Source organism: Quercus robur, chromosome 8 (genome assembly GCF_932294415.1).
Source record: "Quercus robur chromosome 8, dhQueRobu3.1, whole genome shotgun sequence".
Classification (NCBI taxonomy): Eukaryota; Viridiplantae; Streptophyta; class Magnoliopsida; order Fagales; family Fagaceae; genus Quercus; species Quercus robur.
This window is the reverse complement of record NC_065541.1, coordinates 3,354,347-3,426,194: the sequence shown is the minus strand read 5'-3', so window position 1 is coordinate 3,426,194 and position 71,848 is coordinate 3,354,347. Positions and strand designations below refer to the sequence as shown.

The following is a 71,848-nucleotide window of genomic DNA, read 5'->3' as shown; positions in this document are numbered from 1 at the left end:
GCTACAGACGACTAGCACTCAACATGAACAATCTAGCCCTCAAGCTGATAGATTGGGTATTTTGTTTGAGGGTCTGTATTTGTGTATTGCCGAAATTGAAAATGTTCTCTAATCCACCAACAATCAAGTCCAAATGCACCTCATGACCATTGAGACACAGCTAGATGCTATTCAGCACAAACTAGAGGAGAGCCTTTAGCTATTCGTGCCAAAAAGGGGGAGAGTATATAGTAAAGGGGAGAGCAACACAAGAAGGGAAGTGTGCATAGTGACAGGGGGAGTTGTGTGCTCAAGAGAAGGAAGCTGATACACACACACACACACACTTTTGGATAGCCTAACAAACCTTTGTTTTGCTAGTCTAGTTTACTTGGTTATTTGCTTATAGTTTTTACAAACTCTTGGATGGTTACTATACTTGTGTTTAAAGCTTTTGGTACTTTGGTCTATATAATTAAGTCATTATTCAATATTTTGTTATATCTACCCATGCTTTGTAGCTTAGTACTTGTTGTTAATGTTATGCATTTCTCTAAGTACATCACTCTTGTGCCCTTGTTGGATTTTATATCCCTAATACAATTACCTTGTGTTGTTGTATTGGTTGAGTGTTGGACATGCAAATGATACTTTGCATTGAGCTTATTAGCTTGCATGTCTGGATGTTCATTCCTTTTGTGAATGATCATTGTGGTCACTATTTATAATGATTGCTTGTTTTTGGTCATGCCATGCTTTATTGCTCCATTCCTTTTTGCTTGATCGCAATGTGCTTGCTCCAATGCATTTCAAGTTTTTTGCTTACAATGATCGTATTGTGTTATTGTTTTCAAGAAATACTTGAACGTATGGTTTAAGAGCTTCACAGATTCTATAGTTAGGTGTGAGTGAGTTTTGTTTAACTGTTCCCAACTCACATGTTAAGTCTAGAGTTTGTTTTAGGGTTTTGTCGCAGAATAGCCAATGGGGGATATTGTAAGGTTGAATTTATTCAATCATTTTGTTGGATTTATCTGTGCCAAATTTTCTTGTAATTCAGCATTTAGAAACCCTGTATTTAGGTGGGAATCATGTAAGGATAGTGTGTGAGATAGTGTGAAGAAAATCTCAAGAGTGTGCACTCAAGAAAAGCCTCACGACTGGATCTTGCGACTGGCGAGTCACCAAAGGTAGCACACGTGTGAAGCATGCAGGGGAGTTGAAGGGTCACACCAGCTGTTGCATTACAGGACAAAACTTTCAGTCTGACCAGGCAGTTAGCTCGCGATTCAAACTCACGATTCGTTCCAGTTGCGAGCTCGAGTCATTAGAACACCCTGTTTGGTTGTAACTAACTCTTCGCATTCCATACACACTCTACTATAAATACGCTTATACTCATGAAATGTTGAGAGTCTCCAGAGAGAATTTTGAGAAAGAAACCCTAGAGAAAAACAAGATTGACTCATCCACAATCTTCATCCTTTGATTCTCCAAATTCCTCTACTCTTACCCTCTCCATTGATACATCCTTGAGAGGTACATTAGCCAAATCCTTATCTCACCATACCTATATCTGTAAGGAGGCATTTTGGTACTTGGGAAGCAGTTAGGAAGGGACCAATTCATTTTGGTTGATACAATGGGCGATTGCAGGATTTGGTAAGCTAGAGAAAACAAGGTTTCGCGTAACCCTGTTAGAGCAAGAAGCTTGGAGGGCTTAGGTGCACTGGGTATATTAGGCTTGGAGGGTCTTTTACTATTCATGTATCCCAACTTTATTCTCTAGTGGATTATTGATCGCTTGGAGGGGGATGGAAAGGTTTTGCGCCAAGGACTTTGGTTTCCTCTTCGATAACACATCGTTGTGTTGTCTTTGTATTTGCATCTCTCTTCCCTTAATCTTTGCCTTTTAATTACTACTGTGGTTGTGATTAATTTCGGTTTAGATTGTTTTACCAATTCTATTTTAGCTTATTTTTATATTCCGTACATACATTGTTTGATTATAAGCTTGCGTTGGTAATTTGTAAATTGGGGGTCTAAATGTTCATAGGTGTTTTACACGCTATTTGAACATTCACAACACCTACAATGTTTTTCTTCAAAACCAATAACAACATCATCCACGACCTCTAATTCAAAACCCACGTTTCCTAGAAATTCCACTATTGCATTTTTCCATTTCTTCTTCTCCATCTGCATATTCGTGTCATCCATACTCTCCCAAGGACTTAGCCCCTCTGTTATCTAAACCCATTGAACATAAATCAACAACCCTTTAGAGTGCTCAAAGAATAGAACCATTCCATCACCTGTAGCCCTAACAATTTTTAGAGCTAAAGTTTTGTAGCCAAATCATCTAATAAGGGAGGAGAAATGGCAGAAAGTGCAGTTAGTCTACTTATATAGAATATGATCCCATTGTTAGCCCAAGAAGCAGCACTGTTTGAGGGCATCCACGACAAAGTAGCTAACATCAAAGATGAACTTGAAAGCATTCAGTCATTCCTCAAGGATGCCAATGGAAGAGTTGAAAGGGTGGACATGAGCAATGTTACAAAAATATGGGTTAAACAGGTAAGGGAAAAGGCTTATTGTATAGATGATGTCATTGATGAATACATACTTCATCTAGCAAAACATCCTCAAGGGCAAAGGCGATGCTTCTATGTATTGTTGATGGTTTTTTAGTTTATCATAAAACTGAAACCAAGACTTTTTTTTTTTTTTTGAGAATACTAAATAGTTTTAACACACACACACACACACACACACACAGAGGGAGAGGGGAGAAGGTCTTAAAGAAACTTACTGTGGTGAATATCCAAAAGGGCCTAACTCTTGAATATATAGTATAGACTTTAAACCTCTTTAACTCACACTCATTTTTCAATGTGGGATTTACCCACTGTTGCAACCAAGACATGTGATTGCCTCTAAAATTCAAGATATCAACAACGATCTCAAGGTTATCAGGGAGAGAGGTGAAAGATATGGCTCCAGCAGCTTGGAGCAAGGAGGACCAAGAAATGACGTGAAACATGATACATGGCATGACCCTTGAGTGGCATCCCTTTTCATTGAGGAAGCAGAGGTTGTGGGCTTTGAGTCTTTCAGAGACAAATTGATAGAGTGGTTGGTAGAAGGGCCATCTAATCGCATGGTGATATCAGTGGTTGGCATTGGTGGCCTTGGCAAGACCACTCTTGTTAAGAAAGTGTACGACAATGAGATTGTGGTGGCACACTTTGATTGTTGTGCTTGGATCATTGTGTCACAATCATATAAGATGGAGGAGCTATTAAGGGAGATAATAAAGCAAGTCTACAAGGCAAGGAAGGAGTTTTATCCTAAGGAAATTAACACAATGAAAGAGACATCACTAATTGAGAAATTGATGCAATATCTAGATGAACTAATGTACGTAGTAATTTTTGATGATTTATGGGTTGTAGAATTTTGGGAACATGTAAAAGATGCTTTCCCCAAAACAACAAGGGCAGTAGAATAGTAATCACAACCAGAAGTGAGGACATTGCTCCTTTAGACATGGAATCTCCATATTATCATGTGTACAAGCTTCCACCTCTTTCTTTAGAAAAGGCCTTAGAGATTTTCTACAAAAAGGTTTTCCAATGTGATGGGGGGAAATGTCCTCCTATTTTTATTGAGTTATCACGTGCCATTGTTGAGAGATGCGGAGGGTTGCCACTAGCAATAGTGGCTATAGGGGGTCTTTTGTCAACCAAAGACAAGATTCTCTATGAGTGGTGCAAATTGCATAATAGTCTTAGCTCAGAGCTAGAAACTAATCCCCATCTCATGAATATCACCAAAATTTTATCCCTCAGTTATCATGATCTACATTACAACCTCAAAGCTTGTTTCTTATATTTTGGAATGTTTCCAGAAGACTATTGTATTAATTGTGCAAGACTAATTCGACTATGGATAGCAGAGGGTTTTGTAAAAGAAAAGAAAGGGATAACATTGGAGGATGTTGCACAAGGTTATTTGAACCAGCTCATTTGCAGAAGTTTGGTTCAATTGGCATGGAGTGATGATGTTGGCAGATTTAGAAGTTGTTGAGTCCATGATATGTTGCGTGAGGTCATTCTTTCTAGGTCGGAAGAGTTGAGTTTCAGTTTGATCTCAATGCAAGACTACACAAATTTTGATAGAATTGCTCGATGTCCCTCAATTCAAAAAAATGTAAATACCCATTTGAAGAGTATTACTAGTTCCCAAACTCGTACTATTCTCATTTTAGGGGTAGATGAAGTGCCCATTTCATTCCTTGCTAATTCTTTGGCAAATTTCAAGCTCATGAAAACAATGGATTTTGAAAGTGCTCCTATAGATTACATTCTTAAAGAAGTGGGAAACCTATTCCATCTAAGGTAAACTACACAACCTAGAGACTTTGGATTTGAAACGTTCCTCAAATCGTTCCCTCATTTCTGAGCTACTAATAGAGATCAGTGGGTTCCGTAAGTTACGATATCTTGTGGCCTATACTGTAAACAATGATATTGAATATAGTATTGATTTTCGACTAGCAGTAAAGATACACAATGGCATTGAATGTTTACAATCCTTACAAAAGCTTTCTAAGATTGAAGACAACCATGCCCTTATTGTAGAATTGGGAAGTTTAAGACAATTGAGGAAGTTACCAATCTCTAAATTGAAGAGAGAGAATGGGATGGTTTTCTGCACCGCGTTAGAGAAAATGAGCAACCTTCAGTCTCTAAGAATCTATGCCACAAGTGAGGAGGAAGTTCTTGAATTACAATCGATGTCTTCTCCTCTGCCCCTCCTACAATCTGTTGCCCTATGTGGGCGATTAGAAAAGTTTCCAGAATAGATTGCCAAACTCATGGGTGTAGTTAGAATCGGATTTTTTTGGTCAAAATTAATTGATGATCCATTGAAGGTCCTTCAAACTCTACCTAATTTGATGGATCTTTGGCTTTATGATGGATATGAAGGTGAGCAATTACATTTTGAAAGTGGAGGCTTCAAAAAACTTAAATGTGTTGGGCTTCGAAATTTGAAAGAACTGAATAGGTTGATGATAGACAAAGGCTCCTTGCCTCTTCTTGAAGAGATTCGAATTGGACCCTCTCCACAACAAAAGGAAGTGCACTCTAGCATCCACTATCTAAAAAGCCTCAAAGATCTGATATTTTATGAGATGCCAAATGAATTCGTCCTTAGTTTGCAACCAGATGGAGGCCTTGATTTTGGGAAAGTCAAAAGATATTCCTCGTGTCAATTTCTGGTATAGGACTAAAGGGGAAAGCTATAAAGGATACAATCTTGGTGATCCAGAATTGTCGGAACGTCTACGAATTTGATTCGTGGAGATCAAAGTCCCTTCGCTGCTTTGATGAAATTACAGGGACACTCCTCCCACTTAGCCATTAGGCAATTACATTAATTACCATGTTACCAAAGGTTTTCATACTTGCAATTGAAACTTTTTTTCCTATCCTTTTGCAGCAACATAATGAAGAATTTAGATAAAAGAAACTTTCCAAAATGGTCATTGTAACCTTTATTTACTTTTTCTCATGATAACACTTCTAACTAAATAGCTTCTATAATAACAACTAAATAATGTTCCATGTGATGCACGGATATTTTGTAATTTTATTTGAAATAATTTATTTTAATGCTTTTAAAGGCCTTTATATCATACTTGTTTTATTGTATAATATATATGTTTTCACACAATGCTGTTGAATGCTTTAAAATTCGATTTTCTTAATTAATTAATATATATATATATATATATATATATATATATAATTTCTTAGAATTGGTTTCCAAATAGTGAGTGGAATTGTTTTACTAGTCTAGAATTTTTATGGTGGAACTACCTAGTTTTTTAACATTTCTAGGAGATTATAACATATTATAATATTTACTATAAAAAGTAGACTTTATTTTTTAAACTGATTAAATGATTTTGAAATCTATAAATAATAATTTAAATTATAAAATACTTTCATATTTTAAAATTACATAAATTAATGCATCTTATTCCTCCCAAACACTTCCTCTACCTGTCCATTCTTGCAACCAAATATCAAGACCCCAATCTCAAACACATTTAATTATTTCAATGAAAGAAAATCATTTGTAAGTACTAGAATAAAGAGAATGTGATGAAACAATGAAATTTGACTAAAAAAACTTTCATTTATTAAGATTTAATTGCCTCAAGTTGGGCAAACAAATAAAAAAAAAAAAACCATAAAAGGGAAAACATTTTGAAATCATCAGCTATTATTTTTATAGTCATGGTTCATACAAATACTGAACTAAATAGCAGGAAAAAAAAAAAAAAAACTACAAAAGAAAAATCTATAAATTCTGAGTTTTAAAATAAAATTTAAAGAAAAAAACAGCTAACCTCGTCAATAATCAATTAGAAAGTTTCTTTCTCTTCTTCTCTTGTTCTAATCTCACCGCATATAATTACTGGTACGCCCCTCCCACTTAGCCATTAGGCAAATTACATATGCCATATTACCAAAGGTTTTCATACTTGAAATTGAAACTTTTTTTGTTTAAAAAACCCTTTGCTGCTACCTAATGAAGAATTTAATTAGATAAAAGAAACTTGACCATATGGTTATTGTAACCTTTCAATCTTCCCTGTTTTTTTTTCCTCTTTCTCATGCTACTGCTTCTAACTAAATAGCTTCTATTGTAACAATTAGTTTGAAACTAATCAAAAATTCTGTAGACATAATAGTGGGATATTTACCACAGTACGAGTATTTCTTTGTTATTCCAGGACGCATAAACTGGAAAATATGGAACTATTGGGATTTGGGAGTCACTTTAATATCGAAAAAGATGCTTGTATAAATCAGCCTTCACTGTGATAAATTCCATGGGTTAGAGGTTGCTTTAGTGAGAATATCGGGAATCATGAAACATCAACCATTGTCACTTTTTTATGAAACATAAAGCATTTAAATCTTTGGCAGGAAAAAATTGACCAGGAGAGTTTAGTGATAATTCTGCATGGCTGCAGGGAGCTTGTGCTTTTAGATGTCAATAATCAAAGTGTTTCTTTTATTTCTAACATTATTGTGGAATCGAACTTATTTTTACAATGCTAATACTATTGTTGTGTTGCAGTTTAAAATTTAAAACTTGCAGACAATTCTTTCAGTAGCCTTATTATTCAGTCAACCAAGTTTGTTCATTGTTTGTGATAGGTAACAAGTTTGAGTGCTAAAGTTTGACTTGCCTGCAAATTACAATTTGTAAGTCTGAATTTCAGCCTTCCACATTCTATATCTATAATCAACTGTTTTCTTTTTTGCATTGTTTATACCATTTCATTTATTATTTATATTGCTATAGGTTTTACTGATACAGTGATAGGGTGCCAAAGCATCAGGGTTTATTCTACCCCTGCATTGCGGCCTGTGTCTTCACTGTTGTAATTGTGTTATATAATTTGTATCAGGCATATGAACCTCTTGAGCTCATGATGCGTCAAGACTGATGGTATAGTTAAATTGTATTGTTGTCTTCAAAGAGCTTTAAGCATAATTATTAAACTCAGACTGTACGTTAACCCAGTCTAAGAGACAGGTCATTATGTCACTAGTTCAGGCAATGAGTCACCGGTTGAATCACATAGTTATATAAAAAATTAATTAAGTACATAAATATAAAAATAAGTGTGAAAAGTCATAAAATAAATATGAAAATTGAGAAAAATAGGCATGTCTAGATTATTAATTAAAGTTAAGTCCAAAAATTAAGCCACCTAATATAATTGAAACTCAGGACTTCACAAGTAACAACACTATAAAATAAAAGGATGTCATAAAATTGTAGCAAAAGTATTTGCTAAATAAAATCTTATTAAATTATATTTCTTAAAATTCTATGAATAAAAGCATGTCTTAAACTTCAAAGTTACATTCTATGCATATTGCATAGCTCACACTAGCTATTCTAATCTCATGGATTACTATTTGAGATAAAACTTAAAGCTATAAAATCAAGTATCAATCTCATTATAAAATCTCTTGTTTTCATTATACTTCAAATTCAAAAAAGGGTAGCAATCAACCCATTAAGCTGATTCAAAATTACAAAACAGGATGGGTCACAACAATTCGTCCGGGTAAGACGTGTTACAAGAAAACCATTGGATCTTATTGGGCTTTATTAGTTTGATTGCATAAGTGGTTCAATTAAAAAATTGGACTGATTTAGGTGCCTGTTCACTAAGTTATTGGTCCAATTAGCCGGGTTGGGTTGAGTTTAATAACTATGGGCTTAAGTATGTCAAGTACTCAAGTATTTCATTGGTTTGGTTGCATGTAATGGCTTGATGCAGCTAAAATTTCCATAAAATGACATTTGCCTTGATTTGTGAAAAAAGAATACCAATTGAGCCCCTTGGGTGTGGTGTGTTGGTAGGAGTCACACCTATGTGTTCAGGAGTTGCCTAGTTTGAGTCATGCGTTTTGCAAAAATACTGTACCACAATGTGGATAGCCCTAATGCATCCAAGGGTGCCTTATGCCATAAGTACTGTGGGTTTAAGTCATGCGTTTTGCAAAAATGCTATGCCACAACGTGGATAGCTCTAACACACCCAAGGGTGCCCCATGTCATAAGTACTATGGGTTCAAGTGGGTTGTGTCAATGATCACACTCGTGAGACCCTTTCTTTTGTTCATAAAAAAAATAGTATACCAAGTGATATGCAAAGGACTCAAAAACTTAGAGTTGAGTGATTCAAAGAGAATAAAAAAGGACAAAACAAAATCTTTCAAGATACATATCAGTTTTCGACTAGCAAGTTTGCTTAGGCACAACAATCTGATTTGCTTCTTTAATGAAGAAAAAAAATAACCTTTCATTTGATTTTGAGGGATTTATATAAGCCGAGGATGTAAACATGGCAGGAAAAAAAAAAAAAAAAAACTATCCTTATGAGATTAATGAAAAAATTTGAATTCAAAAAACTGAGCCCAAAAGTTGATTTAAAAAACAAGTGGACCACGTCACTTATTCACCAGAGGATTCTATAATTTCTCGACCTGAGAAATCATAAGGTCTACATGGTAGACAATTGACGTGGTCTACCATTTCACTAAAATACTTTCACTTGTTTGAAATTTCTGAGTTAGAAAATTTTTTAAAACAGAAACTGATTACTGACTCAGCAATTTCAAATAGGTGGGAGTCTTTTAGTGGAATAGTAGACCACGTCACCTGTCCACTAGATGGCTCTATAATTTCTCGACGTGCAGATTGGTTTAGAATCTTATCCATAATATTTTAGTAGTATTTTTAGGACTTGTTAACTTATTTTTTTTTGAGTTAAAACGATAGTTAGGAGTTGTCATTAGAGTTTGACTGCATTTTGCCACATTGCAAATTTGCAACTACTGAAGGCTGCTAGACTAAATTTTCCTTATTCCTTTCTCAAAACAAACGAATCAATTAATTAAAACATCTAATGAGGCGGTAAATCAACAGCATGAAATTTCAAAAAGAAAAAAGAAGAAGAAGTAGATAGTGCTATCAAGAAAAAAACCACTTATATATGCAACTTAACTTGGTCCACATGAGAACTTGGAACAAACTCATCTTTTTGGGTTGGTTTCATTCAACTATAAATACATAGTTCAATCTGTTGATAAAATAAGAGAAGAGAGAGAGAGAGTGAAGTAACCCACAAGGGTTATGTAATTTAGCCTGATGACCTATATCTATAGTGTAAAACCTTGACAACATTGTATTGTGTGATATTAATTACAGAAAATCCTAACGGGGTTTATATAGGAGCAGTAGAGTCTAGGGTTAGACCTGTGCGGACCTTAGGCGAAATTGGGCTGCTTGGGCCTTACATAAAATAAACCAATATATTTTTATCTTTTAACACAATTCATGGGCTAAAGCTAAGGAGAGACCGGGATTGCTCCTGTTCTGATTTGCCTGGTCATATTTACACACTCAACTGAACTAGAACATGACCCGAATGACAAATTGTTAAATAGCTTGTATTCAAGTAGTTGTAGTGTCAATATAAGATCTCCTACAGAGGAGGAAGGCAACAAAAATCATTGGAAAAAATGTTGAGGACTCGTATATGTAGGTTTTTTTTTCTTTTCTCCGCGTAGTTTCTTAGCAACAGAACAGGGATGAGACTAGTTTTGATTGTGGGCCAGCAATGCGATATTTGAGCTGAATTGTGATGAGTTGTTTTCTTAAAATCATTTTATTTTTTATTATTTGTTTTTGGGTTCTGAATGCTGTAATTGGGCTGAACCTCATCAAGTCATGTTTGGTGCACAAATTGAATTATGTTAGGGACACAATTTTTGACACAATTTTGTGCTACAACTTGCCACATGGTAAGTTGTGATTAATAAGGATGTGCCCTCACATGGCCTACTAACATACCTTTATAAATCACAACTAGCCATATAACGAATTGTGGCATAAAATTGTGCCAAAAGTTGTGTCCCTAGCATAATTGGCACAAATTATAAAGGCAAGCTATTACCAAAGCAAAGATGCTGGGATGGAATCTTTACTAACAACGACTTTGCTTATCTGGCAGACTGGCTCAGGGGCGGCTGCCTAGGGAATTTCGAGGCCTAGAGGTCTTTTATACATTTAAATTTAAATAAATAATATATATATATATATATATATATATATATATATTACTCAAAATCTATTCTCTAAGTTAATTTAGATGCATTTTTTTTAATGAATTTCTAGTTCACATGTGAGTTCTTTCTCTAAAATTTTTTATAACTTTTTTTGAAAATTTTATTATTATTATTAGACTTATATGTTTGACTTCCAATAGTACACTTTATCAATTTTATCACATCTAAAATGCAGTCGTAGTTTCCATCCAAGGAAGGAGAACTGCTGCTAAGAGTACATAAATTTTGTGGACAAAATGGGCTTCTGCCCTTTTTGGGCAAATTAATTAACTTTTTACCCTTCTTCCCAAGCTAAATAGGGAAATGCCCCTCTTTTGAAAATCGAGTTAAAAAAAAAAAAAATTCTGGAGTCCTATAGTGACGTTTTTAAGGAATTATAGTGACATTTTAAAAACCTATAGTGACGTTTTATAACTTGATATCCATAAAATCAAGTTATAGGCAATTACAAAACGCCACTATAGGTCTTTAAAAACGTCACTATAGGTCCTTGAAAACGTCACTATAGGTCCTTGAAAACGTCACTATAGAGCTTAAATTGATTTTGAAAAACTCGATTTTCAAAAAAAGGGTATATCCCTATTTAGTTTGGGAAGAAGGGTAAAAGACTAATTAATTTGCCCCAAAAGGGCAGAAGCCCATTTTGTCCTAAATTTTGTTAATCTTACAGTCTTTGCTATTGGATATAGACAAACATTTCTGGCAGACTTCATAAGACAAGATAGATTCTTCTATAGAATAAAGACCTAATCGAATTTCTTCTATGGAATAAAGAGTTGCTTATTGCTACTAATGGAATTCAATTCTTTCTCACCTCCATTTGATAATAGACCATTCTTGTTAGATGATACTCCTACTTTTCCATTTATTCGTTGTATTCTTGACTCTTTAGTCTTATTTCTCTAATACAGTATTCACTGCAGGATAGGCAAACCATTTTTGCATACCTCAAAAGATAGGTTCCTCTATGGGAATAAAGATCGAGACGCTTCGAAAAAGACTGAAAAAACGATAAGAAGAGCATCAAGGTTATTCGATATGGCCATGGGAATAATTTTCTCTACAGCTCCTGTCTATATAGATTTGGAGCAACTGATAGAGAAAAATCGAGGTCCCTATTTCCCTTCAATGGCGTTGTGTGGCTCTTCTTTACCTTCATGAAAAAACCATTCAATCACCTTTAACCATCCCTATGATTATAAGTAAAACAAAAGTATAGCCAAACACTGCAGGAAAAAAAAAAGAAAAAAAAGAGAGCTTTCTTCCAACGTTCATATGCACTGGTGTTTTTACCTGAGACAGCAATTTTTTCATGGCTAAAGTTTAGTCAAATTCGCTTATCTTCTTTCTTGATTGTGTCTAATATAAATCTCTATGCTATTTCTTATGGCTTTGGTAGGGAGTAGGGACTATATTTTCCTTTTGTTTATTTTTATGTTATTTTTCGTATTGAAATGGTTTTATGACTTTCTATCTGTTGCTGCAGATATGCTTGTTATCATATATATATATATTAGGAAATTTAGGGGAAATCAATGGTTAGAAGCAAATCATCTGCAAGATAGTGTTTTTATTTGCCCTAACTTAAATGAATTTGTTAATGAGTTACAAGCAAATCATCAGAAAGATACAACTAATTAATCTAGTGTTTTCATTTTCTCGGTGGAATGACAATCTTAGCTACACTATAGACCATTGTCATTAGGTGTGCCAAATGCTAAATATTTAGCATTTGACACCCCAAACAGCAAAAACCCACCTATTTCAGATGTCTCAAATCTCAAATTTTTGGCATTCAGTTACAATGATATTCTAAATTTGAGAGGGTACGGACAGATGTCATAAAAGTTTTATTTATTTTTTATTCGAGTCTCTCTTTTCTACACTGACTCTCTCTCTCTTCTCGGTGTCCTTTGTCTTCTCTGCCTTCTCTCTTCTTTCAAAACTCCCTACTTCATTGCTTCCATGGCTCTCCATCTTTCTCTACACCAAACCTCCACCGCTCCACCACATAGACCATTGCGAGCCACCCTCTGAGACCACCTTGTGGCGGAGGTGGATGGTTGGTGGTTGTGCTGGCCACTGGGTTGGGTTAGTTTTGAGTTAATATTATTTTAATGTGTTGTATATATTCTTTTAATGTATTGAATTGTAGAATAGAACATATGATATAGGGTGTATCGTAAAGTGATGTGTTAAAATAGAAAAAGTGGCTTTTTGATGTGTCAAAATAGAATTTTTTTTACAACACTTGATGCTAGTGCTCTTCTAAACTTAAAGAATCCTATGAATTTATGGTGTGAAAAAAAAAAAAAAACAGAATATGGGTTCGTTTGGATATAACTTATTTTGCTGAAAACTGAAAACACTGTAGAAAAATAATTTTTAAATGTGTGAATAGTGCCGTGGGACCCATTTTTAATGAAAAAGTTGCTGAAAGTTGAAGTTTATGAGTCCCGTGAATAGTGCACGGGATCCACTGGTGTGCACTGAAGAAAAGTCAAAAATCACTACTCAAAAAAAAAAAAAGGAAAAATGTGAAAACGCTGCGCTTCCTAAATGCACTCTATATATGTCTATTTATAAACAATGAAGAGTTTTCAATGAAAAAACATTTAAAAAGTCACTTATGTTGGGATAAACACCCTAAAAGTTGCCAAGGTTGTTACTAGCTGTTAGGGACTAAAAAAATTTCATTTCCCATGATCTCTTATGAAACTTTGTAGAAAAGAAATTTCTTGAAATGTCTCCTAGAGCAAGCTCTTCAAAAATCATTTATTTATTTTTAATTAAATCAGAATAAAAAAACCTTGCAATACCTTCTCAATATCTCTCTCCAGCAAGGTCTTTTTTCCAAGTGAAAAACAATCTTGATCAAGCAACATTCTGAAACACCAATTTAGGCTAATTTCTAGTCAACTTTACTTTACTCCTCTCTACTCCCTCTCCCTCTCCCTCTCCCCTTGATCCAAACATGAGACTTAAGATGTTACCTCCTCAATAGGTGGCCTAAGCTAGAACCAAAACTCTTTGCCTGGGAGCCATAGGAAGTAACACATGAAAGCATTTTAAAAACTAGAAATTCAGAACTAGTTAGCATTATTATGGCATTGTGCTACTCCCTGGATTAATGAGCATTTACAGGGGAAACCATAACTCTTGTTTAGAAGCTAACCACCTCTATGCTCACATAAGTAAAGTTCCTTCTTATGTCCATGTTACATAGATATTTAACTATTTAACTATATTGTGAACTTTATTAAGAGTACAAAACTCATCCTCCGTACAACATAATAAACAACGTAAATTAATTTTGAATGAAATTTTAAAATTTTTAGTGTTCAATTAACCACTTATCAAAGTTTTATTATTATCCTTTAAATCTCTTTAGACCATATCTACTTGAATTTGAAGAGTTTTAGTCCTATTCTAATGGATGATACTTTTACCAATTCTTGAGACGAACTTTTGGTTAAAGGGTCTTCCAAGTTATCAATTTTATACTCATCATTAGACTTATATGTTTAGACTTCCAATCGTACACTTTGTTGTATGCTTTTGACATGGTGGCTTCCATATCGGAGTACACCAAAATGTTTAGCATTGTGGCCACAACTTTATGTCCACATAAAAGATTGAAGAATCCATTAACAAAAATTGAGGTTACAAGTTGTACATGCAAGTTAGATTTGTAAGATTATGTGAGAGAATGGATGATGCATCTAATAGTACATTTAAGTATAAAAGCTTAAGAACAATAAAAAAAAAAAGCTTTAATACTTTAACGTTGAGAGAAATGGAAAGCATAACATGGAAAGTAAAGAAAGCATGGGAAACTACATGGAAAACCCTTTGGAAGGGATGAAAAACCACGAGTGAGCAAAGGAAGAATGTCCCTTACTCTTTAGAGCTCTCTATTACGTGAAATGAAAGCCCTTGTACAGGGGTGATGTTCTTCCCAAAGAAAGTCTTTTCTCTACCTCACTTCCCTACTCAAACTTTCAGATCTTTCTCTTGTTTTCCTCTAGGTTCTTGCCCTTATTGTTCAACAACTTATTCCTCTTATAGTACGAGGAATGTTGTGAGGTACATCAAGACAGGTGTCAAACCCTCATTTGCCCATTTCAAACACTAATACAGCAATGGTACTATACTAAGAGGAGAGAGAAAGCACGCCAATGTCAGGGTAGTGGAACGTAAGGTGGCTTTGCTACTGCATGAGAAGCAAACCTTGGACAAGAAAAGGGACATCAGGGACACTAGGAGTGATACACGTGTCTTCAATAGTGGTCTAGCACAAGTTTAGCCAATAAGGAGTGTTCAATAGCATCTGACCATAAAGGGTCACTATCTTCCTTTTGTGCAAGTGTTGGGTGTCCATGTCAGGTGCAAATCTCACTCTTCCCCAAGATGGTCACGCTATTGGCGCGGGCCAAAGATCCTCTCTTTCAGCCATTATTTCCTTTCCTTTACTCATAGCTATTTAACGTGTATGACTCGGATCCAACCGCGTCAGCATTCTCATATGCCTTGGATGGTGTAATGTACATTAGCCCCCTGACTGTCAATGACATTAATGACCAAAGTCATTGACAATTACATTGTATCAGACTTCAATGCTGATGTAATCATTCCTGGTGATGGTTGAAGCTAGGGCACATGGCATTCATGGGTGTTTCTAGTCATTTTGGCATCACTTTGTTTCCCGTGCTTGGCAGATAGAAGTTACTCTTCATAAATGTCGTGTCTCTTCCCTTGACTCTGGTTGGTGATTAAAAAGGAAAGAAATCTTCCTTTATTCTTCATTCCTTTTGCATCCATAAATTTTTTCTTCCTTCTACTCAGAAAAATCTCCATTGTAAATGAGATGGCTAGCCCTTCGTTTATAGGTTCCAACTCTTCCAAAAACAATTCAGACTCTCCTAGTCATGGCCTAGACTCTCCCAACGTCAACAATGCACCCCTGGCCATTCCAAACCTCATTCCCCCTCCTCCTCCTCTCCTTTTTCCCATCTTCCCCCTTCCCCCTCAAGTTTTTCTTCCCTAAGAAGTCCGACCATGGGAAGGTAGTGAAGAAGAAGAGGAAGAGGACTCAGAAGAACTTCGGTTGAAGGCTGAAGATGATGCTAAGGATGCGTCTTATGACGCCTTCATGGGGAATGTCCCAAGGCGCAAAAGAAGGTGTAGAGGTTTTTAAAGTAGCTCTGACTCGAGTGTAATAGCCTTCAGTGGTTCTAACTCTAACTCGGAGGGGTTAGATTTTTCGGAGGGCTCGAGGTTCAGGGATGAGGAGGAAGAGGACCTTGCTCTGGGCTACCCCTAAGAAGACTCTGATTCCGGGAGAGACTCGAATGCTTATAAGCCTCACTCTCCTTAAGTTACTCGCCTTCAAACCTGGAATCTTTCTCTCTCTCTCTCTCTCTTGGTTTTTTTTTTTTTTTTTTTAAATAGACCATAATATAGGCCTTAGGTTTTAGGCTATTTTGTTTTTGTTTATTATAGTAGTTTGTTTGTTTGTTTGTTTTTTTTTTTTTTGTTTTTTTTTTATTTATTTTTTATTTTTTATTTTTTTTTTCCGTTCAGGTATAGAAAAGACGTGATAAGCCATAAGGGCCAAACCAGGTGTAAATCCCCCTTTTCCTTTTTGACCAAATATATATAAACAACCTAGTTTGTTCTAAAATTCATGTTTACTAATCATATGTTTATCTTTATGTTCTTCCTCTTGTTAATGGTCTTGCTGAAAAAAAAAAATTTCTACAAAAAGGAACAACACATAAACATATTAGTTAATTAAAATACAAAGCAAAGGTGTAAAACCGAACCTGTTGGTGATGAGTCACGCCTTTTCACCACTTTAGTAAGGGCGTTTTTTTTTTTTTTTGTTGTCATGTCAGAGATTCTGACCTTTCCCTTTGCTGACACGTGTCAACTATTTTGAAAAGATGCCTCACTTTTGAACGGCTCCTTTTATAGGGAAAAGATTAATTGCCCAAAGTATAAAAGCAAAAGGAACGGCCTTCCTCTCCTCGTTTTTCTCATTTTTTTTTTCCTTATCTTCTTCATCTCCGAACCAAAATCTCAGAATTTTTCATAAGCACAGCACCCATGGGTGTCAAACGCAGTTTGAGATCAGTTCTTCAAAGGCCACAGAACCTTCAACCCCCTAAAACTAAAAGGCCATTGTTAGGGGGAGAAGAGAACCCTTCCACAAAAGAGCAATGGATTGTCCCTCCCTTCTTTGAAGATTACTTGTTCAATAAAAGTTTTGATATTCCTTGCTCTGCAGATCCCCTTACACAGTAGGATAGTGAAAGTCTCCTCTCTCTCTTATATCAATGGAATTCCATTACCCATACCTTCTTTACAGGGTGTCAGGAAGTCTCTCCCTCTCTTGAGGATGTTTATGAGATATTAAGACTTCTCCTGTTTGGCAATGGAGAGGTAGTTAACATTTTCTAGTCTCTTGATGAGGCCAAAGCCATGAAGTTCCTCGAAGACATAGTAAATAAAACCTTGAAGAAACCAGTTCTGAAGGTGGTGAGGAAAGGGAAAGCCCCTAGCGGGGAAGTACCAGAAGACACTAGTGTTTGTGGTGACAAAGGTTCTAGCTAGGGCCAACTTCTGGGGGTGGATTAGATACTTTTGAAGGAAGTATGCTAATGGCATGGATGAAGAAGCCAACTCAGACTCCCTAAAGGAGGGCACAAACTTCGTTGTAGGAGAAGGTAATTCTAGCCCTTATGAACTTAAGGCTTTTATTGCTTTCTTGCTATCCCGCCATTTATTTGAAGGATATCCCCATGAAAAGATCCTAGGTAGACATTTCCTTTTAGCTATCAAGTTGGCCAAATGACACACCTTTCCCCTTACCCCTTACTTCTTAGGAACTTTGTATCCTCATTTAGATCGCTTTATCCTCGACTTGCAACACTCTTGGGGTGGATTCCAAGTAGAAACATTTGCACCTATAGCATTTTTACAAATTTGACTGTGGGAACACTTTAGGAACTATGCTCCTGTCCCCAAAGCCTTAAATTCCTTTAAGACCAATCTGTCATCATCCGAAGGATTACCACAATCATGGGGTTGGAACAAGTTCGTGGTATCTTTTGATAACTTTCTTTGCAAGGTGTTAGATGACCATACTGATTGGATAGCTAGGCCTTACTCCCCCCTTAAGGGTGGACTCCTACCTTTGTTCCCTTTTTTTGAAAAATGAAATTGTTTCTTGTTATAGAAATGCTCCTTAGTCTGAGGGGGAGCTTCCTTTTGTTGCTTGTGCCTTTACTTCCCATCTTCAGGCACATTTTTAGGATGACTTTGAGACCCAAGCCTACAACCCTTAGAGATTTGCCCGCCAATTTGGTTTTGACCAAGGTGTACTGGGGCATTTCTCCATTCCAGTCCTACTTGCTACAATGGCATTATTAGCTTTTAAGATTCTCCAATACATTTTTGGATAGGAAAGACAACGTCTCAAATATATGAAAAAGTGCATTTTGGCTTAGATTTACCAACATAATAGTATTCCACTCTAACAAGCCAGTTGGTTGATGAGAGACCTCAACTCCCATATTGTAATGTAATGGCCGAAGATCCTTGACCAAAAACTAGAATTTTTGCATAAAAATTATGGATGAAATGTGGCTAGGTGGTATTGATAGTGATAAGGATGTCATTAACATTCATATGGATGAAGACTCGATCACTATCTCAGTTATAGATGAACAAGGAGGCATCAAATTTGGAGGCATACAAGCCATGGAAAATTATAAAAATGATTGAGATATTTCCCTGCAAAAAAGTTTCACATATACTTCTAAAATAAACAGTATCATTATTATCTTCATTATTTAATTTTTATGGGTACACACATCAAGAAACTTGATTCTATTCATGACAATAGGGGGTCAAGGGTCACACTTAGGAAAATAATCCTATATTTAGAGTGTACCAGCTTTGATACTAATAGTTATGAAAATATAGACCCCTTGGTTGATTTTATGCAAAACTAAAAAACTTTTAACATTAATCAATTATGGGTTCAGATTGATTTCCAAGTTAATTACCATAGATTAAAATGTCACCAACAAAGTAATAAAGCAGTAAATAAAGAACACAACAACATGGTGACAAAGTGGAAAGCTCAAGGTAGGGGTGTTCATGGTTCAGTTGGTGTGGTTATTGGGCAACTTTGTCACCGCACCAATGGGGTCAATTACCCCTTCACCAAATCAAATCATGACCGTCAGAGGTCAGTTCTTTGGCACAACCACAAATCCCAAAAATAAAAAATTAAACCAAAAATTCCACAAATCTTACCTACAACTGCTAACAAACCCACGAATCAAACCCATAAATCCCAAATCAAACCCATAGATCCAGAAAAAATTAATCCCACAAATCCCAAATCAAACCCATAAATCCAAAAAATCAAACCCATAGATTAAATAATTAAAACCCAAAGATCAAAGCCCATAGATCAAAACATAAAAACAAATAAGGTTAAAAAGATCCACCTTTGATTAACCATGGTCGTATTAGATTTGCTTTAGATTCACTACGTAATTGCTTTAGATTCGCTTTAGATATGCTTCGATTTTTTTGGGTTTCTGACTTTATGGCTTTATCGATTATTGGGTTTGGTGTGAGTGTGGGTTCCTAGGTTTTTGGTTTGAGAGAGAGAGAGAGAGAGAGAGAGAGAGAGAGAGAGAGAGAGAGAGAGAGAGAGAGAGAGGATGGGTTTTGGGAAGATGGTTGAGATCAGATAGATCGGTTTATGAGATATATATTTACATATATCAATGCGGTTCATTTCTTATTTACATACCCTCCCCAGCTTAGAAGGCTTCACCAGACTACTATTGGAAAAAATTGTCGTCTCCAATTACCACCTTCAGTTTAGTCAGTCGGCCTATTATGCAGTATAGTTCATTTGATTTCGGGATAGTCAATTCAACTCAAATTACGAACACCCCTAACTCAAGGACAAAAATCCAAGGAAAAAAAAAAAAAAAACAATTATGGGGATTAACCACCAACCCCATGAAAATCCACTATTTAGAATAGAAGTTCTTAAAACATAAATAAACCTTAGGTTCTATTGCTACTTCGAATAATGACTTACTCATATGACCATACATAACTCCAACTTGGTTGAACTCTTCTATCATTAATTTCCCTCACAAAGTCCATCTATGGTTCCAAGAACTTCTTGAAGACTTGATCTCTACAACAAACCCTATAATGGCTTTGTGGGTTTAGCCTTGATCACCAACTATAACTCTATCGTCTTCAGATTTACTTCAAGATCTTTGGTATAGTGGTTAACTAGAGAGAATTAGCATACAAAACTCTAGGTGAGCGGAAATATTTCTCTTTCTCTCTTGTTTTTTGTCAACACTAATGTCTTTGTATATAGCCTAGCAAGTAGGGCACAAATTAGATTTGAAATAGCAGACTTAATGGACCTTTTAAGAATTTGGTTACTCGATTCTCAATTGATTTAGAAGTCTCAATTGATTTAGAAGGTGCCAAGAAACCAGAAACTCTTATTTCCTTGATCTGATCTTAGGTTTTCATCTTGAACTTGAAATACAAGACTTAGACTAAACAAAACTCAAAAATTTTCATGGTTTGTCAACTTTCAATCTATTGAACTTGTTTAGAAAATAGAGATAGAGAATAAAAGAATAATTTGTGTATTTTTTTGTCTATAATGGTACAATAGAGTCTTTATATATAGGCAAAAAGTGAGCACAAGAAGTAAAGTACTATACAAGAAAAGTAAATTGGGCCTGACCCCAATAGACTAAGGTGTATATACACATAGACTCTGGTGGAGCCAGAAAATTTTTTCTGGAGGGCTCAAGCTAAATATATAATGAAAAAAAAAAATTAAATCTAAAGAATAACATGGGCACGCGTGCACGCATGCACACATATATATACATGGAATGTTTGTAATTTTGATTTAACAAATGATATCTTCTTACGTAAACAAAAATAGTTACATCAAACAAGTCTTTACATCTTTGCAAAAAGAAAAAAGTCCTGACATGTCTAAGAATATATAAATCAATTTAATAAAAATAAAAATAAATAAAATTACCTATTTTATACAATAAATACATTTTAATTTAATGAACTATGTACGACATAATGGTAATTAGAGGAAAAAAAAAAAAAGCATGTGTCAACTATATAAATGCATTATATGTTTTTAGTAAAAATCTTGGGGGAGAGAGAATTTTTGCAAAATACAAAAAATACAAGAGGGAGAGGATTTTTAAAAAGTCAAGGGGGCCAATGTCATGGCCCCCCAAGCCCCCTCCGGCCCTACATATACAGTAATTGAACTTAACAATGTTTTATCCCCCTATAGCCCCCTCCACCCCTGCATATACAGAAATAGAACTTAAGTACCTAACAATGTTTTATCGTTGTTTATTTGTAGACGCTGCTAGAAAATTCAGAACTTTATTTTTGGTAGTAATTTAGAATTTTTCGAAGAGAAAAAAATAGTGCGTCCGTCCTTATTATTTTAACTGTAGATATAGGACTCTGTTCCTAAGCCCCAAGGGAAAAACTCCATTAAGTGAATTTTTTGTAATGAAAGATTTCAAGCACTTTTTAAAGATTAGCTTAGACATGTACTCCTTCACGAGGGGAATAATTATCATACATTTATCATCATGTTGAAGTTGTTGCTTATTAAGACAATTCATGAAACAAGATTATCTCTTTTATTTGTTCAGAACAGGTCAAACGAGTCCATTTTATTACTACTTTTACTTGAATTGTTTGCAAAGAACTTATGAAGGAATTGCAGAATTACTAATTTCCTTCTCTTGCATCTTTTGCCTATTATCTATTGTATCTTTAATTGTTGCACTCAAAATTGATCCTTACTCAATTTAGTAGGCACCTTAGGATAGCATCACTTAAAGTAATGTGTAAGTTAGATGCTGTATTCATATATTTCCATTTCTAACTTTCTCCTAGTTTGCTGTTATTTTAATGGATAAATATATAAAATAGATTTATATCTTTCCCCATTACATAGAATTTTGGGTTTCAGTTGGAAGCATAGAGTTGGGACTTTTGGCTTAAAGGACTTATTTGACATGGATCTTCGTGTGTCTGAATTTCTAACTTATTGTTATAAAATTAATAGGCGATGACTGTTTCATTCTATAGCACCTGATAGGCTTGTGGGAGATCAACCAGAGTAGTTCCAACTATAGAAAATTTGGAATCATTAAAGAAAGCAAGGACCTTGGCCTTACTGCTCACAAGGTAATATTGTGAAACAGGCGAGTTTTTTACTCTTTTACATTTGAATGTGATTTTATTTCCGTAACATCTGGTACTGAATTGGTTCATCATCAGTTAACTGTGGCCAGTGATCTAAGAAAGGAGGATAAATGGCAGAAAGCGTAGTTAGCTTAGTAATAGAGAATTTGGTCCCATTGTTAGTATAAGAAGCAATATTGCTTGAGGGAATCCATGACAAAGTCGAGAGCATCAAAGGTGAATTGGAGTTCATTCAATCTTTCCTTAGGGATGCTGATGTAAGGGCCGAGAAGGTAGATGAGCAATGTTGAGAAAATATGGGTGAAACAGAAAAGGGAAGAAGCTTATCACATAGAAGATGTCATTGATGAATACATCACTGTACAAAAGGTCCTTATGGGCAAAGACAACGGTTCCATTTCCTCCTGAAAATTTTTCAATTTACCATAAAGCTGAAAGCAGAACATGTGATTGCCTCTAGGATTCAAGATATCAATAGAAATCTCCAGGAAAAGAGAGAGATTGCTATAAGATATCACTTCAACACTATAGAGCAAGGAGGACCAAGTAATGATGCTAGAAGTGTTGCATGGCCAGACCCACGAGTGGCATCTCTTTTCATTGAGGAAGCTGAGGTTGTGGGTATTGAATCTCATAAAGACAAACTGATAAATTGGCTGGTAAAAGGACCATCTAATTGCACAATGATTTTAGTGGTCGGCATTGGTGGTGTAGGCAAGACTACTCTTGCCAAGAAAGTGTATGACAATGAGAAGGTGGTAGCACAATTTGATTGTAGTGATTGGATCACTGTGTCAAAATCTTACAAGATGGAAGAGCTATTCAGAGATATGATAAAGCAGTTCTACGAGGCAAGGAATGAGTTTGCACCTAAAGAAATTGATACAATGGAAGAGATAACGCTTATAAAAGTATTGAGGCAATATTTTGATGAACAAAGGTATGAAGTTGTTTTCGATGATGTATGGGATACAGATTTTTGGGAGAATATAAAACTTGCTTTACCTAATAACAAGAAAGGTAGTGGAATTGTAATCACAACTCAAAATGAGAATGTTGCTCCCCCTCACATTGAATCTTCATCTTTTTATGTGCACAAGCAACAACCTCTACCTTCGGAAAAAGCTTGGGAACTCTTCTGCAAGTAGGTTTTCCAACTTGAAGGGGGCAATTGTCCCCTTGAACTGGTTGAGCCGTCACATAACATAGTTGAGAGATGTAAAGGATTGCCACTAGCAATTGTGGCTATATGTGGTCTTTTGTCAACCAAAGACAAGGTTGTGTCTGAGTGGAACAAATGGCCTTGTAGTCTTAGTTTTGAGTTAGAAACTAATTCACATCTAAGAAGTATCTCAAAAATTCTCTCTCTCAGTTATCATGATCTACCTTACAATCTTAAAGCTTGTTTCTTATATTTTGGCATGTTTCCAGAGGCTTACTACATTAAGAGCATCTCCAATAGGTTGTGTATCTGAGTATATTAGCTAAAATTTGGAGAATTTATGCACTGTTCATGTTCCAACAGATTCGGTAAACTTGGATTTTTTTTTTTGGCTCATGAACAGTAGCCCATCAAGTCTGATGGGCTAATGTAGATTAGCAACTGATTTTTTTTCATTAATAAATTCCAGCACTTAATATTTTATCACTTCTTTCTCTTTCTTCTTTCATTTGTTTCTTCCCACAGAACAATTCTTGCTCTCACAAAACAATTCTTGCTCTCATAAAAAACTGATTTAATTTAAAAAATAAATCTAAAATCAAAACAACAACAACAACAACAGATCAAGAACAGAAAAAAAAAAATAGAACAACAATAAAAGATCAAGAAAAAAAAAATAGAGACGTATGTGTGTGGTGGAGCAGTAGCGGTGAGGAGGAGGAGCAGCGGTGGCAGTGTGGTGGAGCAAGGGCGATTTCTCCTTCCTCTCCATGCGTGTCTGTGTGTGTTTGAAGATAATGGTAGAAAAAGAAAAGAAAAAGAGAAGAAAAGGAGAGAGTTGAAGAAAGAAATAGAGAGGGAGGTTTTGGAAGTGGAAAGTAGAGAAAAAAAGAGAGGAGAGGATGAGATATTTGGGTTATGGGTATACGTGTGTGGTGCATAATACTACCATAATATTTTTACAATATTTTCACAATAAATCTTAAGTAACATATTGTTATTAGCTAATATTGGTGAGTAAAAATATAATTTTAGTGGTGGGTTCAAATTAGAATTAGTAACAACTTTTCATATAAGATTTTGTTATAATTCTTGTGAAAGTATTGTGAAAAATGTTGTAAATATAACACTTTTCATTGAAAAATATAATTGTTGGGAATAAATATAGAAAAAATAAATGATGATAAAAAAAGAATAAAGAATGAATGAAGAAATAATATTTAAATAAGATAGAGAATATGATAGAGAATCTGTTGGAAGTATATTTGAAAAAGTGGGTAGGTAAAAGCTATATGTTACTGTTCATTCTCCAAACAGTACAAAAATTTGCTGAAGCTGTTAGAGATGCTCTAATTAGGCAAGACTAATTTGACTATGGATAGCCGAAGGTTTGTAAAAGAAAAACAAGGAAAAATATTGTAAGATGTTGCACAAGACTACCAAAACCAACTCATTTATAGAAGCTTGGTTCAAGTGGAATGGGTTGATTATGATGGCATAGTTAGAACTTGTTGAGTTCATGATATGATCCGTGAAGTCATTGTTTCTAGGACAGGAATTGAGTTGTTGTCATGTTTCAATAAGGGATTGCTCAAGTTTTGATGGAATTGGTTGGCGCCTCTCTATTCATAACAATTTGGATACTCCATTGGAGAGAACTACTAGTTCCAAAACTCATTCTATTATTGTTTCTCGAGTAGATGAAGTGCCCAATTCTTTTCTTACTACTTGTTTTGAAAATTTCAAGCTCATGAAAGTAATGGATTTTGAATGTGCTCCTATTACTTACATTCCTAAAGAAGAGGGAAACCTATTCCATCTAAGGTATTTAAGCCTTAGAGGTATGAAAGTACAGATGCTTCCTAAATCCATAAATAAACTACACAACCTAGAGACTTTGGATTTGAAACGTTCACTTGTGTCCGAGCTACCAATGGAGATCAGCGGGCTTTGTAAGTTAAGATATCTTGCCGCCTACATCCAAAATGATGATATTGAATTCCAAATAAACTTTCGAAAAGCAATAAAGGTACCAAGTGGCATTGGGCATTTAGAGTCCTTACATAAGCTTTATAATGTTGAAGCTTGTAGCAATGCCTTTATTGCAGAATTGGGAAACTTAAGGTTGTTGAGGAAGTTGGAAATCACTAAATTGAAGAGAGAAAATGGTAAGACTTTATGCATTGCACTAAAGAAAATGAGCGACCTCCGATTGTTGAGAATTTGTGCAACAAGTGAAGAAGAAATTCTTGAATTACAATCAATGTCTTCTCCTCCGCCCTTATTACAATGTCTCATCCTAGTTGGGCGACTTGAAAAGTTGCCAGAATGGATTCCAATCTCAAGAATATAGTTACCATTGCCTTATATTGGTCAAGATTAACAAATGATCCATTAAAGGTCCTTCAAGCTCTGCCTAATTTGATGAATCTTCGGTTTCGTGATGGATAGCAGTTGCATTTTGAGGGAGTAGGCTTCCAGAAACTCAAGTATCTAATGCTTGGAAAGTTGAGAGGATTAAATAGATTGAAAATAGATGATGGTGCCCTGCCTCTTCTTGAAAAGCTTCAAATTGGACATTCCCCACATTTGAAGGAGGTGCCCTGTAACACCCCAAATATCTTTTAAAGCAATTTTTCCAATGAGGATATGTATGGCACCGAGACCCCAAAGCTCATACAGGTCTTGGGCCCAGGCCCATACCGGTTTTGGATGCAGGCCTAGAGGAAAGGTCCAGTTGCTCTACGCCCTTCTTGAAACTGCCTTAACATGAAACAAGTTTTGGGGTCTGAGTTCCAACAGACGATCAGTTTAACTTTCCTGGGCAATTGAGTTGGCCGTGTCCGAGAAAATCATGACATGCACGGGAAAGTCATGATGTGCATGGGAACTGAGTTGCCGAACATAATCCATCAAGCAGGAACCAAGTTCCAAGGTCATAAATGCTGTACCGCCCTCTCACCTAAACATCCACTTTAACCAGATAATATTGGACCCTTAGTAGTACTAACGGTGGCTGTAATCATAATCTCCCCACTAACCTTGGCTATAAATAGAAGAAATTGAGGAGAAGAAGGGGTTCAGAAAAATTGAGAGAAAACAATCAAGTAAGAAAGAATAAACTGAGTGTTGCTTTGAGTCTCTCTGCCGAGAACGACCCAAAGTAGGAAATCCTCAAACCCACTATAAATAAATTGTGAGCCCCAGTAATCTAAGGCCCAGAAGTCTCATATTTGGTTCCTACAATTGGCACCCACCGTGGGGCTCTCCTACGAAGCTGTGGTTCGAGTGAGACTCAAGCAAGGGAGATGTCTGAGGAGCGTTCAGGAGGGTATGCTCCGAGCAATTCCATAGGATCTTCTCGGGGATCGACGTGGAGAGAGAGAATGCAGAAATGGCGGGAGGATAGGGAGCATCCAAGAGGAGAGGAAAGGTCCGGATTGGGAGAAGGATCGGCCCAGACACACCGGACAATTTCAGGCGTCTCAGCACATCGGCAATATGATGATAGAGACCGAGAGCTGGAGCGGTTATGCAGATTGGTAATGGACTTGGAGCTGGAAGCAAGGGGTCGGCGCCACGAAAGGAACCGCAACCCCCAACCAAGGAGAAACCGGGGCGAGGAGGGTTCCAGCCGATCCGTTACGCAACAATACCGAGACCGATCACGCTCTCAAGAGTCACATCGACACTCCTGGGAGACACGTCATAGACGGGACCGTTCCCGATCGCATGGATATGATGACCGAGGATCAGAGTCGCCAGAGGAGCGGCGACACCACAACGCCGCAATGGACGCCATGAGCAGAGCCTTGCGGATGGCAGCCCGGTCTCCATTCTCCGATGAGATTGAACGGGCACCCATGCCGAGTAGATTCACGTGACCACCATTCAATTCCTATGAGGGGAGGACAGACCCCATGGAGCATGTCAGTCATTACATCCACATGATGTCTTTACATGCGCACAACGATGCACTGATGTGTAAAGTATTCCCCTCTAACCTCGGCTCAACGGCCCTGAGATGGTTTAATGGGTTACGGAAGGGCTCCATACACAGCTTTGCCGAGCTGATTCAAGAATTCGACAGTAGATTTGTGACATGTAGCCGAGTGCAACAGCCGGTTGACGCGTTACTTTCCATGAAGATGAGGGTCGAGGAAACCCTTCGGAGTTATGCCAGCCGATACTGGGAACTCTACAACGAGATTGGTGGAGGGAATGAGAAAATTGCGGCGAGCACCTTCAAAATGGGGCTCCCCGAAGACTCTGAGTTACGGGAGTCGTTGACGAAAAGACCCCCCGAGGATATGAGGCAACTGATGAGGCGCATAGAGGAGTACAAACGTCTGGAGGACGACCGGCTACAGAGCAGGGGGAAAGCCCCATTAATTGGGAGATCTCGGCAAGGCGTTTTGCCGACAAAACCAAAGAAAGACTCCAGAATGCAAGAACCAGAAGTACATATCGAAGGGGTAAATGTGGCATTTAAGGAGCCCGTGCACAAAATCTTGGAGCGGATCAAGAACGAGTCATTTTTCAGATGACCAAACAAAATGGGGGGCGACCCATCTCGGAGGAACCAAAACCTGTACTGCACCTACCACAGAGACAAGGGGCACACCACCGAGCAGTGTCGGGTACTAAAGGATCACCTCGAGCAGCTGGTAAAGGCAGGATACCTGAAAGAGTTCATTGCAGACACCACTCACCAAGAAGCCGGACGGGACGTCCAACAGAAAAGGAACCCCTTCCCGCCTCCACTGGGGGTAATCGAAGTCATCCACGCTGCACCAAGAGGAACAACAGCAGCAAAAAGGGTATTGACGGTGGCTTGCACGGGAGGAGGATCAGCCGAGAAGAAGAAGAAAGTTGAACGGCTTAACATATCGTTCGGGAAGGCGATTTGGAAGGAACGGTCCAACCACATGACGACGCTTTGGTTGTCACGGCCCGAATAGGCAGGTTCTTGGTGAAGAGGGTAATGATTGATCAGGGGAGCGGGGCTGACGTCATGTACCCAGACCTCTTCGAAGGGCTCGGATTAAGGACCCAAGATTTGGCGAAGTATGACATGCCGCTGGTTTCATTTGACGGGAGAGTCGTGATTCCCGAGAGGCAAATCTCTCTCCCGGTGGATATGGAAGGCAAGGGGGTTATAGTTAATTTCATAGTAGTCCGATCATTCTCGCCGTACACCACAATCCTGGGGAGGCCATGGATTCACGCCATGGAGGCTGTCCCGTCCACCCTCCACGTGAAAGTAAAATTTCCTACCGAGCACGGAATTGCCGAGGTGAGGGGGAACCAACAAGTGGCGAGGCAGTGCCTTATCACCGCTGCCACATGTAAAAGTGAACAACCCGAACAAGCTGAGCAGGCCAATAAAGAGACTTCATAGCAATTACAGAGGCCCCGAGGGGAAGCGGGGGCGGACGTGGCCGAAGAAGTATTGAAGGTTAGGATTCTTCCGGATACTGACAAGTATTTTCAGATAGGCACAAGCATGAATGACCGGGAAAGGGTGGAGATGTTGTTGTTCCTTTTGCAGAACGTAGATGTTTTCGCGTGGAACCCGTACGAAGTGCCCGGTGTAGACCCCGAGTTCATTGTTCACAAACTCAACGTGGACCCATCATTTCCCCCGAAGAAGCAGAAACCGAGAAGAGCATCAAAGGAACACGTCGATCCAGTAAACCTGGAGGTCCAGCGGCTGAAGGAAGCTGGGGTCATAAAAGAAATATTCTTCCCGAGATGGCTAGCAAACACTGTCGTAGTGAAGAAGAAGAACGGTAAATGGAGAGTTTGTGTGGACTTCACAGATTTGAACAGAGCGTGTCCCAAGGACCCATTCCCGATGCCCAAGATTGATCAGCTAGTAGATGCCACGTACGGGCACCCGAGGATGAGCTTCCTTGACGCCTTCCAAGGCTACCACCAGATTGCCTTGGCGCCCGAGGACCGAGAAAAGACAGCATTTATATCCCCGAACGCAAACTATCACTACGAGGTCATGCCGTTTGGATTGAAGAATGCCGGGGCCACCTACCAGCGTATGATGACAAGGATGTTCCGAGAAAAAATTGGATGCACGGTTGAAGTTTATATCGACGACATGGTGGTAAAAAGCAGAAAAGAGTCGCGGCATACTGAAGACCTTCGGGGAGTATTCGAGATACTACGCCGGCACAAATTGCGCCTGAATGCCGAGAAGTGCACTTTCGGAGTGGGGGCTGGCAAGTTCCTGGGTTATCTGATCTCCACTCGGGGAATAGAGGCTAACCCCGACCAAATAGAAGCCGTCAATCGCCTCAAACCACCGAGCAATCCTAAGGAGGTGCAAGTGCTCACTGGGATGTTAGCCGCCCTGAACCGATTCATCTCCAAGTTTGCCGATCGCTGCCGGCCATTCTATCAACTTCTGAAGAAATGGAAGGGGTTTCGTTGGGACGAAGGATGTGACGAGGCTTTCCGAGAGCTGAAGGAATACTTGGCAAAGGTGCTGAGGTTGACAGCCCCAAAGCCCGGAGATGATTTGTTTATGTACCTCTCAATTACCGAACACGCCGTAAGTGCTGTATTGCTAAGGGACCAAGGAGTACAAATGACAGTGTATTATGTAAGCAAAACCTTGGTAGATGCTGAAACAAGGTACTTGCCTCTGGAGAAGTTAGTTTTGGCCCTGGTGCACGCCACGAGGAAGTTGCCACATTACTTCCAGGCTCACACGGTGTTCGTTCTCACTGAGTATCCTTTACAGTCACTCTTGAAGAGATCGGATTTCACGGGCCGAATTGCCAAATGGGGGACTCGGTTGGGATCGTTTGACATCAGATACCGACCTAGGAGCTCGGTGAAGGGACAAGTCCTCGCAGATTTCATCGCAGAATTCACACCTAAGAACGATGGCAAAGTAATCTGTAGTGCAGAAATTCGCCCGTGGAGGGTATTTGTGGACGGCGCCTCAAATGCTATAGGGGCCGAAGCTGGCATTGTCATAATTACCCCTGAGGGCATACGATTGGAACACTCCTTCAGGTTAGGATTCAAAGCCTCAAACAATGAAGCCGAGTATGAGGCCTTACTGGCCGACTTGAGGGCCGTATTGCATCTGGGTGCAAAAGATGTAGAAGTTTACTCTGACTCCAGGCTGGTTGTTTATCAGATCACAGGAGACTTCAAGGCTCGGGACTCTCGAATGAAGGCTTATCTGAGTATGGCCAAGCAGATCATCAGCCAATTCGGAACAGTAAAAGTATCCCAGGTAGCTCGGTCGCAAAATTAGCACGCCGATTCCCTTGCCACGCTAGCCTCATCGGCTACGGAGGACACGCCTCGGTTAGTCACAATAGAACTTATAAGGGAGCCAAGTATCAGTATGAAGACTGTCCCCGGCCAAGCCAGAGTAGAGGTTGCGCAGGCAGCAGTGGCTAATCCGTGTTGGATGAAGCTGATCATAGATTTTCTTGCCGAGGATGTAGTTCCGGAGGATGAAGAAGAGGCCAAGAAGATTCGTCGGGTTGCTCCTCGGTACTGGCTGTCCTCGGACCACAAATTGTACCGAAGGTCCTTTGCTGGCCCTTACCTTTTGTGCTTGCATCCCGAGAAAGTCAGGGAGCTTCTGACTGAGCTACATGAGGGGGTGTGCGGCGGACACGTTGGGGGACGATCTTTGGCACACAGAGCGATGACCCAAGGGTTTTGGTGGCCTCAGATGCAGAGGGATGCCGCTGAATATGTTCGGAGCTGCGAACAGTGTCAAAAGCACGCCCCTCTGATCCACCAGCCTGCAGGGCGTCTGAATCCCGTTAGCAGCCCTTGGCCGTTCGCACAGTGGGGGCTTGACATTCTCGGACCGTTCCCCTGAGCAAAGGGGAACCGCCGTTTTGTATTGGTGGCAGTAGATTACTTCACCAAGTGGGCGGAAGCCGAGGCCCTGGCCAATATCCGGGATACCGATGTGAAAAAGTTCGTATGGAAAAACATTATTACCAGGTTTGGGTTGCCAGATGCGCTAGTAACGGACAACGGGCTACAGTTTGACAGCAAAGCCTTTCGGACCTTCTGCAGCGAACTCGGCATCAGGAACAAGTATTCAACCCCGGCTTACCCACAAAGCAACGGTCAAGCGGAGGCAGTAAACAAGACTATTCTGAATGGGCTCAAGAGGAGGTTGGACGGGGCGAAAGGAAGATGGGCAGATGAACTACCTAGTGTATTATGGGCTTACCGCACGACCCCCAGAAGATCCACGGGGGAAACCCCATTTTCTCTGACGTACGGAGCGGAAGCAGTGATACCAACCGAGGTGAGCTTATGCAGCGTAAGGGTCGCCGGGTTTGACCCCGTCCAGAACACCGACCTGATGATGGAGCGTTTGGATTGGATAGAAGAATGCAGAGAGGCCGCGTCCATACGGCTCGCCGAGTATCAGCAGAAACTGGCTCAAAGATACAACCGAAATGTAAAGGGGAGGAAATTCAGCGCCGGGGAGCTAGTACTAAGGAAGGTTGTGGGAAACATGCGAGATATAGCTGCAGGGAAGCTTGTTCAGACCTGGGAGGGACCATACAGAGTTACAGCCATTGCGGGTGCAGGGGCCTACTACTTGGAAGACCTCGACGAGAGGCCGCTTCCCCGGCCATGGAATGCCAACAACTTAAAGAAATTCTACGCATAACTACCCGTGTAAGCCACAACTTGTATTTCGTTAAAATCGAGATTATGATGAACTTATTTATGCTGTTTTCGCAACTATGTATCAAGAGACTTACAAACAAATTTCTAAGGACAGAAACCTGCCCTCGGCTCGATCATATTCGCCGAGCAGGTGGAAACCTTACCAATAAATTTCTAAGGACAGAAACCTGCCCTCGGCTCGATCATATTCGCCGAGCAGGTGGAAACCTTACCAACAAATTTCTAAGGATAGAAACCTGCCCTCGGCTCGATCATATTCGCCGAGCAGGTGGAAACCTTACCAACAAATTTCTAAGGACAGAAACCTGCCCTCGGCTCGATCATATTCGCTGAGCAGGTGGAAACCTTACCAATAAATTTCTAAGGACAGAAACCTGCCCTCGGCTCGATCATATTCGTCGAGCAGGTGGAAACCTTACAGCTAAAATCTTTAAGGACAAAGACCTGGTACTCGGCTCGATTAAAACCGACGAACGGGCTTAGACCTTATAACTAAAAACACAAAGGACGAAAGCATGACTCTCGGTTAAGCTAAATAAACCAAAGCACTGGTATAATCCCCGTGAAACAAACCAATTGACAAAAATTCATGCGACTGATTAAAATAAAAGTCAAACGGAAAGCGTGATTACTCGTCAAATAAATAAAAGTAGCTGTTCATGCACCACATCCCGGTGCCTTAGGCAAATAAACCTTTGAAATTAGAAAGTTGATAAAACAAAGTAAAAATACAGAAAGACTATAAAGGAAATCAGTTGGAAGGTCGGGCAGGATCGGTCACTTCCGCTTGGACGGTTAGGAGGAAAGGCGGGACTTCACCAAGAAGCTCCTGCACAGTCGGGATGCTGGTGACTTCCATTTCCTCGGGCTCGGCGTGAGCATCAATTTGTTCAACTAGCTCCCTCATACTGGCCGTTTCCTCCTCGTCAATAGCGGTCGGAGCTTCCTGGACGGCAGGGACAGAGCTTGGAAACGGAATTTGGCCGGGGTCCCTCAGATGCGAATCTTCAGGAACTCCCATTGCTTGGAGAGCGGCGAACCACCCGGCCTCAAAACCCATATGCCGAGCCCGAGCCACGACCGGCTCTGCTGAATTTTCAGCATCCGCGAAGCCCTCGTTGTACCACTTCTGCTCTGCGGCCTCCAGGGCTGCCCTGAGGTCGGCTATCTCATCAGCGTTGGCAGTATTAAGGCTGATGGCTTCGGCCAGCTTGACCTCCGTCTCATTCTGCTTTGCCAGGATCTCCACGCACCTCTTCTCGGCCAACGCCCGGTTCTTCTCAGCAGCAGCAGCCTTCTTCTCGGCAGACTCGGCAGCCTTAAGCTTTTCCTTCGCTGTTTTGGCTGCCGACTCCCGCGCACCCTTCTCGCGCTCTACCTCCTCGGCCAGATCCCGAGTCCAGCTGGCTACAATATGAGCCAGTTGAGCAGCCTGGCAAACCCAAAAGTTAATAAAGAGGCAGAAAAGAATGCATGAAAAGAAAACGAAGGAGCTAAGCAATTACCGCAATGGCGTGCCACTCCAACCGGCGCCCCACAGACTCCTCGGATCCCTCCTCAAAGGCATGCACGTCTTCGGGAAGAAGGAGACCCTCGGCCAAAGTTTGGGCAATACGGCCGCCCTCTCCTTTCTCCCACATCCGAACACAGGCGGTTGAGGGCAGTGGTTTGCTGTCCAACAGGAACTTTGGCTTCCATGCTAGAGCCACCTGGGAGGAGGACGCAACCCCCGTGCCAGCCTGGGTCGGTGGCTCACGGATAACAATTCCTCCTGTTGGTTGGGGAGGAGTCTAGATTGCGGCATCCCCCGGACCCGTGGAAGGTTGCTCGGTTACTTTTTGCTTCTTACGGGCCCGTCCGGACTGCGAAGGGGGTGGAGGTTGAGATGCTTGACCCCGACCCTGAGTAGGCAGGGGCTGATTGGGCTGCCGGGCACCGAGCACAAACCGGTCGATGGTCATGACTCTCCTTGCCACCATCCTTGCACTGGGTTGGATAGCTTCAGCAAGCAAGGCAGCCGCTTCTATCACTTGCTGTTGAGGCTCGGCGGGTGGATTCTCGGGATTGGGCTGCTCTTGGGCTTGGTCCCCTTGCTGTATGGCTTCGTGGGCTATCTCTCTAAGGCGCTGAGATACCCGTTCCGCGGACTCGTCTCATAGGGGAGCTAGTTCGTCCGAGGCAGTGAACCGTCGACCGAATTCCCTTGCCTCCCCGGTTGTAAGTTTCGGAGGCAAAAAGTTTGTGTACCGGACGTCTATATATGATAGCAGGGGGCTGTCAACTATTAGTGCCTGCTTGAAGGGCTGCCAAGTAGAGTAAACTGGCTCTACCCCGAGGATCAAGTGCGAAGCCCGGAGTTGTCCGTCCCAATGCACGTATATCTCTGAACGGAGGACGAAGTCCAGATCCTTGACGTGGACGGGTCTAATGTCTGGAACGAACACCTTGTCGTCTGCAAAAGAGCAAGTATCGCATTAGTATCTAACAATAAGAAGGAAAAGAAAAGCAGAGGGAAGCAATTAAATCAGGGGAATAGTACGAACCCACTTCACGCCGTGAAAGGGGGCAAGGGACGTCCCCGGCAAACCAATTGCCGCGCATCCTTACAAACTCCCCGGCGGAGTTCTTGTTCGAGTCAGGTAGGCCACGTCCACGTCATCGGGAACATTAAATTTACTCCTAAAGGTGGCTAAGGCAGCCGGGGATTCTAGAAGGTAAGAGTAACCCATCTACAGTGACTAAAACTACAAAAGGGGAACTTGAAGAAATAAAGCTAAAGGAACAAGAAGGGGAAGAAAAACTTACTTTGGGTTCTAAGGAGGAAAGGAACACTGGGCAAGCGAGTAAGCGCACAGTGATTTGGTCGGCAGAGAGTAAGCGCAAGAAATCAGAGGCGAAGGAAAAATGAAATGATGTACAGAGGGGGGCTATTTATAGAGCCAAAAGGAAAGGCGGGAGAGGAAACGTTTAATCAAGCAATAAATGGGCACGATTTACGAACGGCCCATCGAATGCCAAACGTAAGTGATTCGCGCGCTACTTGGGTTCGCGAACTGACAGGCAATAATGGCGACTGCATCTGGAGCCGCGAAACGGCGCGTCTTTTGAGATGAATATTAATGAGAAGCCGCAGTCACGAGTCCCAGGCAATAAGATTCCCGAGGTCAAAAGTACCGGACAACTCCTTGATTATTCTTGACGACCGAGTATGAATCAAGGGGGGGCTAATGTATGGCACCGAGACCCCAAAGCTCATACAGGTCTTGGGCCCAGGCCCATACCGATTTTGGATGCAGGCCCAGCGGAAAGGTCCAGTTGCCCTACGCCCTTCTTGAAACTGCCTTAACATGAAACAAGTTTTGGGGTCTGAGTTCCAACAAACGATCAGTTTAACTTTCCCGGGAAATTGAGTTGGCCGTGTCTAGAAAAGTCATGACATGCACGGGAAACTCATGATGTGCACGGGAACTGAGTTGTCGAACATAATCCATCAAGCAGGAACCAAGTTCCAAGGTCATAAATGCTGCACCGCCCTCTCACCTAAACATCCATTTTAACCAGATAATATTGGACCCTTAGTAGCACTAACGGTGGCTGTAATCATAATCTCCCCACTAACCTTGGCTATAAATAGAAGAAATTGAGGAGAAGAAGGGGTTCAGAAAAATTGAGAGAAAACAATCAAGTAAGAAAGAATAAACTGAGTGTTGCTTTGAGTCTTTCTGTCGAGAACGACCCAAAGTAGGAAATCCTCAAACCCACTACAAATAAATTGTGAGCCCAAGTAATCTAAGGCCCAGAAGTCTCGTACTTGGTTCCTACAGGATAATATCTAAATTGTTCTTTTTTTAATCAGTATGGTCAACTATTTTATGGAGGAGTTTTGAATATTTGGTCATGTAATAGTATTTAGTTAATTTTGGAATGGGCCAATTTAAATATGGGAGAAAATTTAAGGGTAAAGTTGTAATTTTGATCCCAAGATATTTTGGAACAAGTGGTCCACAATGCTCATCAACATAGCCCCTTTCTCTTATCACCATATGTATGCTCCTTTTTATTTCTCTATTTTCCTATCTCACTCAGCCACCGAAGCCCACACACATACACCCTCTAGTTCCCTCTATTTCTCACTCCCTCACCGGTAAACCAGCCATCCACCACCACTTTTGGCGGATTTCACTGGAGAACCCCATTAGAAACCCCATACGCTCCATTCTCTCAAAGCTTTAAAGGTAAAACTCTCAATTGTTTGGTAGCTTTTCAAGTTTTTCTAAGATTTCTTTCTAATCTAAACTACATGAGTGGTATACATGTGATTGAGTACATGGGTTTTTGATTTGGTGGATTTATTTGTTAAATGGTTAAGGGCTTTTACAAATGGTGATCAATTGGGGTTTCTTCATGGTTAAAAACTTGGGTTTCCTTGAGCAAATCGTATGAGTTTGATTTTGTGGAAGTTTGAGGTTGATTTTTGGAAGAGTGTTAACTTTGAATTTCTGAAATTGCAGTGTGAGCATGTGCTTTTTTTTTTTTTTTTTTTTTTTTGGTGGCATACCTAGTGTTTGATAAGTTGTTTATATGAGATTTTGGGTTTGATTCCTAGTTCTTAATATGCTTTAAATCTGGTGGTCTTAATGTGAGCGAATTCTCAAATAATTTGGGCTAGTCTTACAACTATAGCAATTTTCTAAAGCTGTCACGTCAGATTTGAGTCAGCCGCAATGCATGATTTTTAATAAATTACAGAAAAATCATTTTGGGCTGAATTTTCTGTGGTACATTGTATACATACAGGGGAATGTTTCCTTAAATTTTTGAATTAATCGGATAACTTTTCATTGACCAAACAATTTTTACAAAATGGCTGCCCTACTATGTACTAAATATGAAAGCAGGACTAAAACGCTGAGAAATTGTGGAATTAATCCCAAACCTTGGTTGATCTTATCTTTAGCTTATATATATTATTTAGTACCTAAAGAGATGCATGAGTATGCTATATTATCTTATGATGCACATTATTGTGGCAATGAATTTAAAATGTTTTGGTTGTGTCAGCACTATAAGTTTCTTGGATGCTTGTTTGGTTCCCGTTTGGGTAGGGGTACTTGTCTTAGGATGGTCAAGCTAGGCATTAGGGCCTTAGGTTTGATTTTTGAGCAAATATTTTCGGATTATGGAGACAAATTCGATAGCATAATTCGATAGCATAATAACCATGTTTCATAAATATTGTTTTTGGGTCAAACACATTTTGGAAAATTATATATGGATATATGTTTTCTTAAAAGTGTAGTATTGTGACCCTATTATATATGAAAATGCATCATATTTGGTATTACATTTGGGGAAATGCATGAATTGTTGACATGGAAAAATGAGCATCTTTTTTTTAATATTTGATAAAGAAATCTTGGATTTTATGATATATTAGAGAATTTAAAGATGCTTATATTGTTTTGTTGTGTGGAAAATTCATAGAAAATCTCTTGACAAGAATGAAGTTGAAAACCTTATAAACTTTGTAGAAGTTAGATTATTTAAGGTTTTCTGAAACTACCTGGATATGAACTATGTGTTTCAAAGTAATATAACCTGTGAGTTTATATGGTTTTAACACCATGCCATGTGTGATTTCCCAGTGATCACCGGATTTGATTTCCGTAGTCTTTATGACAATGGAATCAAATCTAGGTCAGTGCCCTTTCACTTTGGATGACGCGTTCTTCCCTACTGCCAATGGGGGGAAGAGGTTCCTTGATTGTGTGTGGATGAGGCTGCTGCCCATGGGGCTAAGAGACCACATGCAAGAGAGGTCTTATTTGATGCGCTCTCTTTGCTGCCCATGGGGGGAGAGTAAAACCTTGAGGGTATGGGTGAGGCTGCTGTCCATGGGGTCAAGAGTTTGCATACCAGAAAGGACAATATCATGCCTATTGAGAATGGGTGGATCCCTTGACCGGTCTATGTGGTAGTGTGGTATATTTGTGATAATTTACCTTACGTTAAATATTATGGTTTTGGAAATTATATTGTTGTTGCTTACAAATTATAGTATATAGTTTCAAGGTATTTACTTTGAGAAACTTTGTGTTTTATTATTAAATCATTCTTGTCATATTATTATTATTGAAGATGAAACTTGTATTTCTCCCACCCCTATTAATTATGCTACTTACTGGGCTTTAGCTCATCCCACTCTCCAACAGTTTTTCAGATAAATTTGCTATACCTCAGGCATGGAGCTTGTTTTATTGGTGGTGATTGGAGCATTATGCTAATTGAGAGATTTATGCTATGATTGGTTGGTGACTCAACTTTCTAAATTTATTGAGGCCATAGCTAATTTTATCGGAGGTTGGGCCCTTGAGGTTTGTTAGCCTTGGGCGTGGTAGGCATAGATTCTATCGTCGTGGTTGCCTATCCTAGGAAGGATTGTGATCTAATGTTGATCCATTTGGAGTTTTGGAATTTCATGTATATTTGGAATTTCAAGTTAGGCAACTGCCTAAAGCATTCCTAGTGAAAAAGGATCTCAAATTTTAATATTTGTTTAGCCCCAAAATTTAAGCAATTAAGAGAAAAATTCAAAGAAAAAAAATGATGAAATATATTACAAATCTTACCACTTAAAGCTCACAAACTAATGCGCCACTACTAAAAAATAATTAAAAAAATTATTTATTAAGTAGTTGAAACTCATCAATCATATTCATTGTTTTATTTATTTACTACTTAGCTTTAGCATTTTACAACTTGTAATCTTCCACTCACAAGCTGAAGAATCATTCTCTCTTAATTAAGAAAAACTGAAATCAAAAAACTAAAAATAAAAAATAAAGAACAATCTCAAAACTTAGATTCTTTGAATTCATTCCTGGAAATTTTGCCTCTCCATTTAAAGCATAAAAAAGTGATTTAAAAAAAAAAAATTAAAAGCTTCTTTGCAGTGGTGCATCGGACCCTTTTCTCCTTTTGACGTTCCCATGAGGTTTGTCCCTAAAAACCTCAGTTTCAGATTTGCGTAAAACCTCTCTCTCACTTGGTCTGGTTTTGTGCAACTGTAAACTAGCTTACTGTGGTAGTGGTAAGAGTTCTGAGGACACATAAGTCAGAAGTCATTGCTTATCAAGGATGTGGATACACTTTTAATGATGAATGCTAGAGTCATAAAAAAAAAATAAAAAAATAAAAAGTATGTAATTTTTGTCACAATTTATTAACACGTAACTAATTGTAAGTGTTGACAAAAAAACAAAAAAAGTCTACATTTTTATTACTTACAACTTGCTACATGTCGAATTATGTGGCACTAACATTGCTTGCTTTTAACGGGTAAGACTGCCTTACACCATGCTTGAGCTTCACAAGGTACAAAGCATTCTGCATTTTCTGTTTTTGATTTAACTGTACCCTATTCCTACCATTCACACCTCTGCCTAGTGGTTTACATACCGATATTTTCTTCTCTTTTTTCTTCTTTATTTTTTTAAAAGTAATATTTAACCCAAAAAAAAAATTTTTGTGAATAAGGTTCTAATTTAGTCATTGTCTTAAGGTACCAACAATCAAAATAGATCGAGTGGGAAGAAGAATAGCCGGGTGGAAAGGCAAGTTGCTTTCGAAGGCAGGTAAAGAAATCCTCATTAAGGCAGTGGCACAAGCCACCCCAACGTACACGATGAGTTGCTTTAAGATCCCGGATGCCTTGTGCAAGGAGCTAAACTCCATGGTCAGAAACTTTTGGTGGGGGCAGAAGGAAAATGAAAGGAAGATGGCTTGGATTTCGTGGGAAAAGATGTGCCAAAGGAAAGCGGAGGGAGGGCTAGGCTTTAGAGACCTTAAGGCCTTTAACTTAGCTCTTCTAGCCAAGCAAGGGTGGAGAATTATCCAGAACCCAGATTCGCTGCTGCATAGAGTTCTGAAGGCAAAATATTTTAAAAGTACAAGTTTTTTGGAAGCTCAAGTAGGGAACAACCCCTCTTATACGTGGCGAAGTCTGATGGAAGCCAAAAGTGTTGTGGAGAGAGGAATGAGGTGGAGCATCGGTAATGGGCGGAGCGTAGACATTTGGAGGGATAGATGGCTTCCGACCCCTAATTCCTTTAAGGTAGTTAGCCCAAGGAGTCAGGTGTCTTCAGTGGAAAAGGTGGAGCATTTGCTGGACAGCGATAGAAGAGAATGGGACATCAGTAAGGTGCGAAGTACTTTCCTTCCTTTTGAAGCAGAGACTGTTTTGGGAATCCCGATTAGCCCAAGCCTTCCAAATGATTCTAGGATTTGGGCATGGACAAGCAATGGGATTTTCACTGTTAGAAGCGCGTATGGGGTAGCGCTAAAAATGGTAAAGGATAACAAGGAGAAAGAAGACAAGGGAGAGTGCTCGGATCCCTCAAAAATGGATGAGGTTTGGAAGTCCATTTGGGGGCTCGAATGTCCAGGAAAAATTAAACATTTCCTATGGAGGGCATGCAGAAACATTCTGCCCACCAATCTCTGCCTTGCTAGAAGAAAGGTGTCAAAATGGGATGGTTGTGCTTGGTGTGGTGAGACGGAATCTTCAAGCCATGTGTTATGGGATTGTAAGGCTGCTGCTGAGGTCTGGAAGGAATCGGGTCTTAATTTGCCTAGGTGGAAGAATGATCATAGGGATTTCATTGAGGTGTTTTGGAAGCTAAAAGAGGAAGCAAAAAATATAGATTGGGTTGTGTTTGCAACGACGGCTTGGAGCATATGGAGTAACAGAAATCGTTACAAGCACGAGGGGAAGTTCAAGCCGGGGAAGATGGTAGTCAAGGAGGTGACCAGATATGTAGAGGAGTTTCGACAAGGCTTCACTTCAAACTCAACCACTCCCAAGCAGCCCCCTAGGCGTGATTCCCAATGGAGACCCCCAGATGTTGGACAGTATAAGGTAAATGTTGATGCAGCAGTGTTTAAGGAGGCAGGTAGTTGTGGAGTGGGGGTGGTAGTAAGAAATGAAGAAGGATGCTTGATGGGGGCTATGAGCAGAAAGCTTCCTTTTCCCTTGGGGCCGTTAGAAGCAGAGGCAAGGGCAGCGGAGGAGGGGATTGTGTTTGCAAGGGACCTTGGCCTTAATGAAGTGGTCATCGAAGGAGACGCAAAGACGGTCATGACTGCTCTGGCTAACTCAGATTTTCTGCATACCCCAGCCTCAATTCAGAAAGTAATGGAAGGGGCGAAGTTCAGGCTGCAGGCGTTCAAGTCATGGTAGTCCAAACATGTTCACAGAAGCTGTAATGTAGCAGCTCATATGCTTGCTAAGCATGCTTGTAATGTTATAGATAGTTTAATTTGGGTGGAGGATACTCCCCCAATGATTTCAGCTCAGATCAGTATGGATGTAGCAAATTTGGGTTTATCCCTCAATTAATGAAAGTTCTTTAGTATTGACTATCAAAAAAAAAAAAAAAAAATAGATCGAGAGCCGTACTTCCAATATTTGTTTTGGTGTTGTTTTCCTGTGAGAGATGCATAAGTTTTTTTCAAATTTTTTGAGACGCTTAACTAAAAGGCTTGAGTTGGTGAGAGACGTCAAAAAGGGGATTTTGTTCTCTTTATTCATTTTCCTTTTTCCTAGAAAGCTGATCCACATCTGATGAAAAGACACATAAAACTCTATAAAGGTTGCAAAAAAGCTGGGTCGTGACTTACGATACATAAAGGAGCCCATTAACATAACTCTCGTTAAAAAAAGCAAAATGAGAGGCCAAGAACCCGTGAGGCCGTAATGTCAGATCATAGTTTTGTTTCTCTCTTCATTACCTTTTTTTGGAGAATTCAATGAAGGAAAGGAAAACTACAAGGACGGGACCCATCCCACCTCATCAAAAACTACCACCGTCGGTTGTTGACTGTGAGTCTGTGACACATGAATCAATATGTTTAAATAATCAACGGAGAGATCAAAAAGAAAATGAGATCACTTTAGCAAGTAGAAAGAAAGAGAGATTCTATTCTCACTTGGAATTTGACTGTGACACATGAATCAACATGTTTAAATAATCAACGGAGAGATCAAAAAGAAAATGAGATCACTTTAGCAAGCAGAAAGAAAGAGAGATTCTATTCTCACTTGGAATTCGTGAGTCAATTTTAGTTCAAAAAACTATGTATTGTGCGTGGGATGGTTTAGAATCTGCTTTTTTTTTTTTTTTTTTTTTAATATTATAAATAAAAGTAAAAATTAACTGAAATAATACAATAAAACTTATAAATAGTATCAAAAAATATAGTGAAACCAATGAATAATACTAAAAATAAGCTAAATACTAAAATAAATTGACAAAAATAATCTTTATCAAACAGATACTAAGGATGTGTTTGAATACTATTTATTTTACTGAAACTAAAAACTTAGTACTGAAAATACAGTAAATAAAAGTAAAATTTAGTAAAAATAGTATAATAAAACCTATAAATAATGCAATAAAACTTATAAATAATATTAAAAAATATATAAACAGTACCGTGAAACCATCATTTTTTAAGCAAAACCAAAATTTTTTCGAGCAAAACCAAAAATTTTTCATCCCAACGCAATCCAGACACGCGCTAAGTGAGTGTGTGCAATGGAAACTTCACTTTGTTCTTTCTCCCTCCACGTAAAATAAATGGACCGCTCTTGTTAGATCACACTACTAAATTTTCCCATTATTCGCGGTGTTTGAATCTCGACTCTTTTGTCCAATTCCTTTGATAGAACTAGAACTAGAAGTCATTGGAGCGATCCCGAAATTGCAGGTTTCTATTCCATTTCCCTTAACTACACTTCACCCATCTTTTTCCACCAAAATACCAGACCCACTTCTCCAAGCTAAGTCCTTGTTGTTCACATTAATCTTCAATATATCCCACCCATAGTCATCACCGTCCATACCCTCAATCTTACTCAACACCCGGTCTTTTTCTTGAAACCAATACCAGGATCATTAATGGCTTCAAAACCCATGATTCTAAGAATTCCGCATCATCATTTTTCCACTTCTTCTCCATCTCTATCTCCAAACTTAGCCACTCGTGTCACCCAAACCCATTTCCATGCCTCCTTGTTTGTAGATCAACAACCCTTTTAGATAGCTCAAATAAAAGAACCATTCAATCATCTATAGTCGAAAAACAACAGTATAGCATATGGTGTGCGTACTTAAATGATCTAAGAAGGAAGAAGAAATGGCAGAAATTGCAGTTAGCCTCGTTATTGAGAATTTGGTCCGGTTGTTAGTCCATGAAGCAAAATTTTTGATGGGTATCCACGTTAAAGTTGCAAACATCAAAGGTGAATTGGAGATCATTCAGTCCTTCCTCAAGGACGCAGATGCTAGGACCAAGATAAGGGACATGAACAATTTTGAGAAAACATGAGTGAAACAGATAAGGGAAGAAGCTTATCACATAGAAGATGTCATTGACGAATACATACTTAATTTAGCAAAAGGTTCTCATAGGCAAAGGCCAGTATCATATATTCTCCATAAAGTTTTTCAATTTACCATAAATTTGAAAGCAAGAAATGTGATAGCCTATAAGATTCAAGATATCAATAAAAAAACTCAAGGAAAAGAGAGAGCGGGCTGCTAGATATCACTTCAACACTATAAATCAAGGAGGGTTGAGCAGCGACACTAGAAGTGATACATGGCTCGACCCTCGAGTGGAATCCCTTTTCATTGAGGAGGCTGAGATTGTGGGCATTGAGTCACATAGAGACAAATTGATAAATTGGCTGGTAGAAGGATCATCTAATCGCATGGTGTGTTCGGTGGTCGGCATTGGTGTGCTTGGCAAGACCACTCTTGTTAAAAAAAATGTACGACAATGAGAAGATTATAGCTCACTTCAATTGTTATGCTTGGATCACTGTGTCTCAATCATACAAGATGGAGGAACTATTAAGAGAAATGACAAAGCAGTTCTACAAGGCAAAGAAGGAGTTTGCTCCTAAGGAAATTGACACAATAAAAGTGATATCACTAATTGAAGAATTAAAGAACTATTTGTGTGAACAAAGGTATGTAGTAATTTTTGATGATATATGGAATATAGAATTTTGGGAACATATAAAATGTGCTTTCCCAGAGAATGACAAAGGAGGTAGAATAATAATCACAACCTGAAGTGAGGATGTTGCTCCTTCTAACAAAGAATCTCCATATTATTATTTGTACAAGTTATCACCTCTACCTTTAGAAAAAGCTTTGGAGCTCTTCTACAAGAAGGTATACCAATGGGAAAGGGGGAAATGTCCTCCTGAGCTTTATGATTTGTCATGTGTAATAGTTGAAAGATGCCGAGGGTTACGTCTAGCAATTGTGGCTATAGGTGGTCTTTTGTCAACCAAAGCCAAGGTTGTCTCTGAGTGGTGCAAAGTTCTTGATAGTCTTAGTTTAGAGTTTGAAACTAATTCACGCCTTAGAAGTATCACCAAGATTCTATCCTTTAGTTATCATGATCTACCTTACAATCTCAAAGCATGTTTCTTATATTTGGGCATGTTTCTAGAGGATTACTCTATTAATTGTGCTAGACTAACTCGACTATAGATAGCTGAAGGTTTTGTAAAAAAAAAGAAGGGAAATTGTTGGAAGATGTTGCACATGATTGCTTGAATGAGCTCATTCATAGAAGTTTGGTTCAAGTGACACAGGTTGATTTTGTTGGCAAAGTTAGAACTTGTCAGGTTCATGATATGATGCGTGAGGTTATTGTTTCTAGGTTAGAAGAATTGAGTTTGTGTCATGTTTCAATGAGTAAATTACTCAATTTTTAATGGAAGTGGTTGGCACCTCTCCATTCAAAACAATGTAAATACTCCTTTGGAGGGTACTTCTACTTCCCAAACTCATTCTATTCTCATGGTGGGGGTAGTCGAGGTATCTAATTCTTTTCTTACTACATGTTTTGAAAATTTTAAGCCAGTGAAAATACTGGATTTTGAAGGAGCTCCTATAGATTACAATCAGGGACGGAACCAGGATTCAAAATTAAGGGGGCAAAGTATAAACACAAAAAAGTTTATGAAAATCAAAATTAACATCTACTCAAGCTTTGTTGAATTCCATCCCATTTATTAACATTATAATCTCATATTTTCACAATTTGGATTGATACTGATTTAATTGGTGGTAATTTTTTGGAATTTTGTTTGAAATTTTTATGAATTGGGACATCAACACTAGAGGCAATGCTGCATTATCAACTTCAAATTATTTGTAATTTTTTCTCTTTAAAAAAAACAAATATTATAGATAATTTTCCCATCATCAACCATTCAAATAAAAATTTCATTATTTCCGTATTATATAGCTCTATAGTTTCAAAATTTAGTCCAAAAAATAAACCAAACAAACATACCCCGCTACAACAACATTAATGTTAATAAATTATTTACTAAAAATAGTTAATAATTCATAAAATAAATCAACAAACAAGCGTTATCAATTAATAACATTTATTACTAACCACTACACACATTTGATTCATAGTTCCCAATCCCACATGCTTTACTTTTTTATTACCAATTTCTAGTTTTTTTTATTTTTTTTATTTTTATATTTATTTATTTTATCTCATTTGTCCTTATTTGACCATCTTTTTTTTAAATTCAAGAGTCAAGACTCCATCATCATTACAAAGGATGACTTCTTAAAGTACACAGTGCTTTTTTTTCAAAAGAGGGGGGGGGGGGGGGGGGGCAATGGCGGATCCGGATCCTCTCCATTTCAAAGTGTAATGGAGAGGGTCCAGTTCACGGTGGAGATTTTTTTAAAAATGATCCACGTTCATAAACGCGCCACCTCATAACTTAACCCACTAAACCCAAACCACACTTAACTACGCTTAAACTAGAGACTCTTTTAACTTAACCTGATCCTTCAGCTACCCAAAAAAGCAAATAACTCCCTCTTCCTTCAGATCTTTCTCTACCCAAAATTCAAAAACTCTCTCACACCATTGCTCAATCTCCATGGCTACAGCTAGCAGCCACTGCGTCCCACACCTTCACTACCGGCGGAGTGAAGGTACATTCCTGTCTCTCTCTTTTGGCCGCTGGAGGTGTTATCGTCGGTGCCACCACCACTGGTGGCCGTCGGGTCCTCCTCTCTCTCTTTATTGTCTTTTATCTTTTATTTTTCTTTTTGTTTCTCTTTTTATTTGCCTTTTAGAAGTGACTGAATCCTTTAGAGTTTTGTTTAGTGATTGGGTTTCCTTTTGAGTATAAAGCTTGATGATGTGCTTTGGGTTTGAAAAATTGGGGCTTTTGGGTACAGCCGAATGTGTTTTGATTAAGTCTCTGCCTGTAGTTGTTGTGTGGTGTTGTCTTTGACATCAGTCCAAAAATTATGTTGCTTGGTCATGAACTCATGATGTATGCTAAAAATCATTATGAAATTTCTCCCTTTTTTTTCCTAATTTTTTTAGGTATCTGTTCTTTTTCTAAATTTGGATTGACTATGCAGATGGGTATTTTGCTGGTGGATAATATATTTTGTTTCTTGTAGTTCATTTTAAAGATATAAACTGTGGCTCTTGATAGTTAATGAGGTACAGTGTTTGTGAGCTTAGAATTCTTGATTTGTTATGCACAACTGGTTTTCTAAGCTATATTGCACTCTTATTTGCTTATCAAAAAGTTTTTTCCCTCCTTTCTTGATTTCTTTTAGCCTGAAGGTTTTATTATGTCTTTTCCAACTAGTGGTATATGTTGATTTAGTGCTGACATCTAGAGATTTCTATTTATGTAGGTGTTAGAAGTTGACAGTAAGAATGTAAAAGCTCTGTACAGTGGTATGGTAAGGTCCTTTAGCTGAGTTCTTAATGTGGAAGTTCCTAAGCTAAACCCTCAACAAATTTACATATTTAGTAGTGATAGTGATCTTATAGCTTCATTTGTGCCTGCTGTTAGTTTGAAATTTTGATATATGGTTATCAATTTATCATTGAAATCACTCTTTGTTATTTTGTTAGGTTGAATGGCATGATTAAATGGATGCTATACCCAATATGGGAAGCTGCTGCCGTTGATGAATGGTTATACAATGGCGGTCCTTATGAGCTAATTGTTCTACCACCAAGAGCGAGAAAAGGCAGCTGTTGTAGGTGGAGGGGGATAAGTGCTAAATTTTAGATTGTTTTTTGTTAGTGTAGACCACATGTTCTCACTCTTGTATAAGTTCTTTATACAAGTTCTACCATTTTGGTGAAATCTTGTAGAAAAATATATGTTTTGGATATATGTAGAAACTTTGTTAAGTTAGTGTGTGTGCTGTGCTTAGTAGTGTGTGGGTGGTGCCTAGTAGTGTGATGAGGTGTGCCTGTTGTGGTGATAAAGGGTGCGTGTACTTGGCTATATTGAGGCATGTGCAATGCAGGTGCATGATGTGAAGCTTAGTAAGTGATCAGATAGTGAGAGTTATACAAAAAAGAGTAACCACGTCGCCAGGAAGCTTGAGAAGCATCAGCAAGGTCGTACACTTGATGCACATATCAAAGAGAAGTTTGGGGGCGGTAGGCTGTTGGCATGCATCTCTTCTCGACCAGGACAATGTGGTAGATCTGATGGGTGAGCACAAAAGTTTTTACATTTTTTCTTTTGTATTCAGTTTTGTGTCGTCTTATTCTGTTTCCAAACCAATTTTTTTTTCTATCAGATACATTTTGGAAGGAAAAGAACTTGAGTTCTGTATGAAGAAGATCCAAAGGAAGAAGGGGAAGGGTGTCGCAGCTTAAGTAGTTTATTAGTCATAGTTTTGGTCTTTTTGCAACTTGTTTTTGTTACACTTGCCTAGATGGGCCAATGTTTATCATTATTGATGGATCTCTGAAGATTTTGTGGCATGTTTAGTTGTTTCAAATTAGATGCTTTAACTAGTTTGTGATTGACAAGAGTCAGACTTGAGCTAAAATAGCACTTGTTGGGTGCTGCCCTCTTTATCCATCATTCTCTTGTAGTAGAATTTCTTTTTATTGTTATAGCTGTGCTCTTTTCATGGTATTGCCAGTTCCTGTAATAGTTATATTGCAACTTTTTCCCTATATTAAAATTTAGAACCCAGACCTCTATATCCAATTTTAATGCTTTTGTTCATCCCCTCTACATTTTGGCAACTATGGCTTTGTTCTTATCGGTTTTTACACTGCAAAATTATCAATTCTCTTCTTTAGGCTTGAGTGTTGCTCAATATTTGTAGCAATAATCTGATTCCTTTCCATCTTGACCACAAGTATTTTACTGATTATTGTACACCTGGTTGTCGTTCTTTGTAGAATTAATAAATTAAACTTTGGGAATGGCCATATATTCTAGACGTAACATTATTTTAACTTAGGGGTGTGATTTGGAGTAGGAATTGGAGTTGAAATTGCAATTGGATTTTCAATTCCAGTTTTAAAATGTTTAGAATTGGATTGGAATTTGATTCATTTATCCTTTTGGATGTCTCATGGTATTAGATACCATATTTGATTCAAGTGGTTCAATGTAAGTATTGCATTTGCTTCATGTGATTCAATGCAAATAGTAGACATTGACAATATTCTTTGACAAGAATTGTAACTTGCTCTGCATGATAAGTTGTTCCAAACGTGAACTCTAAAGATCTGTAAATTAGATTCCCTTCTTATAGGTTTCATACATGCAGAAGTGTTGTTATTGGACCAATTTGATTAAAGGGGAAGAACCTTGCTGTTGATTTCCCAAATTTAGGAGTGCAGCAAGCAATCACCAACATACGGCAGGGGGCAAATATTGCTTGCAAATAACGGATTCTATATCAAATTTATAGTTCAAGATCAAGTCAAGACCATCGAGTTGTGCCAGTCAAATGTTACAAAAGCCCTATCAAAGTTTGTGGAGAACCCCTGCCTTGTTTTTTTAGTCTCTAGTGCTATTGGGGTGCTACTTTTTACTCGGGACATTCTGGTTGAAACTTGAATGTGATACTTTGTCCATCTTAACAGGGGGCAAATATTAAGGTTTTTCAACTGTCTTTGAAAAGGATAACATTGTTTGTATTTTACCCTTAAATAAGGGTTTCAAAGGAGAAAAAAATGAAAGCAGAAAAGTTGAAGCAAAGAAACAAACAAGGGACATCAGGTGCTTTCTAACAAGAACAATGTTCAGGCAAAGGGTAAACCAGGCTTCAACACATCCAACACAACCTCAATTCTTATATTGTCGTGAGGACAGTGACAAATTGATAATGCAAGTAGACCATGGGAAGCATACAATGACCACTTTTATTAGAAGGATAATACATATCACTGGTTAATTTGGTACCACTCCACTAATCTACATTCCATAACTGTTCACTGAATCTAACACAACCTCAATTGTTTCTCAAAAAAAAAAAAAAAAAAAAAAAACCACAACCTCAATTCTTAACTGTAGCTGTTTAGACCTTGCTGTCAATTATCATTGGCACTGGCTCCTGCTTTTGCGGTGTATTCTGCTCATACAAGACACAAAAGCAATCACTAATGAATGACTTCAAAGACATATCAAACTAGAGTAATAAATCCAGACAAAAGACAATGTTTATAAAGGTTGGGGTTGGTGAACTTACTGCTGATCTTGCTTGCTCTAATTTGTTCATCTTTGCAAAGATGCTGCCATAAAACTGGGCATCCTTCTTGTCATACTCTCTCACTTTCTCCTTCAAAATCTTGGACTCCAGCTTCACATCCCTGACAACACAATCAACATCCTAATGTAAATGACTAAAACCCTGAATTGAGTGAATTGTACTGAAGATAACACAACCTTTTCCAGTTGACAAGAAAACATAGCCCATTATTGACAAAATTAGTGAACATACCTGTTGTCTGGGTCTATCTCAAGAGCCTTTTTGATATCCTGTTCTGCCAGATCCAAATCAACAAGTTGTATGTATGCTTGTGCTCTCCTGTACAGAGCTTTTACATTCTTACTGTCAACTTCTAACACCTGCATAAATAGAAATCTCTAGATGTCAGCACTAAATCAACATATACCACTAGTTGGAAAAGACATAATAAAACCTTCAAGCTAAAAGAAATCAAGAAAAGAGGGAAAAAACTTTTTGATAAGCAAATAAGAGTGCAATATAGCTTAGAAAACCAGTTGTGCATAACAAATCAAGAATTCTAAGCTCACAAACACTGTACCTCATTACCTATCAAGAGCCACAGTTTATATCTTTAAAATGAACTACAAGAAACAAAATATATTATCCACCAGCAAAATACCCATCTGCATAGTCAATCCAAATTTAGAAAAAGAACAGATACCTAAAAAAATTAGGAAAAAAAAGGGAGAAATTTCATAATGATTTTTAGCATACATCATGAGTTCATGACCAAGCAACATAATTTTTGGACTGATGTCAAAGACAACACCACACAACAACTACAGGCAGAGACTTAATCAAAACACATTCGGCTGTACCCAAAAGCCCCAATTTTTCAAACCCAAAGCACATCATCAAGCTTTATACTCAAAAGGAAACCCAATCACTAAACAAAACTCTAAGGGATTCAGTCACTTCTAAAAGGCAAATAAAAAGAGAAACAAAAAGAAAAATAAAAGATAAAAGACAATAAAGAGAGAGAGGAGGACCCGATGGCCACCAGTGGTGGTGGCACCGACGATAACACCTCCAGCGGCCAAAGGAGAGAGACAGGAATGTACCGGAACTCCGCCGGTAGTGAAGGTGTGGGACGCAGTGGCTGCTAGCTATAGCCATGGAGATTGAGCAATGGTGTGAGAGAGTTTTTGAATTTTGGGTAGAGAAAGATCTGAAGGAAGAGGGAGTTATTTGCTTTTTTGGGTAGCTGAAGGATCAGGTTAAGTTAAAAGAGTCTCTAGTTTAAGCGTAGTTAAGTGTGGTTTGGGTTTAGTGGGTTAAGTTATGACGTGGCGCGTTTATGAACGTGGATCACTTTTAAAAAAATCTCCACCGTGAACTGGACCCTCTTCATTTCACTTTGAAATGGAGAGGATCCGGATCCGGCAATGGCGCCCCCTCTGCCCTAACATGGGTCCGTCCCATTTACAATCCTAAAGAAGTAGGTAACCTATTCCATCTAAGATATTTAAGATTGAGAGATACGAAAGTACACATTCTTCCAAAGTTTATAGGTAAACTACATAACTTAGAGACTTTGGATTTGAAACGTTCCCTTGTGTCCGAGCTACCGAAGGAGATCAACGGGCTCCTTAAACTACGATATCCTGTGGCCTACTTTATAAATCATGATATTGAATATAATATTGATCATCGGCGTGCGGTAAAGATATCAAGTGGTATTGGAAAGTCAGAGTCCTTACAGAAGCTTCATAAAGTGGAAGCCAACAACAACACCCTTATTTCAGAATTGGGAAGATTCAGGCAATTGAGAAAGTTGAGTATATCCAAATTGAAGAGATAAAATGGGATTGCTTTGTGCACTAAATTGGAGAAAATGATCCACCTTCGGTCATTGAAAATCAGTGCAATAAGTGAGCAAGAAGTTATTGAATTACAACCAATGTCTTCTCCTCCACTCCTCCTACAATCTCTTGTCCTAAGAGGGTGACTTGAAAACTTGCCAGAATGGATTCCTAAACTCAAGAGTATAGTTAGAATTGGTTTAACTTGGTCAATAGTAACAGATGATCCATTAGAGATCCTTCAAGCTCTACCTAACTTGATGAATCTTGTGATTTACCATGGATATGAAGGTGAACAATTACATATTGAGGAAGGAGGCTTCCAGAAACTCAAGTTTCTAGGGCTCACAAATTTGAAAATTTTGAATAGGTTGATAATAGATGAAGGTGCCCTGCCTCTTCTTGAAAAGATTGAAATTGGACCTTGCCCACTACTGGAGGAAGTGCCCTCTGGCATCCACCACCTGAAAAACCTCAAAGATTTGGAATTTTTTGAAATGTCGAGGGAATTTGTGCTTAGTATGCAACCAGATGAAGGGCCTGATTTTTGGAAAGTCAAGCATGTTCCTTTCGTTTGTTTTTGGTATAGGATTCAAGGGGAATGCTACAAAACCTACAAGCTTGGTGATTCAGAGTTGTTGGAGCATCTGCAAAGGAAAGTCAAGAGGTGGACAACCAAAGTACCCTCAACATTTTTGAGAAATCACAGCACAGGTATTATATTACCATTTTAGCAATTATACTATTATATTTACTGCATTACCAAAGGTTCATACTAGCAATAAAACATATTTCCTTTCTTTTATCATTTTGTTGCTACACAATGAAAGATTTAATTAGAAAGAATGAAATGATTCAAATTCTAATGCCAGAAGTTGTCGAATCCATGATCTTTTAAATTGGACAACGACCATAAATGGGGATACTTTTGGTGTGTCGGTCTCTTGTTCTTGAATTAATTCCTCATATGTTGCATTCTCAAAAAAAAAAAAAAAAAAAAAAAATCCTCATTTGTTAAATTATCGTGGGATTGACCTTATTATTGCAATAGTATTGTTGTTGTAACAGTAGTTTAATACTCATTCAGATTACCAAGTTTGTTCGTTGTGATAGGTGATAAACTTGAGTGCTGAAGTTTACTTGCTGTGAATCACAGTTTATAAGCTTGCATTTCTCCATTTCACACATTATAGACCTTTTTCTTTTTTGCATTGTTTATAAAATTTCCCTTCTTATTTATTTTGCTATTGTTATAATTGATAGGCTTCAAATACCAACATCTCAAGGATATTCAAGTGCCAGATCGTACAGGATATAGTTTTTCTCTCAATCAACCAGAATATCAGTTGCTGATTCTCTCCTGCCTGACCACCTTTATCATTGTATTGTTGTTGTAATTATGTTGTCACTATTGCTGTATTATTGCTACCTGATTCGTTGCAGATTCTGCCTTGGTCAGAATTTGCAGTTGCAATAGTGCTACTAGTGAGATCCCAATATGACTTAGAGAGAGGGAGCTCCCAATTTCCAAAGAAATAACTCCGTATGGAAGAACTAAATTCGTAAAATCCAGGTCTCCAACTTCTTGTATCTAATACTTACATTAAAAAAAAAAAAAAAATTTCCGGTTAATAGGTGGTCTTAAGACATTTGTTAATGGACCATTATGGTCAATCAGTCATAACGTACATCAGTGGTTGATTCTCCCCTACATGGTTGCCTTCGTTATTGTATATTTGTAACAATGTTATTGTTTCAGTGAATCAAGCATATGAACCTCTTGAAAAGACGATATACAAAAACGGTGATGTTTTAGTTAAATTTGCATTTGATCTTCGGAGTGGTTTAAGAATGTCAAGTATTTCGCTGGTGGGCTTGCATGAAATGGCTTTGATACAGCTAAAAATTCTATTTATTGAAATTTCCCTTCAAATTTTGAAAGAGTAAATAATTTGTATATGTTTTCATTATTCATCCAAACTAGAAAACTGTTAGAACAGAGTTATTTGTTCAAATTGGGGAGTGTCTCCACGTGTCTTTAAAGATTAAGATGTTGTATATGGCGTGGAGTAATCAAAATTGTTGTGTGTAGTTTTTTTTGTTGCAGCAGTGTTGTAGCAGGTTTTGTTTTGCTCTTTGGTAAGTGTCATTAGCTTGCAGTGTTTATTCAACTTTGGCTGCTTGTGTTTTGAACCTCTGCTATCACGGTTCTTGTATTGATATATCTAAATCATTCACTGGAAAACAAAAATTCAATTAGTATTAAATGTTTCTTTGGCTCTGAGTAATTTCAACCATTACATGCTCACATTTATTTTTTCTTTTGACATGTAATTTTTTGAAGTTGCATTTGGAAACTTGAATTTGAATTTAGGTTTGGATTTTAAATCAATATATTTCAAATGCATTGATTTTAGATATGTGGGGGCCGGTTATTTAACAATTATTAAAACCGAGCTAAATGGGCTTGTGGCCCATCCGAGGACGTAAAACCGTCCGAGGATGCCATATAAGGCCATAAGGGTAACCAAATAAAAAGAAGAGTAGATATCACGTGAGGTGAGTTTAGTATTAGTCCGAGGACAAAATCCCCCTTGGCAGTATGAGTTTGAGGACGATTTGAACTCCATATTGTTACAAACACACTTCAGAGCTACATCACCACTAAAGGTGGGACATGGGACCAAGGATAAGAAAGAAAAGATGAACGAATATCTTGAACAACTACTACCTCCACATTAATTGCCTCTCAACCAACTCTCTGGCCGCATTAATGTGGAGGTGATGCCTGAACAGTGATGAAGCAGCCTTACAGCTACTGGTTAAAGGATCTAGGAAGTGTTGGATGGGACAGGAGGTGATTCCCCGAATCCAACCTACACGTGTGTGGTAAAGATGACATCAACATGGTAGTATATAACGTAGAAGAGTGCATTGAGAACAAGGGATTGGAACTTCTGAACAAGTGACACTTAGAAGAAAACCTGATGAAATAAGAACTTAACTTGACGAAAGGAGAAACTGATCGTAATATTTGTTGTGATCCATCTAGAAACGTTAAATTTAATCGTTTTTATTTTAAAGTTAATCTAGTTCTTTTATATCCATGCTCTACAAATTTATTGTTTGGGCCTTTAGCGTTCGAACCCAATACAAGTTTTGGGGTCGCTACAAATTGAGTCCTTACAAGATATATTTCAAATCGAATGATTTTAAAATTTTAAAAATTTTGGTAGACTTTGTAAAATTCGAATCTTTGATTTTTTAAAACTATCAACAAAAAAAAAAATATTTAATTTTAATTACTCAAATACAAATTCACATGATGCCCAAATCATGCTATTTAAACACTCCATAAATAGTTCGAAAGACATTTGCCATAAATCATGAAAACTTAAACTTTATGTGTGTTCTCTATTTGTCCAAAGAATGATTTTTAATCAACTATGAAGTACCAACACATATATGATATATTTAACCTTTACCTCATTACTCCCCTCAAGCTAATAAAACATCTCCAACCAATAATAAACACCGCATGCAATAATCTACCACTTTGTGTATTTTCTTTTATTAATATTTTGTAAAATTAGTCCTATTTTTTATAATATATATTCTTCAATTTTAGCATAATTGGATTTACAATTACAAGGGCGGTGGTGACTATTTTTTTCTTTTTAAAAAAATTACTTTTTGGGCTTTTGATATTTTTATTATTATATTGGGCTCTGAGCTTTTGATATTTTGAGGAGGTCATGGCTTAGATGGCATTACATGTTATGTCTGACTAGGTAATGTGTTGTTGTGTTTTTTGGGGTTAGGCCCATTGGAGGTGAATGTATTTGTGTAAAGCTTTGGAACATGGTGGGTTTTTTCGTGTTGAGGGCGAGTTGTTTGATGTTTAGCTAAATAGTAATATTCACAACACCTTACATTTTGATTCTCTATTCTAAATTCTGCTTCATTTAAAAAAAAAATTTCTTATTTTCTTCTAATTTTCCTTCTTCAACTAATTCAAAATCCACAACAGAAATAATAATTAAAGAAAAAAGCTGTTTCAACTTTCAATCCTTGTAGAAAATCCATAAACCTTTCTTATTCAGGTCTATTTGAGAACTACTTATTTTGTTAAAACTGAAACTTTTTTACAGAAAGTATGTAGAAAAAAAAGAAGAAGCTAAAAACTGACTTTTGAAATAATGAAACCCACTTAACAGTGCAATAAGACCTACTTTAAGAGTCAAAGTAGGCTAAAAAGTAAAATAAGCTAATTTTTTCTCAAATTTCAAACGCAACCTTCATGTCATGACCCATCTTAAAACTATTGCTTAAAAAATCTCTGTTTAGAACCACTCTTGAAATTAATTGATTGATCAATAATGGAGGATATGAATTTTGTTATGTCGCTGCATAGCTTCAATACCTCCTCCTGTTTGTGCAGTGACCCATCTCTACCACCACAACCACAAATTAAACCCACTAAATCCATGTATTAACAACCACAAGAATTATGATAATAGTCCACAAAGTCAGATGAGAAACCACGAAGACCACCGCCATTTCTAAGCTACCTCTATTTTTAGGGAAGCAAGGTTACGAAATTTTATTTTGGCTACTGAGTTAATAACCCAATGTGGGTTTTTGGAGTTTATTAGGCTTTTATTTATTCATTTATTGGAATAATATTTTAGCTAAACCAAAGCTAATGCTCTGATAACAAAAATGATAACTAATCAAACTTAAAAGGTGTAACTTTTATTTTTGCCATGATTTGATCTTGAGTGGTAAAATTTGTTGTTATCCATATAACTATAAAAATGAGAGGTTCAAAGTTTTGAAGTAGGATGAAAGTTTGATTGATATTTGACCGTGATGATATCATTATTAATTGAAATACAAATAAAGGAATTAAAATTGTAAAATTAGAAAAATTGAATAATAATAATTATCACAACATATCTTAGGAAATTTAAACAATTTTCAATATGTATTTTCACAAATGTTGTAAGAAAAATAAAAAATATTAATGAAATATAAAAATATTAATAAATAATGTATTTATCAATCCTTCAAATACAAAAGTAAAGTTACCATGGCTTTTGAGTGGAGTTGTGATGCGCCTTTGTGTTAGAACCCCTTTTCATCTCTCTTGTGTGTGTGTGTGTGTTTGTTCCTCAAAAACAAAAGTACAAAAATATTTTAATATAATATAAGAAAATTTTCAATATTTATTATTAGTTATTTTTGTTTATTTGTATGGTCTTAAATAAGAAATCAAAAGGCCAATAATTAAGTTGTGGTGTTGGAGGGTTGTTACAGAAAGGTTAAATCAAATAAATATTTCTTCTTCCCTCAAAAAATAAAAATAAAAAATATCTTCATTAGCTAACACAAGGAAATTTGATAGCCTAGTTGTTGGTGTGTTGGGCTAAATGCAATCCAATAGGCCAGTAAGGCAATAAGGGCACATTTGGTAGACTGTAATAGGTATTGTAATGTAACAGCTATTCCTATAGTTTAGTTATTTAATAGTTTGGTTATATTTTTATTACAGGAATAATCATTTCTTATGAATAACTATTCTTTAAAATGAGGAATAACTATTCATCTCTAACTATTCCTCAAAAAAAACTTATTAGTAGATGTAACTATTCCTAAAAAAAAAAAAAAAAAAAAAAAAAAAAAAAGAGGAATAACTATTCCTCTCTAAAAGGGTTGTTGTGGGGCCCGACAACAGATGGGCCAGATCCACCTGTTCACAGGAAGACTTAAGGCCCAAGCCGAAGAATATAGTAGTCCAAGCCCAATAAACGCAAAGCATCAATGGGCCAGAGAAGCCGCCGAGGAGGGTACAGCCCTCGGCTGGCCCAGAACTACACTAAGGAAAGGGGCAAAAGTGGCATAGTGATAATCTAGTAAGAAATCTAAAATATCTAGAAAAGGCTGCCCATACTACCTGCCCTAGACAGAGTTTTGCCTCTCACAAAGTCGTGTTTCTTTAGCCTACTCAACCACTCCCCAACAACTCGGGTCTAAAACTGATGGGACAAGTATCAGTCTTGAAAGGGTCGACCCTACACGTGGACGAAGGAAATTGAACGCATGCGAGTATAAAAGAAAAAATATGTAACCTAAAAGGGGGCCTCCAGTCCCACAGAAAAAAGAAAAGAGATTTCAGAGGCAAATATACCGGAACCATCCATAAATATCTTAACCAAAACACAGCCGGGAAAACATGGCTTAGCCTTACGATCCCACTCTCTACAAATGATATTGTACGGGCCCATTTACGTGCGAACCCAACTCAATGGCGGTTTAACGCGAATCGTGAGCCTACAGTTGTAATAGCTATTTCTTAATAAATGTAATAATTTCAAGCATTAATATCTTTCCAAATAAATAAACTTTCTATATCCACCTAACAATTATGAAAATAAAAAATCATCAAAAAATAACTCATCTCTCTAAAATTTAAAATATATTATTTTTTAAGAAATATAATTGTATGAATGAGATATTTTCTAAAATAAATCATGAGTTTTATTATAATGTTACAATTTACAACCAAACTAATGAATAGATTTAGTTATTCCGTTACAACACATTTTATTTCCGCTAATAAAGATTATCATTTTTGTTGTAATCCACATTCAGTGTACCAAAAGTAACCTAACTATTTTTTAAGTTTTCACCTCTTTGCTAGTATTTAGTGATGTTAAAGTCAAGTTAATAAAATCCTCTGTTTGTAGGGGAAAAGGTAAAGTACATTTATGTTGCCTTTATATTATATTTAACCTCTCTTTAGATTTATATTATATGTGATAACCTAGTGGTTGGTGTGTTGGGTTTAATGCAATCCAATTGGCCTGTAAGGGAATTTTAAGTTTTTACCTCTTTGCTAGTTTTTAGTCATGTCGAAGTCAAGTTTAAAAAAGCCCACTGTTTGTACAGGGGAAAAGGCAAAGTACCTTTATATTATATTTTCCCTCTCTTTAGATTTATATCATGAGTGTTCTTTGAAAGCCAGAAAACTAAAATTTTGAATAACCATGAAAAAAGGAAAAAGAAAAAAAAATGATTCCTCCAACTTCTATACCTATTCTTGGTTTTCAAAATTCAATTAGATTTTAAATTAGAGTTTAATTTTATGTTTTATAATCCCATTCAGTTTTCTTAATTTTGGTGCAACTATTTACTACACTACAACAACTCAAGGAGGCCAATATTATTTTCTTATTTTTTGTGCTATATATATATATATATATATATATATATATATATATCCAAAGCTGAAAAAAAAAATCAAACTAGATTCTAAATTGAATTTCAATTGAGTTTCAATTTTGCATCACATGTCCAATTTAAAACTTTAATTTTTGTGCCAAATTAAGAAGAGACTTATTAAATTAACCAACCCATGAACACAAATATTATTTGAATACCTAGAGTTGAAGGAGTAGTGTACGAGAAATCAAATCAAACAGAAATGATAGACATCTTGAAAATCCTAAAAATGTTATGAGCTGTTCGAAAATGTTTGAAGTAGTTGAATAGGAGGATTACTATGACTATAGCCCTTGGGAAATTTACCAAAGATGAAAAATGATTAAATTCAATTATTGCGCCATATGCCCCTTCTATTTTTTTTTTTTTAAATTTTGTGCCAACTGAGTTAATTCAGTACAAAATATGAGAAGTCCAAAATAAATGGACTATTAAAACCCACTCATATGTCAAATTCTATATTTAAAATTAGAATAATAGAGAGTTTGAAAGTTTTTGCTTTCCAATGCCATTTGTCTTGCTAAAAATAATTTAAATTTATTAATTTTTTACATAATACTATGAATAGTGACTTATTAGGTAAAAACTTGTATACATAATGTGTGTACATGTGTGTGTTTTCAATGTGCTCATGTATATATACAAGGTTCTAAACTAGTTCGTAACATTTTTGGCAAACTATACTTCATTTGCCTTATTTTAAGATGAGTTCGACTGTTCAAGGATTAATTAGAATTACAAACTTTTCCCTCTCTTTAAAAGAAATACCATTCACGCTTGGAACAATGGCAATTCTAGCAAGCAATTTGTCAAAGATTACTTAAATAATAATTTTCAGCAAAATCAAAGACGAATAAAATATGGTAATCATCATATAGTCCACGTTTTATCCCCAAAACATATCCGCATGCCACTGCTTAACCCAATCAGGAACAAGGATTCGATTGTCAAGCTTGAAACCCAATTTGCCCAAGCAAACTTCAACAAAGCACCCATTAAATCCATGAAATACAAAAATCATTTTTATTATGCCTGAAACCCAACCACTATAAGCCACAATTTAGACTACCTTTTAATTGCATTGTAAATCTTTTGTAAATTCCTATTGGTAAAATAGAGAATTACCTTCAAAAATAAATCCACTTAAGTCTATCATATTCTACAAAAATGTTACAATTTTAAGACTAATTCATTTTATATATTTCTATTTTAAAACTGTCTAATAGTTCAATAGTATATTAAATTTAATAATTGAAGGCATAGTCAAGAAACTAGATTAAACTTTTAAATAAAAACTTTACAAAAGTAGAAGCAAATCGATGGATAAAAAATTTATGAGTAAACTTTTGCTAGGAATGATGGTGTTTGTTATTCTTAATCCCTTTGAAATACGAGCTAGTGATATTGACACTTCCTGTTTTTATCTGTTCATCACTCAATTTATAATTGTTTTATGACAAAAATGTAAAATTGATCTTCTAACTTTTATTCTTTTTCATTTCAGTTCTAACTTTCAATTTTGTCATTTTAGTCCTCTAACTTTCAATTTTTGTCAATACAGGATTTCGTTACAACTCAATTAATGGCTGCCATTAAAACTCCTGCAACGATGCCGTTTTGCATGTCTTTTTTTTTTTTTTTTTTTTTTTTTAATTCCAAATTAAAAGAAAATAAGAAAAATATGAAAAAAAAAAAAAAAAAAGGAACGACGTCGTCATTCCCTTCCCCCGAAATCAAAACAAAGATCTGAAGAACACCCAAATGAGGGGTTGATTCACTGACTCACGTTTGCACGTGAGTGTGCCTATTTGGGATTAAAATCCCTAAAATCTGAGGAGCAGCTAGCACTTGGTCCAGAAAGAAAGGGCGCTGCTGCCGTTACCGTATCTCCGAATCGACGGTTCTTCCGGCGGCACTGAAGACGACGCAATTTTGTCAGCTGCGGCGACTCTTGCAAAGGACGCTGCCTTGCACTTCCAGTCCTCCAAGTTCGCTGAGTGCGCCGAAGTCCTTAACCAGCTCTTGCTCAAGAAACAAGACGATCCCAAAGTAAACCTTGTCTCTCTTGCACTCGCTTTCGTTTTAATTCTAATCTTCATTTCCCTTCTTTTTTTTTTTTGGAGCTAGGTTTTGCTTGGCGTTGTCGTTTTGGTATGGATCGCGTAATTGGATATTAGTGTTTGTTTTTGTGAGAAATGCATGTAGGTTGATTTGGTTTTGGATGTGAAGTTCGAGCCTTATTTGGATGTCTTGAGTGAGTGAAAATAGCAGAGATTCGTAATTGAAGTGGTGTTGGTAATAAGTACTGGAAATTTGATAAACGACAATAAATTCAGGCTGTTAGAAGTGTTTGTTAGTTTGTGTTTTGTTTGAAAACTGAGGTTTCGGCGGCAAGGAGCAATGACAAGGTTCGACGGCGAGGTCCAGCTCTGTTCCGGTCAGTTTTGTACCTCTCTATCTCGTGATCTCTCTCTTGCAATCTTTCTCTCTGTCTCAGCTGAACTAAAATGGAGCTGAACTAAAATGGATCAGAGACTTTAATTTCATGGTTTAATTTCTTGGGTTTTGCTTGTTTTGGATGTTGGATGTTGGGTGTTTTTCAGATCTTTGATGTGATTTCAGGGGAAGGGGAACGACGCCTTAATGTTTTTTTTTTTTTTTTATCAGATTTTTCTTATTTTCTTTTAATTCCGAATAAATAAAAAAAAGTGCAAAATAGCGTTCTTTCAAGAGTACTAAGGGCAGCCATTAACTGAGTTGTATCAGAGTCCTGCTTTAATAAAAATTGAAAATTAGAGGATTGAAATGATAAAACTGAAAATTAGAGGACTGAAATGAAAAAAAAGGTGAAAGTTAAAAGATCAGTTTTGCATTTTTGCCTTATTTTATTGATCAATTTATAGATTGTATACAACCACGTTCAAAGATGAGCTTTTATCACAATACATGGAGCATGTATTACTATTAGTTTTCTTAATTGCATCTGGTCCAATGAGAACAAACCAAATATATATCGGTGCTAATTGCTTGGAGGAATGCAAATTAAAAAAAAAAAAAAAAATGAAAGTATCCGTTTTTGTGGACTTTGTTTAGAAGAATGTTACGCAAGGGAAATTGGGAAGCACCATTAAAGTTGGTATGTAGTCTTTATCTCTGTCTCTCGAAATTCTGATCCGTAATTATCTAAATTGTGCTTGATTTTAGTCAATGGCAATGTGAACATGGCAGATAGAAACAATTGAGAAGGAATGAAAAGCAACAAGTCCCCAAAAAAGAAGTCCCTAAATATAGGAAAAGGTCCAAATGAATCAATTTCTCTCTCTCTCTCTCCTTAAACTCTTCTTGCATCTTGATTTCTATTTTAATATTTTTTTTTTTATCTCTTATACTTTTCGTCTTCTACCAAACCCATTTTGTATTATGAGCATATGTTCAAACAAAGTGTAAAAGAAGCTGAGCAAAATATTTCTAGACATGCCTAGGATGTTAAAGGCAGAGATGATAAGGTCACGAGTAATGTTTTGTGCTTATTCTTAATTCTGAAATCTATATTTCCCTATCTTTTACTAATCCAGGTCTTATCTTTTCAGGAAAAACCTTCTTGGAATGCGCCAGTTTGGACCAGAACACACACACACACACATATATATATATATATATATATATGGAAACACAGAACAGAAGAGAGAAGCTGCTAACATAGCAAGGAGCAAAAACTCAAAAACGCTTCTCATTGCTTTAGTTTTTTCTAGTCTGTCGATACTCCTAAATGTGCTGTACATACATCTTGCTATTTCATTATCTCTATGTACATGCTCACAAACGCATACACAAGTAACAATAACCACCTTTTTTGTCATACATATTTATCAGAATGGTGGCAAGAAGAAGAAGAAGAAGAATCATCTAGCCAAAGAAACAGAGGGCAAGTTGAACTGCAAAATAGAAGAAGCTGATAAACTACATGTAGTTTTATGTGTTACTAAACGACTTGTAGTTTAGTGTAGTTATAGATAGAGACATAGGGTGTTAATTACACATGCTTGGCACGCGAGAGAAAGTTAGAAAGTTTGTTAATATTGTTTATTCTGTTAATCTCTTTGCTTCAGCTGTATATATAAAAAGCTGGTGTAATTCCTTGCTAATTAATCTAGTTCATTTTACCAGAACTCAATCTTTGATAATATTCTTAAGGTGAATTCACTCTGACTAACACAAACAAACACACACACACACAATAGCAACACAAACAACCAATTCTAAAAACTCTCAATGTTGGACGTTCACCAATCACCATACAGGTTGACCCGACCCTATTAGGAAACCCAGTCCTTTAAGACTGAGTCCAAGCCCACGCAATTAAAAATCCATCCAGCCCATCAGTTTTACTTAAAATACCCATTCACGCCAAGCCCGATCAGTTTCTTAAAATAAATAAAACTCAATCCCAGCCCAACAATAAATAAGCTTCAGCCCAGCTTAATTGTAAACCCTTCCTAAACTCAAATCCAGAGTGCACTCTTAGCCGAAGCCCATTTTAAGCCCACTCGCACTCAAATCCAAGCCTAGATAGAAACCCACATTCATAAAGAAAGACCTAGACACATTAATTCAGCGAGCCCAAAAATTAAAGTCCACTAGCCAACACTCATTCAATTGCAAATTGACCTCTAACTTTCCCAAAATTCCAGTTTAACTACAAACTTCACAAAATTACAAATTAACCCCAAACCTTTCTAAAATTATATTGTTCAACCCTTAAACATTTAAAATTGCATAAAGGCCGCCAAGATCATGAAAGTAATCATTTCGATCTTAAATTTCGTCAAAATAATTGGAGTATTTCCAAGATTAATAAAATTATCAAATGTCATTTCAGTTGCCCAAAATGTTGACCATTACTTTCTCTGTCTTCTTCTGGCATGAGAAATTGCCTTGGAAAACAAATCGCACAATTGGGCTTCTTGAGATAGGCTAAGGAGTGAGGTAACTTTTCTCTGCTCTGATTCACTTTGAATGGCTTTGATCCATGGTGAACAAAAGAGAGGATTGTTCTCATGTGTCCAAGTTTGGCACCCGAGAGCAAATAAAAAATAATATTTTTTAGCATGTTTGAGGTAAACAATTCTCAATACTAGTATTGAGGACGATTCAATTGTTATTTTTTTAATGAATAATCCATTAAAAGTGCTTTAAGTCTTTCATAGTTTGATAATTCTTAGGTTTCATGAAGGATACATGGGTGAACAATTATATTTTCAAATAATAGACAAAGTTGCAGTGCCTCTTTTGGACAAACTTCATATTGAATCAATTCCACAATTAAAAGAGTTGGACCCTAGCATTTACAACATGATGAGAAGTCTTTTGAACTACAAAACATTATGAGGAATGGTCCATTGTCCATACTCTTTAGAGATATTCTATTTTGTTTATAAGTTTGAGTTTGTCTATGTGTTTAGTGATTACTCTTAAGTAAAAGTTTATCTAGAACATATCACACCAATGATGGTTAATATACAGTCCAAACTTGTGATGTATTAATAATCTTAAACTGATTATCACAAATCCATGTATAGATTAGATTCCTCTAGAAAATGAAGGATTTGACATTAAACAAATTATTTGAACTTATCTTTATTTTGAACTTCTTAAAATACTATTCTTTATCAATATGCATACTTTGATGGAGTAATGGGAATAACAACGGAGAAAGAGAGAAAATAGAGAAAATGAAGAACCTTTCTCAATACTTTGGATGTTTTTGCATAAAGTTGCATCACTTTGATAGTTTGCACATAAACAATCAAACAAACAATAAATAAAAGATAGGGCACTAACATAAATATAAAAAGAAGCGTAATGGAACAAACTCAATTGATTTAAATGGCTCCCATCGTGTTCTATTTTTAATATTTGAAGTACTCTAATCATTATAAATTTTAAAATTTTTTAATCTGTAACTTGCAGAAAATGAGAAGTAGGTCTGTATAATGTTGTACAATCTTTTTCATTTTTCTTATTTTGCTTTCATCATGGTCTGAGTGTTTAGAAAGGTACATAGATGCCTCAAAATTTTAGACTAATTGATCAAGATAATGACTACCCAACAAACTTAAAGACTTTTGAAAGTTTTCGTTGATAATCCTTCCCTTCAATGGTTTGTTTAGCAGACGGTCACGATCGAGTTGCTTACCTCAATCCTAGGTTCCCTCTCCCAATAGGAAAGATCTGACTTTTCTCTTGTACTTGTTTTCCTTCAACCAAAAGCACTAGTCTAGGGTTGTAAATAAGCCGACTTTTGGTGTGCAGTGAGTGTTCAAACTTAACATGACAGTGAAATATTAAAACTCGGCTCAAGCCTATAAATGATGTTTGAGCTCGTGCTCGATAAAAAGTCTCAAAGGTTGAACTCGACTTGGCTTGGTTTATTCAGTAATGAAGCCGAGCTTAAGCTCAATATCAAAGTCAAACTTGAGCTCAACATCAATTTTTTGAGCTTGTGATCCAATACAAATACATTATCAAGCTTATTTGATTTGGATGAGTGTTCCCAACTCCCAATTACTTAGTCATAGTAAGACGTGAGTTTTATTGTCAAGCTTATATCAAGCTTATTACCAAATTCATAAATTAGCCTAGATTCAGCTTGTTTTATATCGAATCCTAAGGTTCAAGAGTCTATTCATGAACAATTTTTTTATTATTATTTTTTAAGACTTGGCTCGTTTATTAAACATGCTTAAAAAGCTCAAACTTGACTTATTTAAAAAGAAACAAACATGAATATGTTTTTTTTTTAGCCAAACTCAAATTGTTAATTAATGACTTGGTTCATTTACAATAAAAATGAGCAGAACTGATCTCAAACTAGAACGAGTAATCCTGACAACAAGTGGAGAAAATTTTAGCAATTAATTTATGTCCATAGCTGTCAAAAATGTGAAAGCATCCTGGCAGTAATATCATAGTACTTTTGGACTCTCTATTACGAAATAAAATAAGCAGTCACAACCTTTCTCATGGTTCTTCTCAAAAACAAAACAAAAAACAAAAAAGCCTTTTCTCATGGTAAATAGTGAAAGGGGAGAGATTAAGATGAAAGTGAGATCTCTTCAGTGAATGACAGTATTGTTAACAAACTTCAGTGAGTAGAAAGAGAAAGGGATTTTATTCTTTCACCCTCCATGCATGCATTATGTACTGCTCTTATTAGATCATACTCTTATTTCTCCCACTATTCGCTGTATTCTTGACTCTTTTGCACAATTTCATTGAAACCAAAATTCCAGGTTGCTATTCCATTTTCTTTAACACCACCACCTTCTAGCTCTTTCTTATTTACTCATCTTTTGCCACCATTGCCAGACCCACTTTTCCAAGCCAGTGCAGTTCACATTATTTAATCTGTCTTACCAAAATGAAATGAAATAAACTAAACTAAACCTAAAGGCGCTTCTTGCCTTAGTATTAACAATTGGATAACATTATTTCACCTCTTTTTTCATATTTAGGGATCTCTCTTGGTCGTAGATTCCCACTAAGATTGACACAATTTTTGAATATTCTACTATAATTGAAAGATGAATGGTTTCACACTTTCTCAAGAAATAGGAAAAATAAAATTGAAAGGAGGAGAACCAAATGAACGGCCCTATAGTGAATCACTAAAACTTAGAGCATTCCCATCTGCTTATACCAAATATATGGAAAATTATTGAATACTATGGGAATACTATAAAAGCATATTCTCCCCTCTCACATGACGGGAAATTATTGTATACTCTCGAAATACCATAAATGTGTACTCCCTCCTCTCACATGAATGGTGTGTCCCACTAATTAAATTATGGTACTCCGAGAGTACACAATAATTTTCCCTCACATGAATTGTAAGTCTCATCATAAATTTAATTAGTGAGACCCACAATTATATGAGGGGGAGAGTGCGCATTTATAGTACTCTAGGAGTAATCTATAATTACCCTAAATATATATATAAAAATCATTTTTTCTCACCAAAAATCCATTATTTCTGTTTTATATAACCACTTTTACAACACATTTTACATGTCATTCATTATTTGGCAATACACACATTAAAATAAATTTACTTTAATACTTCAGCGGTGAGAGAAGAGAGGGAGACTAGGAGAGTGTCAAATAGAAGAAAAGAGAGAATAAAAAAAACTTTCACACAATGTTATGATGGTTATGTATACTTAACCATTGTAGCAAGTACTAAGTGGTGAAAATTTATGCAAAATACCTCACCGGATTTGGGGTGTTTTTGTGCTTTTTTAATGAAAACATTTTGCATTTTAATGGATTACATTAACCAATGAGAATGCTCAGAGAGTATAAAAAAAGAATTAGGTCAATTTATTTGTGTCCCACTGTAGTGGTGAAAAGGACAAAAAAGGCCAGGGGAAATACATTAGATCATTGTTTATATATATATATATATATATTGCTATTCCTTACACCAAAATAATGGCACAATCTCCCTTCATCATCTTTATCCATAAATGCTTGTAAAGGAAACTCTGTTCCTAAGCCCCAACCATACAAGGAGACTCCATTAAAAGTACTTTGAAATGTAAGAACTCGTGCTCTTTTGCAAGCATTTTAAACAAGTACTTTTTTATGTGGAGGATAATTATCAAACATTTATGGTCAGGTTGAAGTTGCTACTTTGTCTACTTAAGAAGAAGAAGAAACAAGTGCAATTTATAGTGCAGAAGTACAATTTAAAGAACATGTACTATTTTGTTTTAATGCCTTTTATTTTGTAGAAGTGCTAGTGCAAGTCAACATCAGCACATTTGTTTGTTGTGAAGCAACAACTTGCGAAAATTAATTGCAGTACGCATTAGAGCATAATTCATCCAACGACAAGAATCAAATAAATTTATTTAAGTGAATTAAGAGTTAAAAAATTCTATTGAAATTAACGGTGGGAGAAAGAAACATTAAAGACATGATGGTAAATCTTAAATTGGGTATCCTCTAGTGTTAAGTTATAAATTCTTGAAATTATAAATTCAAAAAAAAACAAAATTACAAACTTTGGTTTTTACCTTGTAATTATTAGCATTGGCTTTATTTGGTATCATTTCTTGTAATTCATACTTAACTAGTTACTGGCCCGTGCGTTGCACGGTTTTATGAAAAACTTATAAAATAAATGTATAAATAATTATTATTTTAATAGATTCAATAAAGATAACAGAAAAAATTATCAAGTGTAAATAATTATCTCACTAAAATAAGGGGTAAGATTTCTTCCTGAAACTAAATTAAATTGATAATTCCAAATTGAATTTTAAATTGATAATTATTTTAAAAAATGTACTAAACAATTGATAAATCTAAAATTAATATAATCTTGATAATAGTATAAATTAAAATTAAAGTTGATAATTCAAGAATACACGTGTAGAACATCTTGATAATTTGATGTAACATAAAAATCAAATAAGAAAATTGTTAAAATTAATCTATTAATTCTAACCATATTTAATTATTAATTCTAAGACCCTAACCCTAAGCATCAAAGGCAACCAATACACAAAACCTAATCAGTTTAATAAAAAAAAAATACAAAAACAAAGAAGGAGCTTTTAGAAACTTGACAATGTTTTTGAATGTTTTGAATTCATTAATTAAAATCACATGAAGACAAAAAACCAATAATAACACTAAAGAAAATAAAAAAATGAAAATAATAATAATAAAAGAAGAAAGAATGCATATCTGCATTGTCATGGGATTTAGGCATTCACATATTGAAATAAGCTTCACTCCTAAAAGGATATACAGGGTTGTATATATTGGTAGAGTTCTATTTGAAATATAATTCATTTAAATCTTATTGAAATTAAAGATATCTAGTCAATGTGTTTGTTTTTATCCCATAAAAATTGGAATTAAAAAAAGGTCATATGAAAAAAAAAAGAGTTGATTCAACATAACTTAACATATAAAAAATTAAAAATTAAAAAAAATTAAAAAAAGAGAGAAAGAGAACGTGGTTGATAGCTAAGGAATTTTGATATATATATATATATATATATATATATATATATATATATTAAATGTCATCAACATAGAAACTATCAAATTAATGGAGATATATACTGTTTCTTGGGATAGATTTATATTAATCACCTCTTAAAGAATTTGGATTTTGCCTATCCCTTAATAATCAAGTTTTTTAGCTTGATATTCTGATAAAATAATATTAATTTAATAATATTAAAGTTTTGAAAATTTAGATGATAAATATTATCTAAATTAAATTTTTGTATGTTCAATATTATCCCCTAATTTAAGAAATATATCCTAAAAAAAAATGTTAATTAGATGATAAATATTATCTAAATTAAATTTTTGCATGTTAAATATTATCCCTTAATTTAAGAAATATATCCTAACAAATAAAAAATAATGTTAATCTAATTTTATTTAATGATAAGAATAAATTAGAGTTCTGGTAGTATACTATTATTTTTTAGTTTTTTAAAAATCTAAAAATTTAATAAATTTTTTGCAATTTAGAGAAGTCATGTGACACAAACACAGCGTCTAAGCCCAACTTTTATTATATACTAGCATTATTCTCATGTGTTGTACGGTTTTGGTTATAAGCTTTTGGAATAATTTTATTGAAAAATAACAAATTAATAATCACTTGAATCTAAATCATATAAATTGTATATAAAGTATTGTTCTTTGGATTCAAACAATCACACAACATATTTATGCTTTTGTTAAGCCTATAATATTAAATTTATATTGTTAATACAATGCAAACTTATAATTACCAAATATTAAATATAAAAAATAATAATAATTAACGTACAAAGGAAGGAAAATGATTTTTTTTTTTTTTTTAAAGGAGATTTGTTGAGTGAATGACAGCATTTTATTGACTAACATTAGTGAGCAGAAAGAGATGCAGTCCATTTCATTGAAACCGAAATTGTAGATTGCTATTCTTTTGTACCATTTCATTGAAACCGAAATTGTAGATTGCTATTCCACTTTCCTTAACAACACCACCTTCTAGCTCTTTCTTCTTTACTCATCTTTTACCACCATTGCCAGACCCACTTCACCAAGCCAGTGCAATTCACATTCTTTAATCTGTCCCTCCAAATCATCATCAACATTAATTTCTACCCTCAATTCGTGAAACTCAAAACCCACAATCTCAGTTTTTTTCAGAACCAATACCAACATCATCAACGACCTCAAAAACCACATTTCCAAGAAATAGCACCATCACTTTTCCATTTCTTCTTCTCCTTCTGCATATTCTTGTCATCGATCCATACTCTCTCAGGGACTCAGCCACTCATGCTATCCAAACCCGTTTCTATTCCTCCCTTTTTCGTAGATCAATAGTCCCTTAGACAATTCAAAGAATAAAGCCACTCAATCATCTGTAGCCAAATCAGTGGTCTTGCCCAAAGCCGTGTAGTCAAATCTATTAAGGGTAGAGAAATGGCAGAAAGTGCTGTCAAGCTAGTTATACAACATTTGATCCGGTTGTTATCCCAAGAAGCGCCAATGTTGGAGGGTATCCCTAAGAAAGTCGCTAACATCAAAGACGAGCTTGAGAGCATTCATTCCTTCCTTAAGGATAAAGATGCCAAGATGGGAGATATGAACAATGTTTCGATAACATGGGTCAAGCAGGTAAGGGAAAAAGCTTATCACATAGAAGATATTATTGATGAATACATACTTCATTTAGCAAAAAATCCTCAAGGGCAAAGGCAACGCTTCCGTTTACTGTTGAAGGTTTTTTACTTTACCATAAAACTGATACAGAGACGTGTGTTTGCCTCTAAGGTTTTTTTTTTTTGGTTAAAAGGAACCATGTCATTATCAAACCAAAACAACAGAAGTATTGGCAGAACGCCTTAGATTATACAGACCCTATGCATCAGAACTTAAAATATTACATAGTTCAACAAGTCAGGGTTTTCTAATATAACAAAATCAAAAGGGGAAGAACAGCCTTCCTTAGCAAGCTTGTCCGCCACTCTGTTGGCTTCTCTGAAGACATGGTTGACCTTGAAGTGTTGGAAACGACTAAGGAGAAACCTGCAGTCATTTAAGAGGGGGAATAAGCTCTATTAGAGTTGTTATTTGAAAGTACAAGCTGCACAATAACCTTAGCATCAAGCTCCACAGCAAGATGGGTTATTCCCAGTAATTGGTCTGCTAAAATGAGACCATCTCTGAGAGCCCAAAATTCAACTATGATGCTTGTTGCAACCCCAACTCTTCTTTTATAACCTTTAACCCAGTTGCCATTACAGTTGCAAAGTACACCACCGCCTCCCGCTTTGCCCGAATTCCCTAAGGATGCTCCATCTGAATTTAACTTAAACCATCCCTCCTCTGGTTTATTCCAACGTACCAGGTTGGTAGAGCAAGGCTTGGGAATGCGTATTTAGGAAGAGACTCACCACACAAAGTCCTTCAAGACAGTCTCCACAATGCAATTGAATGAATTCTACCACACAGCTTATCCCTTCCCCAATCTAGCACTTGTTTCATGGCAAGCTCCGCCACTTGGCTCAGTGGATTTACTATACAGATAGGAACTTAGGATATGCCATGCGTCATATTATAGAATTGTAGACAGCCTGCGAGGGATTGACCATTGCATGCGATAAAGGATACAAAAATCTCATGCTGGTGGTTGACTCATAAATTATTTACGTGTACTTCCATGACTTTAAGAAAAATATAAGACAGTACTAATCAAATTCACAATTACGGAAGCTTCTGAATATGGATTTCTATATTTATGGCATGTCACGAATTGCAATTTTCTATAATAGCACAAATGATATTATTTGGTAAGACAATGTTAATAATTTGACTTGTAGAAGAAACTAATTAAAAGGTTTTGGTTAATTTAGGTGACTGATTGGGTACTTCAAATGAAAATATGATTTTATGTACATCTATTGAGAGGGTATCTCATGAGACAATCTCACGAGCCACCCTCTCACAAAAGGTGAGACCCACACATATTATGAGAAAGAAGTCTCCTAAAATTATGTCATAAAATTTTTTTTTTTCCTTTCCAACAAGCACAAATATTTCGAAAAGTTCTTGAATAAAATTCATAAAGTTCCCTATAGGGATTAGTAGTTGGAGAAACATAATAGCATAGCAAAGAAATTAATTTAATATGTAACAAAGAAATCAACAAAC

The 71,848-nt window shown here is 36.8% G+C and overlaps 3 protein-coding genes, 3 long non-coding RNA genes and 1 pseudogene across 10 annotated transcripts; 6 read left to right on the top strand and 1 right to left on the bottom strand.

Annotated features, from left to right (window-relative positions):
• The first annotated feature begins 3,531 nt into the window (after positions 1-3,531).
• LOC126694164 (putative late blight resistance protein homolog R1A-4) lies at positions 3,532-4,849 on the top strand. Its single transcript, XM_050390245.1, has 3 exons — positions 3,532-3,991; positions 4,253-4,382; positions 4,525-4,849. The coding sequence occupies exons 1-3, from the start codon at positions 3,532-3,534 to the stop codon at positions 4,847-4,849; spliced, it is 915 nt and encodes a 304-aa protein (XP_050246202.1).
• Positions 4,850-22,307: 17,458 nt separating this feature from the next.
• LOC126694161 (disease resistance protein RPM1-like) lies at positions 22,308-23,506 on the top strand (annotated as a pseudogene).
• A 12,481-nt stretch (positions 23,507-35,987) lies between these two features.
• LOC126697933 (uncharacterized) lies at positions 35,988-37,982 on the top strand. The gene is made up of 2 exons (XR_007646310.1): positions 35,988-36,128; positions 37,539-37,982. It is a non-coding gene; the product is annotated as an uncharacterized LOC126697933 (long non-coding RNA).
• A 7,715-nt stretch (positions 37,983-45,697) lies between these two features.
• On the top strand, positions 45,698-47,911 carry LOC126694224 (uncharacterized). Of its 3 annotated transcripts, none has more exons than XR_007645681.1 (4): positions 45,698-45,938; positions 46,662-46,709; positions 46,885-47,479; positions 47,568-47,911. It is a non-coding gene; the product is annotated as an uncharacterized LOC126694224 (long non-coding RNA). The 3 variants fall into 3 exon arrangements; XR_007645680.1 differs by having other exon boundaries at positions 45,699-46,010; XR_007645679.1 differs by lacking the exon at positions 45,698-45,938 and having other exon boundaries at positions 46,075-46,709.
• A 1,226-nt stretch (positions 47,912-49,137) lies between these two features.
• On the bottom strand, positions 49,138-50,823 carry LOC126694223 (70 kDa peptidyl-prolyl isomerase-like). Of its 3 annotated transcripts, none has more exons than XR_007645678.1 (4): positions 50,585-50,823; positions 49,734-49,861; positions 49,482-49,602; positions 49,138-49,364 (listed from the first exon to the last, which is right to left on the bottom strand). XR_007645678.1 is itself a non-coding variant. In XM_050390310.1 (3 exons), exons 1-3 carry the CDS (start codon positions 49,865-49,867, stop codon positions 49,311-49,313), a joined length of 309 nt encoding a protein of 102 aa, XP_050246267.1. In that variant the 5' UTR covers positions 49,868-50,504; the 3' UTR covers positions 49,138-49,310. The 3 variants fall into 3 exon arrangements, 1 of the variants encoding a protein (XP_050246267.1); XR_007645677.1 differs by having other exon boundaries at positions 50,513-50,819; XM_050390310.1 differs by lacking the exon at positions 50,585-50,823 and having other exon boundaries at positions 49,734-50,504.
• A 128-nt stretch (positions 50,824-50,951) lies between these two features.
• On the top strand, positions 50,952-53,114 carry LOC126694222 (probable disease resistance RPP8-like protein 4). The gene is made up of 2 exons (XM_050390309.1): positions 50,952-52,039; positions 52,589-53,114. The coding sequence occupies exons 1-2, from the start codon at positions 51,586-51,588 to the stop codon at positions 52,720-52,722; spliced, it is 588 nt and encodes a 195-aa protein (XP_050246266.1). The 5' UTR covers positions 50,952-51,585; the 3' UTR covers positions 52,723-53,114.
• A 7,241-nt stretch (positions 53,115-60,355) lies between these two features.
• LOC126694221 (uncharacterized) lies at positions 60,356-62,778 on the top strand. Its single transcript, XR_007645676.1, has 2 exons — positions 60,356-60,658; positions 60,737-62,778. It is a non-coding gene; the product is annotated as an uncharacterized LOC126694221 (long non-coding RNA).
• Positions 62,779-71,848: the final 9,070 nt, after the last annotated feature.

Excerpts from the sequence above, each read along its gene's own strand:
- LOC126694164 (XM_050390245.1), top strand. The coding sequence starts at position 3,532 with ATGGAATCTCCATATTATCATGTGTACAAGCTTCCACCTCTTTCTTTA. Across the intron at positions 3,992-4,252 it reads ATTGGAGGATGTTGCACAAG|GGGTAGATGAAGTGCCCATT; the intron begins GTTATTTGAACC and ends TTCTCATTTTAG. Across the intron at positions 4,383-4,524 it reads GGAAACCTATTCCATCTAAG|TATTGATTTTCGACTAGCAG; the intron begins GTAAACTACACA and ends TATTGAATATAG.
- LOC126694223 (XM_050390310.1), bottom strand. The coding sequence starts at position 49,867 with ATGCAGGTGTTAGAAGTTGACAGTAAGAATGTAAAAGCTCTGTACAGG. Across the intron at positions 49,603-49,733 it reads GAGATAGACCCAGACAACAG|GGATGTGAAGCTGGAGTCCA; the intron begins GTATGTTCACTA and ends TTGTGTTGTCAG. Across the intron at positions 49,365-49,481 it reads TAGAGCAAGCAAGATCAGCA|AATACACCGCAAAAGCAGGA; the intron begins GTAAGTTCACCA and ends TTGTATGAGCAG.
- LOC126694222 (XM_050390309.1), top strand. The coding sequence starts at position 51,586 with ATGAATCTTGTGATTTACCATGGATATGAAGGTGAACAATTACATATT. Across the intron at positions 52,040-52,588 it reads TTTGAGAAATCACAGCACAG|GCTTCAAATACCAACATCTC; the intron begins GTATTATATTAC and ends TATAATTGATAG.